Raw genomic sequence first — 71,571 nt, 5'->3', positions numbered from 1 at the left:
GTAGATGTGTTCCTGGTTGAAATTACTGGCACCAGCAGAAGTGCCAATTTTGCTGTGTTTTGACACAAACCTGCAGAGGCAGCTGTCATGTAAACCAGGTTGAAATTGCAGAGCTGGGCAATAAAGATTGTTTACATTGATTATATTTTGGTAAACATGAGACGATGCATTTACAGCTTATAATGTTAGAAAAACACACATGATCCCCTGGCATCTGGGCCCACAAATTATATATTTTTTTGTTTATGGATGAACATTTTTGTTCAGTGTGTGATAAAACCTGAAGCGGTGGGTCACATCTCATCCTCAAGCAAATTTTGGTGGTGTTTGTTGATTCATCTTGTGATTATGAAAACAAAATGAAGCTTTTCTTGGTGCAGGTTTAAGCAGTAAGACAGTTATATTCCAGTAGTTATGCAATGATTTCACAGGCATTTGTTTAGAGGGCTTTTTTTGTGCAGAGCTGTAGTCCGGATCGTACTCCAGAGAGTCTTAAAAACAGGTTTGTCAGATACAGGGGCGTGTGACTTTTGTGGCAGGCGTGGCCCAAGTGGGGCACTAACTTATGCAGGGGTAGCATGACGTATGTACAGTATGCATGCATGTGCATGCACAGACACATCAGAATAGCATTAATTTAGCATTAATAGCATTAATAACATTAATTTTATTTTCTCATATTCTCATATACTTTAATTACTAACTTACAACCCTGCATTGTAAAATTATCCATAGTGCAGATGGTGAGGAAATTATTAATTTAAAAGTGGACAAGCCAGCTCGCTAGTCAAGTATATTAACATTAAAAAAAAGTTTAAAGTAGGTTACGTACAAAGGGAAACTATTTACAACACAAACAACACATTTAAAAATACTCATAAAACAGTTTTAAACTAATGTTTAAATTAATGTCCCGCCTCTCACTGGACAGACAGCCAATCATACTGAGTGATATAATGTTAAGAATATAATGCTGGTGGAGAAACACCAGACTACATTCTAAGTAAAAATGTTGCCTTAAAAATCAGACCCCTTGAAAAAGACTGATTTTTAAAAAAAAGATCAGCTTTTAAAAATTCAGATGTAAATTTGTCTGTAATTGTAAAACATAAATTATTAACTAATAATCATCTGCATTAAAACACAAAACTGTGCTACAGATTTAGATGCCTGTGGTACACAGATATCACAGAAAATGTATTTTACATCCATATAAAGACATAGATTGTGGTTCAAAGGGCTGGCAGATGCATCGTCTATAAAAGGTTGTTTATGCTCACATAAAAAGAAATAAAATCATAGATTGATTTGTCTCGCAAAGACAAAAATGGGAATTACAAACAAGGAAAATACAGCATGGAAAATCAATGAGTCTGCTGTCATAATTAAAAAATGAAGTTCCAAAAATGGTTCAAAATGGGTTTAAACAAACATAAGAAGAACCCTGCTGGAGCCTGCGTGTGCTGGATTTTACTCTCGCTTTTCTCACTTTAACTCGCAGGCATCAGAAGCTCTCCTGCAGGTGTTTGGAAAGCTCAGTTAAGCTCAGTTAAAACAAGTTTGTCAGACATTTTGCCTGTCAGACCAGGAGCTTTCTTTGCTGTCTTTTCTTTTTCCCACCTGTTGCACTAGCGAACCACATATTGATGGAAATCAGAATATACTGATGAGAGGGAGCCAATAACACCCCGCTCTCATCCCCGGTCGTCCAGTACTGATGGATTTGTCACGGTCCTCTTATAATGATTTTCAAGTTACCCTTTAGCAGCTTTATGAAAGACTGCTGAGGCTGAGAGAACTGGATCATTTACAGCGTAACTCTCTCATTTACACACACATTCAGATACATAACAAAGGGTGAAATTAATTAATTAAGGAGATCAAATCTCAGTCTCACTGAGTAAGTTAATAAGTGTTTTAAATGTTCATTTTAAAATTTCCAAATCCAAGTAAGAGCATGAAGGAGTGATTAAATAATCTGTTCCAAGGCAGAGTGTATTAAATTAAAATTCAATTTATTTCTCTCCCCTAATTTCTTCCCTTTCTCCTTCCCTCTGATTGCAAAACTTTGAAATATGCTGATTGTTCTCACTATACTGAAACATTAAACGTCTTCATGTCCTATTTTTTGTATTCTTTTAATTGAGGCCCAAAAAATTAGAACAAAGAAAATGTCAAAACAAACGCATCAGTCAAGGTAATACACAAACCTATCTGTAAATAAGTGAATACTCTGTGTGTCATAGTAATCATGTACAAATTGCTTATAGACAGCAGACAGTGCTGGAATATAAAATTACTTATTTGATGTGTGTTATAAAAAATTCAGTCATCAACTTGGGATCAGCAGCAATTTATAAGCTCTACTTTCATTTGGAATTAAACACGTCGAGCTAAAATTAAAGCTTTTTTTCTTCATTGCATCCTAGAGATACAGCAACAGTATTTATGTTACAGTCATACATTTATGCTGTGTGCCAACCAGTCTGTACTAATCTGTAGATTATCTGATGCATTGTGCTCATTATGTTAATGTTGTGTCTGCTTGTTCTGTGTGTTCACTATATGAAGTTCACTGAATCATGTATGAGGTTATCAAACATACGCAGACAGATTCACGCCGCGTGTTTGATTGGCACCCGCACTCTTAATTACACAGCTCCAGTGAGACCCGAACGCTCAGACGAGTTGATTGAAGCCGATCACATGACGAACATGTTGTGTCATTAAGGCCTCCGTTCATTCATTTTCCATTCACACTGATTATAAAGTCTTGCGCTCAGGGTGGAGAGCTGGGGAACGACTCGTGGTCACTGGTGAATGTAGAAACACAGCTTCAATCCCAACCTCCTGCTATATTCCAACGTCAGTCTGCTGCCTGTTTCCAGTCGTGTTTCTTTTTCCATGGTGCAGAAACACGTTTCTCCTCCTTTCATATGCGGAGAACATGATTTGCATTTTAAGCTATGCTCATTTCATGATATTTCATGAGCCTGCAGGCTGTCAGGAGCTTAGCAAAGAGGAAGACTCTCAGCCGTGCAAGCTAATTGGGTGGAGACGCACTCATTTTGGAAAATTCCCATCAAACTCACACATTTTCTTTCTTCTGCTTTTTGAAAAGTCTCCAATGAAGTTTAATAAAGTTGCTGCTTGTCATGCTAATGTTATGTGATAGATAGTGAGTCAACTTTGGCTATTTTTATTTATTTATTTATTTTGTCTTTTTGTGTGTATTGTAGTTAAGGGAGTCATACTAGTGTCACATTTTCTTTTTCAGTGTTACAAAAACATTTTAATAGATATTTTAGAGACTATAGCTTTATCATTTACTTTTCATATCTGTTCACTTTGTATTATTGTAGATTTTTGAGTGCCGATTCATTACATTTCAGGAGGTAAGTAAGTAAGTAAGTTTTATATTTAGCTTTTCATGACAAAGAGAAAGAATGTATAGGGATGGGATGTATAGATATGAGTAAAATTCAACCTCCTGGAGAGTTTTTCCTGAGGCAGAGAGCTGAATTACTTTTTTCCCCCATTCTTTTCAGTGCTGGCTCTGTCACTGCATCCATCAGTTGAATTGTCAGATACGATATGAGAACACATTTCCAGCAAATGTGTTCCTTGTAAGACAAGCAGCTACACAACGGGATGAATGTGAAAGTAAAGAGATTCACAGTGGGTGTCCGTGTATCTCAGGGCATGCTCCAACATACACACTGTATATGTCTGTATATCATTTGTGAGACCGGGGTATAAAGCAATCTGTAAAAAAAAAAAAAAAAAAAGAAATGACAGCACTGTCACAGTTCATGCATCTCTCGGTTTCTTTGTTACAGGCACATTTAAGTGTGGCAATTCTTAACTTTTTGCTTTTCTGCTTGAGTCGTGACTCCAAACACTCCTCCAGATAATCACAAACCTATTTTCTGCCATATCTACTGTGTTCAATTACCATGAAGAGCTCACAGTCTTGCTGCTTACACATAAAGTAAGTGCTAAGACTATTTGCCACAATATTTAACTAACTGAACGTCAACTTAAAAAAAAAAATCCTAATGAAATTATAAGTAGCCTACAGTAAATACACAGCTGTCATTATATTGTATAATAACAGCCCATCTTCACATGAATTCCCCTGAAATATAAATTCCACTCATTTTGTTCACATGAATGATTTTAGTGAGTAATTTTGCTCTGTAGTGAGACACATGCTGCCTTCACTCAAAGACTGACAGAGAACTGAACATTATGATGTCAGAGTGAAGCTGACCTTTGACCTTTTGGACATAAACCTCACCTCATCATTTTATCCTGTGTGAGTTCATGATTTAATGATCAAAAATGTTTTTTGCGGGGTCACAGTGACCTTGACCTTGGCGTGCTCCAGACACAATGGGTGAGGTGCATCTAAGTGCAATCTGACTGTGCTGCAGACTTCATGAAAACAGAACCTTGGGGTGCCCTTGTGCGTCTCTTGTATTAACCCGTAATTAACTTGCAGAGACAGACTGAAAATATTAAACAAATGTCCTGCATCAAGAAAATCCACGGTTGCTGATCGTGAGGACAGACATAATGAGAATCTACAGAATCTGAAACATGATTTATCATTAGTAATGTGCAATAAAACACAACAAAATGTCAGATATTTATGTTCAAGATTTGTCTCAGCAAAATCGTACAAAGTCGTATTTCCAGGCAAGTTTCAGATTTAACTATGTGTGATGCTACATCTTTTGATTGCTGCTGAAAATACGTTCCTGCATGCATGCTCCTGATCTCAGCTGTCACTTGTGCAGAGACAAAAAAATTCACTCTTAAGTTCTGTAGTGATTTTGCCAAAAAACTGACAAAGAAAAATTGATGCATTGGTAGGTCAAGAAGTTAAGTCTTGACCATGTGCGGATAAATGTCTGTGGAGGAGGAGATCACTGTTTTTCAAAATACCTCTTTTTTTTATTTCTGTTGCCTCCAAGATTTCAGAGTCAAAGCTTCCAGTGCAACTCAGAATCAACAGTGCACTGACTAAAAAAAAACATCATGCAGATGTGGAGGAAAGTTCTGAATATGGTGCTGATTACCATAAACGCCTGTGAGCGAGTGCTGGCAGATTGGGAGGATAATAATACTTTGTGCTCTGCAACACAGCCTCTCTAGCTGACTCCTCAGTGACCATTTTACCAAATTTGCAACATCCAAGCTGTGATTTAAAAATCACAGCTTAAATATTGAAGCAGAATTACAGAAGAAGTGAAAAAGTTATCAGCATCATGGCAGATAAACAAAAGATCTAAAATAAAAAATAACCAACAATGTAATAAGTAAAAACTATAATAATATAGGATCTGCTGAGAGGCTAGATTCACGGTTTAATGAAAGCATAATCCACATATTGGAAAGTCATGGTCTAGAATACAAAATCAGCCATGTAGGCCAAGCATATGACAGCGCTGCTGTCATTGAGGGGTTGGCAGGTCCCAGCTAGAGTCAGAGAGAAAGTGAAATATGCCTTTTATATCCACTGCAATGCCCAGAGTCTACTCTACCGCTGTCTATTTTTAGTAGATACAGTCAAAGCTGTCCCAAAGGCAGAGGAGCTTTTTTCCTTTCTAGAAAAAATATGTGATATGTGACATAACATGTGATCTGATGTGGGTCACATGTTCATCCTAACAGGCTGACTACACAAAGATCGTTTTACAAAGGAGTAAAAATAACCCCATCGTTTAAGTGAAATTCTCTAATGTGAATTTATACCTCTACAAAACATTATGGATAAATTGCCTGCCATTAAGCAAATATTTAAAAAGGCAGCCCAAGAACACAATGCTGAAAAATCATCTGTTGTGGTTTGAGGTCTGTTGGCACAGATAGATCCTGAATTTGTTGTGCGTCCTGTTACACTCTGTGAAGTGTTTGAAGAAATAAAACTTCTGGTATGCTACAGCCTTCATCACTTAGCTTTTCAAAAGCTGTGGTTTTAGTCGAAGCTTCACTTTAGACAGTGAATGACTTCAGGGAGGAGTCATATTTTGATAACTGGTGGGATGAAGTGTTGAACATTACTCAGCAATGTGATTCTGCAGAACAGCCAGCTGCAAAATGACAAAAAGGCAGAACTCTAAGCTCAGTGTTGGTCAGAGAAAGTCAGAACGAGATAAAGACAAGGTTCATACAGGCTTTTTCTACCTGTCAAAGACAAACTTTGATATAAATTAGAGCACCTAAAGTCTGAACCCCAAAAGTGATGGATTTCTGAAAGGGACAGCTCTGTTTTCATGACTAGATTATATGGTTCAAATATTGATGACTCGGGGCATGAACTACATCAGTTCAGCTGAATTTTAGAAAGAAAATACAGACTGGAGTGTCGAGACCTTTTAGCAGAGAAGGGCTGGTACTGCTCATTCAGCTGTATGAGAAGAAGTGGGGATTTTATAGCTCTTCAAACTCTGCAAGATAAACAGAGTTTCTCTGCACCAAGGCTGCTGAAAACTTACCTCAGCTCTGAGTGCACAAGTTGTTGAGTCTAAGAGGGCAAAAGCCTTGAATCTCGACTGATTCGTTGATCAGTTTGCCAGAAATAAAAGCAAAACAAAACAGAGAATAGACAGGAAAGTACAGATTGGGATGCAGAGACCCTCTAGTACAGTAGAGCTTGTGCTGTCAGCTGGGCTTTATAAAGAACTGTTGCAGCGAAGAATGTGCTGTAACTTGATCTGAAGCTAACAGAAGTGTGTTTTATTTTGTTCTCAATATCATAATTTGATAAAACTTTAATTGAAACAAGCACCATTACCATGGTATTTGAGTAAAGATGGTGGCTCACACAGACGCAGCGCCACAGCAGCATTTTTGTTGTTAAAATACAAGTACACGTGAGGACTGGGGCAGAACTGACGCAGAGAGCCAACAGAAAGCTGCTGAGAGCCGGGGAGAGACCGAAGTGTCTTGGATTAGAGTAACACACACCACCTTTAATACGGGCACTTTTAAGCTGCCTTATCAAAGTGCCTTTATTTATTATATACAGTAGACAGAGGACGCTACCTCATCATATTTATCTTGTTTGTTTTTCTTATTTATTGTTTTTGTTTTATTTTTTTATCCTTTTGTCTTGTTTTCTATCACTGCTGGTCTCACATAATACATCATTTTGTTGTATGCCTACAATGAAAAATAAAGCAATAAATGTTTGTTGTGTGCCATTAAAAACATATGACATCTTGAACACTGTCTTTGTCTCTTTTGTCCCAGGTCAGATGTTCACCTCTGACAAAACAGCTGGCCCCAGCATGATCTTCCCAAGTAAAACTGACCTGGAACCACCAATGCTAATTTGTGAGAATTTTCTCATATGATTAATTAAACAGAATTAAACACAAGGTGCAATTGGTGTGTAAGCAGTGGTCACAAATACCTTTCGGAGTTTCGTCAGAGCCCATTAAACTGTCTGAGGCTTGTGATCAGAGCAGCTAATGTGATTTTCACAGTCAAGGTCACACACATATTGCTAATCGATTACCCCGTCTTATAATGTATTTGTATGTCTACCCTGCTTCAGCCTCTTTTCCATTTTGCGCTCCGCTGTGTCCAGATCACACTTGTGGTTCTGATCATTAATTGCATTATGTTGTTGGTGATGCATACATGTACTCACTCACACTCCAAGGCTTCACTGACAACTGTGTTCGTGCCCAGTTTCTGTCTTCAGAGCAAATGTTGACAAAATGGTTGAATGAAGTGATAATAACGCTCTTGAAATTCACACAAAGAAAACAGAAGAGATTGCATTGGCTCCTCGTTTGACTCTCATAATATTCCTTTTGTTATCCATAATGAAAAAAAATCAAGCAGGTATTTTCATACAGACACTTGGGTGTCATGATTGACCATCTGTTATCATGGAGAGACCATACTGATTTACTTTGTCAGCTAAAACACAAAGCAAAGAATTTATTTTCTTGGCTGCCTCAGGCCCTTAGGAGAGAGTAACAAATTCTTGTTTTATTTTTTTTCCCTCTGTGAATATAAGTGTCCTACAGTACTGTAATACACGTGTTTGTCCATTTATTTTTCAGTCAAAGCTACTCCACCAAATTAAAATCAGCACAAACATTGCAGGGCAACCTCTGGAGAGACTTTATGAATCAGTTTAGACTGAAGAAGTCAATTATACACCAGTCAATCCTAAAAATAAATATGGAGCTTAAGCTCAGATCAAATGTACATTGAAGTGCCGTGAATACGGTCCTCCGTGACTGTAATGTTAAATGTCTGTATTTTGTTTGTCTTTATATCTTTTTGTGATTGTAATGTTATGTTAAATGTATTTTTGTTGCTCATCTTTTTTGTGACAAGAAAAAAATTAAGAATCATTCAGACAATAAAGTGTTATCATTTTTTCATAAAAACTGATAAGATCTTACCGCCTTATTCCAATAAACGTGAATCAATTCACACATTTTCTTTTCCTCTCATGGTGCTCAGGCCTTGATTTTACCCTGCCTTGCAAATTGCTGTGTTTAATCTCACGCCCAGCCTTGTCTTGCCCTGGGGGTACACTGTGTGCGTTCAAAACTATCAGCGTTTTTTCTTGTTAACACCAACAGTAGTTTCAGTACTCGAGTCTCTATCATTAAACGGTGATGTAGATGACATTCAAAGTCCTGCCAGGCGAGTGCAATTTTTTTTTTAACTGTTGCATTATAGACAGTGATTTATTGTACTTTGGGGCAATGATTTTTTTTTTTTTACTGGAACAAACAGTTAATCTAACTCGCTGTCACTGCTGCTTTCCAAATCAAGGCACATACAGAAGCAAGAGGGAAAGAGGAAGACAAAGAAAGACAACAGAGAGCGGTGCTAATGAGAATGTCTGAGACAGGAAAGCAATTTGAGATGTTCGTGTTGCAGACCACAATCAGCTGTCATGATTAATGGTCTGAATTTGTTTTTCTCTCACCTCATTGCGTTTCTCTCTTAACTCCTCTCACGTCTTGTCCACAGCTCGAATAAATAAGTTTCATCACAAGAGCACTGCACCATATTAACTCGTCCTCCCAACTGACCACAGTCAACAACGTGGCAAAACAGAGACACTGTAACTCCGATTGTCTGCTGAATAAAACATTTTCTATACTGTATTTTAACACCCACCTTACTCATCCCTTTGCATACAAAACAAATGTACACAACATTCATGCAGTAGTCTGCAAAAGTCAATACCTTTTTCAGTGATAAACAAATATCACTAGGGCAATATTCTACAAATACACTTTCGATTTTTTCAGCAAGCTTGTTTTAAATCTATCAACAAGCAATTACTGCTCCGATGTAGCAGTACAATTAAAGGAAAACAACAACAGAAAACGTTTTCCATAACTGAGATGTTTCTGGCCATGCAGATAGTTTTGGTTTTATTTGCTCAGGTTTGGAAATGTTTCTTCCACCATAATTAAGTGTGACGATATTTGGTGAAAATAGTTCCGGTAAAATATGTTAAGTGTGAAGTAAATTTTCCTCCTTTAGGCTAAAAGTAATATGACCATACAGGTCAAGTTTGGGGGGCAGGTACAAATCCTAAAAGCATGTCTCATCTTTGTCTCTGGGCTGGCCAGGGCTGCTGTCCTGATAACGCCGTCTCTGTCTCCCAGAGAGACCAAGGCCATAGGGGGATATGTGGATGGATTTGTGCTTTAAAGTAGACCCAGCAGATTTACACAGAATTGGAGCGGAGGGTGCTGCATGGGGCATGACTTTACAGGTTAAATACTCTTTGACAGAATCTTCAGAATTGGGTGGCAGTTACACAGCGATTACTTTGTGATGCTTCTCTATTCTCCTCGATCGAACTTCAATAAATGCTTCTTTGTAAGACATCAAGGTCTCCTCAAAGCTCTTCAGTCACAAATTAACACACTCACAAGATGTGCTTCACACACAGTATAGTCTCCATCCATTCATTCCATTGCAAATGTTAAGCAGATTTACAGAAAATCTGCAAAAGAAAATGTTAATTAATTCATGTCTTCATACACAACTGTTATGTGATACTTTAGATTTAAAGATCCAGAAGCAGACTGGGAGACACTGGAGAAGGTAACTAGAGATTCTTTACTAAAGAATGCACAAAAGAAACTGATCACAAAAACAGAAGTTGCAGATGACTAAAAGTAAAGAGAGGCTGAAAAATAGTCTGACGAGGAACTGAGAACACAGAACTTATACATTTAACAAAGAAATAAGCAGCAGCTTTCTAGCAGCAGCTGCTCTCAACTTATATCACCTACTGATGAGGATCATCCACAGGTGTGCAGCTCCTCACATGGACCAGCAACCAGCATTCATAGTAAAAGGATTTGAAAAATAAACAGAACACACAAGCACTGTGAAAATATTAGAAATTGGGTGGAGATAATGTGATTAAAAAAGCGCCAGTCAAACTTTAAATTAGACAAAACAATGTGGAAAACATAATTAAAATATGATATGATTTATGTCTGTTCCATGTCTTAATTTAAGGTTACAGGCTCCTCATTGCTCCACCTAGATCTGATATTTTTTGTCTGTCACCATCTTTTTGTCTCCATGGGCGTTAAAATCACATGCCTCATGTAGGTCCCTTATTCACTATGCCTGTTTCCTTTGCATGTCATTACATTTTTGCTTTTTATCAGTATGCACGTCTACACCTCAGCCAAGCATAAAAACTTTTTTGCAACATTTCACATTTTTTGAAGGACCACTGTCTACACTTTCCAGTGATCTATTGGCAGAAAGTGGCAGTGCATAATCATCAGAAAATAAGAATTGTGTTTTCGTTACTTTAGAATGAGACATTTATTTGTTATATCTACAGAGGGCATGGGACAAACAGACAAACCAAATACTAACTCTATATATGGCCTTTCCTATTTTTTGAGAGTTTCGCAGCCACCGAGGTCGAGGCGAATTGGTTGCAATCTGCACCACTAGATGCCACTAAATCCTCCACAGTGGTTCTTTCAATTTCTTACATTTACACTCAGATTAAATAAAACATACTCATTCTAGAAAGAGATATTGCTGGTGCACTTTCTAAATGTCATTTTCTAATGCTGTGAGCATTAATAACAGTCTAAGAAACTCACAAGTAACATAAGAAACCAAACTTTCTGCAAGAACATATAAAATAGGGGAAAATTAGCAAAATAGTTGCCTTTTGGATGAATTGATCCATTAAAGGAGTTACACACTTCTGAAATATAAATATATTTGTTTCCTGAATTCTTCAATGTGGGTGAAAAAGTACCTCTCAATGTGTTTCTAGGGCTCCTAAACAAACAGTCATTTTACTGAGAATGTCCATGCCTCTCCTAACTTTGGTAGCTTGGATTTATGAAGGCCAGACTCATTCCCCCAGCATAAACAAACTCAGAATTAATCTATGCACTTCACCGAAACTCTTTCAAACAACCGTCAATGTGTCACCTTCAGCTACAGCCTGAAAACAATGAAATGACTCGGTCTGAACCGACCAGCCTTCACTTCTCTTCTACCTCACTTGTGTCTCTCCAGGCCAGGGGTGAAAGCAAATCCAACAAAGTCCAAAAAAACTCGGAAATGCTACATCACTTTTCTCCCTCTCTTCCCTCTCTGCAGCTTCCGATCGTCTCTCTTTGTCAGACAGAAGAAAAGACTATTGTTATTTTTTTCACCATGAGGGATTTTTCCTCTTGTAAACTGACAATGGATTACAGCTTTAAATGGAGGTCGTCTCCTCCGAGTACTGTCAGTAACAGAGCCAAGGGAGAGGAACTACACCCAAGTGCCAAACTGCATGTATATAATATTTTAGGATTTATTCTTCGGGAAATAATAAAGACATTTGTTTTAATTAGTCAGAGGAAGGCTGAACTTTTCAGCATTGTGTAGGAACAAATGAAATATGTCAGTTTTTCTGCAGAAGTGGTTCAATTGGCGAGCAATATGTCAGGTTTGAAACCATCAGTCATCCTTTTTGGTTCCTAGTAGAATCTTTTATAAAAGTTCTATTCAGAGAGTTCTGCCCAAAACCCAACATTAAGGGTTGAACCATGGTATAAAGAACCCTTGACTAAAGAGTTCTTCAGGGATTTCAACAATCCTTGAGAACTCATTTTTTCCAAAAGGGTTCTTTGGATGAAAAGGGTTTTTAATGGAACCCTTAATCTTTCAAAGAACCCCTTTTTCTTTTTTTTTTATCTAGAACCCACTCAGGGGCTTATATTCCAGGGTTTTATCTAGAACCCAGCCAGAACACTTTCTGAGGGTTCTATCTGAGACCATTCAACTTTCTGGGTGCTAACAAAAACTAATCCAGGCTGTTCTATTGAGAACCCTTTTTATATTCCAAGAGTTTTGTCTAAAACCCACTCAGGGTGTTCTATTGAGAACCCTTTTTATATTCTAAGATAATACCCACCTAGGAGGTTCTACCAAGAAATCTTTTATATTGCGGTACAAAGAATCCCTGAGTAAAGAGTTTTTCAAGGTTTTCAACAATCTGTTCTGGGGATGAAAATGGTTCTTAAAGGAACCCTCAGTCTTACAAAGAAACCCTTGACAAACACCTTCTGCAAAACAGTGTTCTTCGGAAGCAAAAGCCCTCAGCACTTCAGGAGGAACGCTTCAGGAACCCTTCTTTCTAAGAGTGTACAGTCAGTGATTTCCAGAGGGCAGATGGAGACAGAGAGTGAAAGAAACCCCATAAAAGACAGCGTGATTACCTGCACCTGTCGTCATCTTCCTGTTTGTTTATGCCCAGACCCACCAGAGACGAACAATAGATCTATTCAGAACCCTCCCTGCATTCCTCACCTCGGTGATGATTAAAGTCTCCTCTGATGCCCAGAGCACCCTCTACTTACTCCTGCTACCTCCCCCTCCTTCACACACTCATACACAATATCACCTAAGATTTATCTCCCACTTCTTCTACTTCTTCCACCTGAGTGTTTGATGTCTTCAGGGGCTTTTTGACACCGAACTGAAGGAAGAGGGAAAGATAAACATCAATAGTTCCTGTGGATGAGGTGAGAAAGGCAACTACCTGAAGTTCAGTTCGAAGTTACAGTTAAAGTAAAGGAGGTGATTCGACACTGTGCTTCCAAAATTCACCCTAGCTCACATTCAGCCACTGAGAAAGAAGTTTCAGGATGGGATTCATTCATGCCAAGGCTGCTGCTGCTGATGGTGGTGGTGGTGGTTATTCGTGGAAAGTTTTTTGAAAGTTGAGTTGTTGACTTGCACTGAACTCCCAAGGGTTATGTCTAGTTCGCAACGTGTATGTACCTGCTGGTAGTCAGCAGTTTCCGTCTTGCGGAGCAATGACTGTTTGAGAAGTCACTGCAAATAGCAAAAATGAAAAAATAGAATCCATACAGCCTAAACAAGTGACTTCTCTTTCATACAGCTGTGTGGTTTCCATCCACATTTCTGTCCTATCCTTCCATCTCTGAGCAAACCTTCAGTTATTGTTGATACCTGTCAAGTTTTCTGCAGTTTACAATAATATCAGTGGCTGATTTACCAGCAGAAATGGACACTGGGTCCTTGATATCAGACAGAGGTAGAAAACAGCAAGCCTCTTATTTCAAGCTGGTGACCAATGATTTTGGCTGAAATTATAGCTGTACCCAACAGACATTATGGTTAGAAGTATGTAAATGTGTCTTTATTGTGCAATTAATGGCTGCTTTTATTATATCACAATGACAGGACAAAGCTAAGGATAACAGACCAGATTCTCACCGGTTAATCCAGATTCCAGATCCCAGATTGTTGGACAAGCAACACAAGTTAGATGACCAGCCAAAATACACCATCTTAATCGATTGGGCTGAACACACAGAGTGCACTGCAGCTCCATGGTCGGCTTGTGATCTAGAGCATTAGTTTCACCGTCTGTTCTATTTTTTCTGCACTTTGTGAGTGAATATGGCATGGAAACTTAACATAACCTACTATAAACAACATCAATTATATTATAACTGATCTGATTCAGATAAATGATTAAATATCCATCCCATGATTTCCAGCTCTTTTCATTTCTCTCCTCTTCCTCTGTTTTCCTGGAGTTTCAATCAGTGCTATTTTTAGTTGCTTTTTTAAATAATGCACTTATTCCACACATTTGTCAGTTGTGTCTACAGAGAGGGAGAGAGATGAGCAGAGTAGACAGGCAGGAGGAAAGCAGGGAGGGTCTGCTTTTTATACAAGATCACATAAAAAGCTATAAATTCATGATGTTATTATGAGGATCAGCTCTATGTGTGATTAGAAAACAGCAGAGAAACTGAATCACATGTTGACTGGCACTGAGAAATGCACTTCTGGTGTGCCAGACTGCTGGACTGACATATCACAACACCTCGCAGTGCTTCAGCCTTTTTTAGCTTTTACAAAAGAAAAAGCTTTGAGGATAGGAAAAAACGACGTGTTTGGCGATGCTATTTGAGTAACGAGTTTGGCTGAGGTTGCTTTAGTGTAAATTTCTCCAAGAGCAGGACAAGGAAGCTCACGTTAGCTTAAACTCGTAGTATCCACCACTGGCTTCCACACAGCTTACAACCAAATGATGTCACTTAATTTCTCTATGTGCACCTTTGCCTTGGAAATAACACCACGTTAGCATTACTAGTCTAGGTAGTGAGCTAGTTAGCCAGAAATGCTAACAATTACAGCCTGCATTAGATAAACTGTTTAGTCAGTTCTGTACATTTTTGTCATTGCGTTTTTGGTTGTAGAGAGGCAGTAGAGAAGAACTGTGTGGAGAAATCCATGACTTGATCGATGATTGTACTTCGCTGTTCAGAGGGGTTTGGCCAGCAGCTGCACCTGAATTACAATCTACCTGACAGGGAAAAAATCTGACGAGTGTGTGTTACTGTTTGTTTTCCTGCACGAGCATCACAGATTTATTATTCGATGATTCAGTCAGCTGACGCGCTTGTATTCTCCCGCTCATCTTTTTCAAGGCTGCACAAACCATGATGTTTTCTTTGTTTCTGACCTCAGGCGCCGTTGGCCTACAGGGAGCTTCAGGCTGCTATACTGTTCCTGCCTTTTGTGCTTGTTAGAGTCGAGTATCAGAGTCTCGGAGGAAATCCATATAGAGAAGACTGGCAGTACAGAGGGAGGAACCCGCTGATATAATGACACAATGCATGAGAAAGGAGGGACAAAGGATGTAAATATGGATATTTAGAGTTGGAAAAAAAAGAATTTAATTGTTCTTTTCCATGCATAAACAGCCTGCTGTGTATGTCTGTGAGTTTGCAAAGAGTTTGTGTGCATACAAATGTGTATTCCCACCATATGTATAAAATATGCATTCTTATGGGGCTCGCAGATGCAAGAACATCCTCTCTTCCATCTCTCATTCTCACCTGGGCTTTCACTTTCCCATGGGTGCTCCCAGATTTTAAAGATCTATATTTCATGTCATTAGACTCTCACAAATTCTACTCAGACTCTACCCACACAGTGACTGACATGTAAAAGGAACGGGCGGAAAAAAAACTGTGGATTTGAGACATGGAAATGGAAAAGACACTGGGAATTTAAGTATCAGACAAGTAAGATGTCACACATCTGATTATCTGCTGCTACCACAGCGGTGAAAACCTGCACATCTCTTTGTTTCTGTCTGTCTTGTCATCTGCAATCTGTGTTAAGTTAACCACCAAACTCCTTGTCCTCTGGTGGTAACTGGATTTGACGCAGACTGGGACAGATAAGGGCAGTCACACAGCCAGTTTCTCACAGACTTAATGATGCATTTCTGATTCCTCATTACTGGCTCTTGGAAGTATATGTCGTTGGACACCAAAGGGTCGATGAGAGGGGCCTTAACCCAGAGTCACTAAAAGGTTTAGCTTTAAAAGGTTCTCTTATTCCCTTTGGCTTTAAATATCCTAATGAGGAAGCTTTAACAGCAGTGGGACACACTGATCAGGAATTAATGGAATATAACTAGATATATTATATATCAAATAATTTAATGAGCTCCATCTTGAGGAACAGTAAAATGCTACTGACATGATGATATACACATTTTATTCATTGTAAATTATTTGCGGGGCCAATAGATTGCAAACAAAATGTAGGTAAAATGTATGTAGTGTATAATTTATGCATACATTTTTCTTTTTCTTTTATTTTTATTTTAGACCTGCTTCAAACATGTAAGCATACTACCAGAAAAAAAAAAAAAAAAGATGACTTAAACATCATGCTTGACAGCAGCTGAGCTCTGCTCGCAGTTGAGTTGGCCAGCTGTACAGCTGTATGGACAGGACCACCTGGTCACTAGTACATCTGGATCCAAATGTCACCAGTACAAGCGCTCATATCGAGGATATTTTGGCTTCAGTTTTGAACAGTGAGAGGAAGTGGAGGTGGAGGTGCATCATCCATCTTTATACAGCTAATGGCACAGACGTGAGTGTCAAACTTTCAGCAAAAGACAATTATGCAGAGTTCTCAAAATGCTGAAATATTCCTTTAAGTAATAATTAAAATGCAGGACTTTCACTTGCAATATTAACGTATATTTACAATGTGAATTATTTTACTTAAGTCATGCATCTGAATATTTTCTCCACCTCTGCCAGCAATGACTTGCCATTTTCCTGTGAGTCAACATAAAACAGCCTCGGAGTCTTTCATCCCAGGCTGCTGTTTGCTCCTTAGCTCTTCTTTGCATTTAACTGAGACAGAAGTTTCCCAGCATCAACCTGCTAATGCAGCACCAAGCAAACATACTGTACTTTTTAGTGTGATAACTAATTCCACCTCCAAGGGCAACGAGTTCTCTTGTTTTCTCTCACCTGCCCCTTTTCTCTCTTTCTCTGTGAGCTCCTCCTGCTCCGGGAGAAAACTCCAGAGAAATGCAGGGGGACAGGAGGACAGGGGCCAGAGGTTTCTGGGAAAGAAGTGATTTATTTCCAGACATTTCCAGGGGAGCATCATGAATAAATTTAGAGTTAGGTAAGCATTCATACATGGCTCTCTTATTATTTCATCTTGTCCCTGTGGAGAATAGAGAGGAAGGGTATTACTCTTCACAGAGAGTGCATGTTTTATTCTTGGAGCTTCGGTCCAGTTTGTATTTTACAGTAAATCTGCCATAAAATTAATGTTGTGTACTGATTACTTTATTTTTGATTATATTAACGAGGTTGATGCGGGGGAGTTTGCAGCATTGTTTCAGATCTGTCCTCCAGTATTAGGGCTTTTCCATTGGCACTTCTGGCTACACCATGCTGTGCTGATTTGCATTTCTGTTACCACTTATATCATCTCCAGAGTAGATGCCAAAGCAAGCCTGACCTTACACCAAGCAAGTTATAGGGACGTCTTTCTCCACCAGCCTGTGACGACCTCCCTTCCTCCTCTCAAACAAGTGTGTGCTGCGAGACTCAACTCCTGTGAAGAAGAGCAGAGAGAACAACACTTTTAAAAGTCACTGTGTGTTCAGCTCTCTATACTTTTGCAGCTTTTAACTGAATCTCTGTGGTTTGAAGTTATTTTTCATTTTACTGTTTCGTGTTCGCTTTCAGCCAGATAGGAGCTGCATTAAGTTACAGCTGATGAAAACCTGACATTTCCTGATTTTGCTGCTTCAAAAAAAAAAAAGCTTTTACACAGCAAATTAACTTTTATTGTGAAGAATTTATAGGAAATTAAGCACATAAAACACAGTTATAGGACACAGGTCAGACGTGGGCGGATGATTTATGTATACATGTGGCTTCAGGTGATGTCAGAGCCAATCCGTGCATCTCTAGTGTCAAGCAAAATCATTGTCAACAGCTGGCAAAATACAGAATATATTCAATTTCTTTTGTCAGACTGTACTGAACTCAGCTGAACTCAGACTGAAACTTAACTCAACTCAAAATCTTTATTCATCATTTGGGAAAACACAGTGTGCTCTCACCATTCACAGTGAAACAGGTTACCTGAAGTCAAGGCTAACAGTTTTCTTTAGAACTTATGATTTTAACGGTAATTTTAGAAAAAGGGCTCTTGAGATTTTTTACAGAAAGTTTGTGGTCAAGTCAAAAGAGGAGCTCTGACTTTCTTGAGGAAAACTCTTTTTATATTATCGGTATTTGTGAAGTTCAGTAATAGCAAAACAAACTGGAATTTTCTGCCATACATGTGGGCTCAATATTTATATGACATAATCTCTCCGTCTTTTCTGTGAAGCTGATGTGGGTTTGTTAAGCTTCGTGCGTTGCTTGCTTCACAGTCGCTCTGAACTTTCTTTGACCTTTTTGAGGCTCATGGTGCAGTGGTCCTGAGAGTTCAGAACATTACCAGTTACATTAAGAAAACACAGACAGATAGACTAAATATTAAATAACTGAAGAAAACATCACCAGTTTGGCATCATGGTGTATTTTAAGTGCAAACAAAAGGATGTTCATGCTGAATTAAGTGAAAGTGAACACAAATGAATAAATTTGAGACAGCAGCAGCCTGTTGAAATTTGTGCACTACACCAGTGCACAAAGTGTACTACACAACAGTGTACTAATGGAAGTATCCAAATTGAGATACAGCATAATGGCCTTTTCACACTACATGCTTGAGCAGTGTGTGACAGCACCAGTCGCTGAACTGCTGTGGCTCGCACACTCTGTGTCGTCCACACAGGTTGAGCTTCTGCTGCAAGGAGGCTGCTGAAGGCTGAAGAGTTTGGAAGAGAAATAAAGACAATTGTTTTCTGAAAGCAATCAGTGAGACGATCAAACTCTAGTGCGAGGTGTCCTGTTAGTCATATAATGTCAACATGAATGTCAATAGATCATCTGCTGAGAATCGTGTACAGCAAGCGGGAAAAACAGGCAAGCCTCTGAATCTCTAGATGAAGTGTGGCTGCAGCTGCAACTGACACACTGTGTGGATGCTCCAACCTGTTAATATGGGCATTGAAATGAATGCTCAAGCATGTAGTGTGAACCAGCCGTTACACTTATCTTACTTTCTTTATCTTCTTTTCTAAGCGCCACTAAAGGTTTTATGTGGTTCCAGCTGTCTCAATACACATTGCATTACAGAATTAACACACTGCTGTGTGTTTTCTTCTGGACGCTGTTTTGCAGATGAACTCTTTGTGGTTGAGGTAGCCAAATTTTATTACAGAAGATTTGGCTCACAGCTCCAGACAGGAAGGGGGCGTCAAAAGGGGGACAGCCATCAATGGTAATAAAAATTTCTAATTAGATCTAGTCTAAGTTATTGGGTGCATTTTATAGAGGATGTTTTGCATCCTGTCACAGTGATAGTGATGATAAATAAATTAGACAATTCACAGCCAATTTAGCGATATCCCCGCAGCTTTTGACAGGTTTTGAAATGAGTCCTCTTTGTTAGAGACCGTGACAAGACAGATATGAGTGAAAATGCCACTGAAACCAAGACCAAGACCAAGACGGATCTCAAATACTACAATGCTACACTGTTTGCCTAATGATCCACCATTTTGTTGTTTCTTTGTATTTGAAGCATATGTTTCTGCGGGGCATGTCATCACGGATCGGGTTTTGTGTATTTTCATGTGTTTTTCTTCAGTTGCACTGACTTCTCAGGATGTATCATGGATTGCTCTTTTTAATGAGAACAGACTGAAAATAAAGTATTAGAAAAAAAAATGTCTGGAAAACCTGATCAGCACAGACACAGGGTCCAAAGAACATCCTCAGTCTCACAAAGCCTATCGAACGTCTTTTCTTTTTGATGGTCAAAGTGACAATCTGTTTTTCCAGTCAGGGGAAAAACAAATACAGTTTGATGTGTGGAGGTAACTGTCTTCTTCAATAATTCACCCACTTTTTCTCTCTCAAGTAGTTCCAATTACTGTAGGATGAGCACACCAAATATCTTTCTGCGTTTGCCTTTTGCTCGCACTCTGCATGCCTCTCCACATGACAAGAGAAAGGACAAAGCCAGAGGAATGTTGCTGCTCTGTAAATACAGAATCCTGGGATTTTAATGAGTTTTGAGGCAACCAGTACAACAATCTAGACATCTTCATCAAAGAACAATGGAGAAAGGAAAAATATCAACTAAAACTTATCAGGGTGAGTAGTCAAACCACTGAGATATACCATGGGCTAATATAAAAATGATAAATACAGTCTGAAAGAAAGTTTCACAACAACCTTATAAAGTTTAGGTTTTAGAATTAATTTTTAGTTTCCCCAAATATTGGTTATATTTGCACTCCCAGCCCTCCACACATTAAGTAGGCACTGGTTTAAAAAGCTCTGGATGGCCCGCAGTGCAGCATCCCTCCGGCTGTTTAGGGTTCAGTGTCCTGCTTCAGAGCATTTCAGCTGTGATGGTGTTCACTGCAGATGTACCACCACCCACAGAGTGGACCTTACTGCCAACCATGGAATTTGTCAGTTTTTAGCACTTTTGCAAAATGGTGTCAAATAAGAACAACAAAGTTATCATTATACAACAGAAGTTTTGGCTCCATAAAGGCCAATAGATAACATAAACCGTAATAGAAATAGCAGATGACCCAGAACCTACAGCCACACCAGTGTCACTGAGAGGCTTCATCTTTGCTGCGTTCGAGACAACTCGGAATTAATTCATAACTCCTACTGGGAAAAATATAACGGAACACCACTCAAAGTCGCCAAGTCGAGTTCTTTGTGTCAACTAGAAGAAAATCCATCAATTTCATGAAGAAGCAGTTGTCTTACATCACACAACAATGGCAGCGCCCATGAAAAACATCCATTCATCCATCCAGCCATCCGTAAGTATGTTGTCGTCCATGTATAATTGCTTGAAAATAAGTATTGTTGTGTTTTTGTTACATTAGAGCCATTTATCTGCAGAGGACATGGGTCCTCTGGCATTTTGCATAGCCATGTTTCTACAGTAGCCCATTAGACAATGACAAACTCATCAGTACAGTAGATCAGACATGTATTACTGCAGCATTACTAAATAGAGGATCATTCATCATTTTTCACAACCTGGAAACCCAGATGTTGTTATTATTAAGTGATCGACAAGCCATCAGAAAATGATTAAGAACCTTTAATAAAGCCATTTGTTACAAGCTATAAATCTTTCATGAATGGTGCAATCAAATTCACTTTGCATTTCTGTTTTACATCCAAGTTAACATATATTTTCAGGAAACAGTCACTTAGTCGGGCAGTAGCAGTGTGATGTGTGTTCATGCACTGTCGGTTTAAGCCAGAGAATCATTCATTAAAGGACAGCCTGCGGTTCACTTTGTGTGAACCCACCACTGTTATGAACACAAGGACAACATTTCAGTCCACAGTGGATCTTCCTCAGGACAATGTAAATGCCCACGCTGTTAACAGGAAATGATCAAAAGGAGCAGTTTTACTTTGTTTTTAACAGTAGTACAGTGAACACAGAAATTACAGCCCAGTGTCAAACGGCACAAGGCTACACCACATTTCTCCCAAAGTTTTAATCGTTAAAAAGAAGTAAAAGTTGGGCACAGAAGATAATAAAAGAAAGATAAAACCACTGAAAAAGAGGATAAAAGCTACAAAGAGAGCTGAACTGAGGGAGAAAGTAGAACTTGAAGGGCGTTGCAAGACAAGCCCTATGCTTATTGGAGAATTGATTAATGGAGCTATAGCACGAACATGGAAAAAGCAGGTCCCCTGTGAGTGCTCTGCAGTACACACTGACGATATAGACACCTCCTATTTGCACATACAACCATCAATGACTGTCAAGGAGAGGCTTAAATATGACTGGAGACGACTCTGTACACCGTGTTACAGGAGAGAAAATCAATACTCAGTGTACAACTCAGTGAATTTCATTACTGCTTATCATGATCAATTTCTGATTCTGGGAGCGCTCCCTCGTTCCACCTTATCTGTTCTTATGGATATCATGTTCTGACTTGTTATAAATGAGGAAAAATATACTAGAAAATACACTTTCAAACTATTTTTTCCAGCTTATGTGTGTGGGAGTACAGCATCTTGCTCCGAGTACAGGGATACACCACTGCTCTCGAACACACCGGTTTGAAAGCCTCATTAGAGATGTTCATCACTGTGTGGGTTTCTGTATGCAAACGTCTCTCTCTGCCTCTGCATGTGTCATCTAAGATTCCCTGGCAAGCTTTGTCCAGTGAACAGAAATAAAACTCAGTTTGTCTGCAGCTTGAAGTCGGTTAAACTCTTCTCATTAAACTGCAAAAGCCCTGCAAAAGCTCTTGCTGCTTTATTTGCTTTGTTAATGAAATGTGCCATTCCTCCTCTGATGCCGCAGCATCTAATCTAATTAAAATCACAAACAGGTTTGGAATACAGATACATTCTGGTGTTGGGAAAATAAAGACAGTGAAATAGCAGTTAGACCATCTTTGGCTTCAGCAATGTGACATATTTCTGAGTGAAACAGAATACAGAAGAGAGTGCATTTTGTATTAGCATTTCTTTCATCAGTCATTGTGATTGTTTGAGGTTTCTGAGACAAATACAGCCTGTCCTCACCAGAAAAACGATGTATAGGCTAAGTTGTCTGTGCAAGCAGCATATTATGTTTATTGTTAAGCAGCAACCTCCAGTGGCTGTAGTAATCATCAGCAACATAGGACATAATACTTTGACCCAGAAGACCAGGTTCATGTCCCGCATCGAAGTCAATGCAATGCAATGCAATGTAACGTAATGTTATGCAACGCAACAGCAACACAACGCAGTGTAATGTAACCCTACACAATGCAACACAACATAACATAATGTAATGCAAGGTAATATTAAAGTGGCATAACAGTATGCAATGTTAAGCAGCATTGCACAAATATAACCTAATGTAATGTAACTTAACACAGCATAATGTGGTTTTGGTGCCACTATGTGTTTCACAAAATGTTTATGTCACATGACTTAGGTAATGTACAGTCTGACACTAGCACTCGCCATTCTTTTTAGCAACCTTTGCCAATCGACCTATTCTCATTTAGATATGAAGCCATCCACTTACAGCAGCTGCTATTACAAATTGAAACTCCTCCAGTCATTTTTTTTTCTAAAAACATCTGTACCATTCAGTCCTCTATGTCCTGCTTTTCCTGTTATTACAAACATGTCTGAGCTAACCGCAATCCCTCATCTCACCCATGACATTTAGTCTGCAAGGGTCTCAGGCTAATGGATAAGTGGTTCATTGAAACAGAGGTTCTCAACCTGGGAGTCAGCAGCCCCAAGAGGGTCACATGATAATTTCCAGGGGTCGTCAGATGATTGTGAAGAATAAAATAAAATAAAATAACATATTGTGGCCGGCAGCACGGAATGAGAACCAGGAATCAGCTCTCAGTGACATCAGCCTCTTAATGATATCCAACATAAAGAGCAAGAACTCAAATATGTGCAAAATACAGCAGACAAAAAATACTATTTGCATAATAATAATATAAAATAGCAAACGTAACACTCAGCAAGCATGATGGGAATGAGGGGGGAATGGTTTTTACATTATATCACCTGTACTGGTAATATAATATGAGTTTGGTAGCTTTCATGTGATGTAGTGCAATTCTGGACAGTCTTGGGCAGACAGGGATTGGGATGGGAGTCACGAACACCAATCTGATTTTTCTGGGGGTGTCAAGTTGAAAAGTTTGAGAACCACTGCATTAAAAGACAGCTAAAAACCAGAAATTTAGAATAAACAATATTAGATCTTTAAATATCCTCATAGAGGACTGGTTATATGTTTAGTTATTGACTGGTTATAAATGTTAATGTGATTTTTGAAAGAGGTTTTCCAACCTGTTCTCGTGCTCCTCTGTGTCTTGTACTGATGCACTTCTTACCATAATATTGCTCTGCTAGTCACACACACTAGGTGACAGTTAAGTGTGGGTTTATAATTTATAGATGGGCAACATGTACACAATTACCACAGGGGATTACGTAGAGAAACTTCGTACCACCCAAAAATTGTCATCCATCAGTCCATCCATCATTCTTTTCTGTGATGCATTAGCCCACACATGGTCATGTGGAGACAGCATTTGTTGGATAAGCTCAGTGGCGTACCACAAAAGAAACAAACCTGTAAAAAGAGACAGTATTGATAAATCTATAGCCAACAACACCAGGCTGCTACAGTATAACACAGCTCTATACACATCAAACTGGTCGATTAAAATGACATATTCTGCCTTTTTACGAAGGAGACATCTGATTACCATGCAGGCTCATCTCATTTCCAACTTTGTTTTTATCCTTGAAATGAATCGCAGCACAAACGCTGTTGTGTAACATAAACCATGTGACCATGTACGGGGCGAGATACAGCAGAATTATTGCTAGAATGTGCTTTTGCACCCTTGAACCAGGCCTGGCACCTGTCTATGTTAACTCTGGGATTTCCAGCTACGGGCACACACATATTTAGCATTCAACAAGAGATCCGTGAACAATTAATAGAGGGGCAGAGGATTAACTTGGGAAATGCATTTTTCATTAAATAGTTTGAGGGATCCTTTTAACAATCAGTCTTGTTGTGGTATTTTTGTCTGCAATGTTTAGCCTTCCGGGCTCCAATATATGCTATTCAAAATTTATAATATATAAGCCACTTACAGTATACTAAACATCAACACCTGCACAGAGTGTTGCAAATAATTTAGCAATAATTTGCTGCCAGAATACATCACACACTTTGGATGTTTTTCAGATTAAATGCTTCAAATGATGTTGAGCTTTTTAGTGACTGAGCTTCTTTCAACTTTGAAAAGTGGGCCCACTCTCAAAATAAGGTTGGTATAGACTGATGTCACCACAGAAACTGAGGCCCCCATCTTGGCCAGTGGACACAAATATGAGCTGCTTGAGCAGAACACAGATGGTGGGAAATATGAAGCAGATCATTATATTTCCTGTGGCATATCATGACCTCAGTGAGGAGGGAGTGTATAAAAAGAGCTGGCGCAGGGATTCACTCCAGTGCAGCAGTGGATAGCCAGCACACTCTTGGGGATTCCTGCATTGACAGACTTCTTTAGAGAAATTCCATATCTTGCTCATAGCATTTTATTCCCAAGTGTGTTCATATATATTTAATAGTCGGGGAGTGGGAGGATATGAATGCATATTTATATTTGTTGTTTATCTCGAAAATACCTCAAGACTGTTTATATGTAGCCCACATACGTAAGAATCATCTTAAAATACTATATGTGCAGAAATTTTGCTTGTTTTTCTGACTTTCTCAGCTTGTTTTTCAGTGAATGAGAACATATCAGTTTGAAATTGTTCCCTGACATTAACAGCCTCTCATAATATCTGTCTCATTACAGGTAATTTCACACAAGCAAAACAGCCTCTTCAAAGCTGCGACAACAACAAAAAATAATTTATAATTTTACAGCTCACGTTGCAGGGTTCAGATTGATTCATTAGAGATGGAATTTGTTCTGGATGAGCTCCATCAGTTGGGGTGGTTTGTGTATGTGTGTGTGTGTGTGTGTATGTGTGTGTGTGTGTGCGCGCGCTTGGAGGTGGATGGCTGCATCTGAAGCCTTAATGGCTTACGTGCTGTGCTGCTGAGAGGTCTGCTGTGCAGTAGGACAGACACATACCTAAGTACTTGTTCAAATGCCAGTTTTAAAGCCCCGCTCATGCTGATAGAGACAGAAAAAAGGCAGCAGGAAAGCCTTCCAGATGCCTCCGGCAAGAGTATTAACTCCATGTGAAATGCATTTGTTTCACATAGTTCCTACAGTAAATGCCTTCTCATTTGTCGACCAACCATTTAAGGTGCTGTTTTACAGCATATACCAGGACATTTATTTGAGGAAACCACTGAATGTATCAGTTCTATTAAATATAATAAAATATATGTAATATTGCCTCTGTGTCTGTGTTTATATAAATTATCAACAAATCAATGCACAGCAATTGTTTATTGTTCCACAGAGACAAATATTGAAAATAGCTTCTGCCCTTCAACTTGATAATCCTGCACCGTTACTGCTCTTCACCATCCTGTGCAAAGTCAGGTTGCATAATCAATGGAGCTGCAGAGCAACTGTTAAGTGCAAAAAAATCAATGATGCCAAATGATGAGGGAAGAATGCAGACAATTTAGACCTGTTTCTCCCCTTTTGCTTTTCTTGTAACAATCATGCTGAACGGACAAGCTTTCCTCGTACCCATCTCATTTATTCTCCATTCATTAATGATCTTGTCTTGTCTCTTTTTGTCTGTCTCCCCCTCTCATGCTGCCTTTCCATGCTTTCATAATCAAAGGAATCGAGCTATATTGCAGAGTTTTGTCTGTTCTTGCCTCTGTGTGACTTTGAATCATCCAGCAGCCATTTTTATGTTCTTCCTTCTGAAGATGTTTTATTTCCAATTTTTTGCCATATATTTATCTATATTGTTCTGCATGTCTTTCTGTTGCAGCCCTTTCATTTTAAGAAGATGAGAGCTGCCCTCAACACTGATAATATGATATAGGTGATACTTCATATATATTCTTTCCTGGTGTATAACCCCCATTAACTATGAATATAAGGCTAAGCAATATATCTATTCAGGAAGATAATGTGTGCATTACTAATCATGTTCCTAAAAGGTTAAATCTTTGGTTTAAACTACAGAAAAAAGACCAACTCAGTGCCACCAGTACTATTATCTATTGTTAATAACACAACCATTATCAGTTTTATTAGTATGGAAAGTTTGTCTTAAAGATCTGATTTGAGAAACGACTGATTTGCCTGCAGTCAGATCAAGGACTGCACCATATGGAATACTGCCACTTAAGAGTTTAAAATATTTGGTGAAATTGTGTGTACAAAAACTACAACCAACAAGGCAATTACACAATTTTAGTATCAGCAGTTTCCACTGCAAGAAGGTCTGACAGTCAATATTTAAACAATTTGGGGTAATTACTATAAAAGACACCCAGAGGCAACATAATCAATTCCTAAGTAAGAGTTGTAACACTCAAAAAGGTGCTAAAATGCCTTAAAGGGAACCATATTTAATAGTGAAGAAGAAAAGTGGGTTCAACTCTTAGCTTACTGATAAACACAATTAAACTGTCTGTAAAGAAACGGCACAAAAAGCCTGAGAAATGACCAGTGAATTGAATCAATATCTCTGTGACACTCTCAACAAAAACAGCTTCACACTACTGCTATTTATTGGCATGAGACAAACAGTCCCACAAACTGCAGTAATCAACATAAAACCTGCAATGGAAAAATGCAATGTAGTATAATAAGTTGTGTGTCCACGTTTTCTACAATCATTATGGGTTTACACTGAAAGAAAGCCAAAGGATGCCTTCGAGCTGTGAGAGGAAGCAATCTAACAAGAAAAAGTAATGAGGCTATTTCACAGGACAAGGTGCTTTTGAATTAAACACCTCATCTCATGATGTTCCCACAATTCAAAATGTTTCACCAGAAACAGCTAAATAAATCAGGGTTGTTTTATGCCCACCAGGAAGACTGGTGACTGACTGACTGACTGACTGACTGACTGACAGGTGAGTGACAGCAAAAGAGCCACTAACTACATCAAACTTTAAAAGAAGCTGTTGATCAAAAAAATGTAAAGTATTTTAAGTATTTTAAGTAAAGTATAAAGTCTCTTAATTAATACTTCATACTCAAGTTTTGTTTTTATTTAAAGCAGTTTTCAGTGTATTGTCTGAACTCCAAGTATGTGGCTTCTACCTTCGTTTAATGTTAAAAAAAACTAAGTTGAATAAAATGTATTTATGTTGAGGAAATTAACAAGAGTTTCCTGATGCTATTGTGTTGAGCTTTGTTTCACCAAAAATCTACTTTGATCCTTTTTAATAAGTTGCTTCACTTATCACTGTTAATGACTGATGAATTGTGGGCTTCTGAAGGGGAAAAAGAAAATGTTTAAAGTTTAAAAAACAAAGCTTTAATCTCTCTGTTACAATCACTTTTTGCAAAATAGACACCAGAGACAGTCCATTTGCCCTGGAGATCATATCACATGTGCTTTTACATGAAACATGGCAGCATTCACAAAGTCTGTGTTTAAATAATTCAAGCACATCGCAAGCAGTATATGAAGCCACATGGCCCCAACCGTACCAGGCTGTTTGCACTGGTACATCTAATCGTCACTATAAACAGGGTCCAAAATTGACTTATTTATCCAGCCAAATGGCTTGTGAATGCTCACATTTTACTCAATACATTGCCACTGTTCTTTTGGCTGGTGAGTGAAGCAAATCCACCTGCTGCATATTTGGACTTTACAAGCGTTTGGCTGGTGGCTGCTGCTAATTTTGGCCCCTGACTGCTGCATAAGTTGACTTACATGCAGCAGGTCAGATATTCAATTCAGCATAGGTTTTTTTTTGTAAATTCATACAAGTGTTATAACAGTCTCACAAGACTGACATTGGTATGTTTTTTTTTAGAAGAGGGAGAAACTAATTGTGTCTGTTGCACTGTCTTGCACACTGTGTAATTCTGGATTTGTTTTCTTCAGGCTTTCCCAGGAGACATTTGTGCATGTCTGTTTTACTGGGTCGACCATCTGCAGCTACTGAAGGGTTTTATCCTGTTCAAGGACACTTTGGTGTGCACACACATTGGCTGTCACAGAGATGAGGAAGGCAACCTTTCACTAACTATTTGAGCACATGTGAGCGTGTGTCTTGTGTGTGTGCTTGCCTCACAGGTGCTTCAGTGCAATTAAATTGATAAAGGTGTCTGTGATTGGTTGTTCTCTCTTCCTGAATCCAATTTGTGACTCCCTGCTCCCAACAACAATCTCTCACTGTTGCTGTCTCTTTTGTCTGAATTTTACAGCTGCTCTTGTCTGTAAATGGATATAATGGCTTCAGCATGACTGAACTGATTGAGTTGCACTACTGTCATTGTAAATCATTTCAATTACACTCAGAGGTCAGTGAAAATAAACATTGACATGTCCTTCTCCATCTCATGTTTATGATGAAAATACATCTACGTGCTGCACACCTCGTGCATACATCATGTAAAAAGGTTTTTTGAAAGGTGCTTATGACCTGCCATTCCTGTGGCTGTGTGTGGGTTGAAAAATGTGTTTGTGCATATTGCTGTGACAATATATTCATATACATTTTTCTTTCCATATATTTGTGCATAGGTAGGCTACATATATTATACAACAGCGATGACCAGCCAGGCATAGGCCTACTTAAACCCCAGGTGCTTCTGGAGTTTCCAGGGGTGCAGGTCTATACTGGAAACATTATAAAACACAGCTCATCTGAAAAACTGGAAATTATGACTTCATTCAAAAAGGCAGATGCTATTTACACCCAGTTGCAAATAGCAAATGAACCCTATTCCCTATTCATACAAATAGACACTCCATTCCACCTGAACACTATGTTGTCAGTGCATGAAAACCCATTTGCAAGAGAGCAGAGAGGTCTAAACAGTTAGTCAAAGTAATTGAAAATGGCTGAAATAAAGCTTTTTCATTGCAGCCATTTTTCTATAAAATAGGTACGTGCAATGATGCAGATGAAGGTCCTGTTCCATTTAGTGCAGCACAGCCTTGTGAGCCAGCCTGCACAGCAGCAGTACTATGAATATGATTGACATGAATGGAATGAAACCTTAATTAGTATCATTGGAAACACCCGTGTTTAGCCCACTGTTTCATGTCAACATGGCTGCTGTGAAAAGGGTCTGTAGTCAGGTAAAAGTAATTAACAGTTTACACGTACCGCATGTCTTGCCCTCCACCTCTCGTGCCTCGATATCCCTCTCCCTCTCTCTTCCCGTGTGTGTATCTGATTGTGCGAGTGGAGACAGGTGTGCTGGAGACAGAGCAGAGCCACACCAACTGCATCTCATCTCAATAATTAAGCCTCTGGAAAAACCCTCAGCCCTGCCACCTCCACTCTGCCAGATCATATACTCTGCTACCGGTTAGTCTATGCATTGCTTTGAGCCATTATTTATCAGTTTTGCTATTTTTTGCATCTGCAGTCATGCCTGTTGTTTATTCTCCAAGACTCATGCTGTTCTCTGTCACCGTTGCAGCACACTGTTCAGATTCTGTCTGACCACCCTCCCCTGGTCAGCCTCGCTGAACAGCAGACCAATCAATTCAAATGTAACTGGCAAAAAATACGGGAGACATAGTTATGGACGACATTATCTCTCTCAGGTGTTGTCTCTGATGATTTTAAATCAATGCAACAGGGACATATGATAGACACACATTTGTATGTCTAGTATTTACCAGCACATCATGATCACATCAAGGTTTAAGATGGAAAAAGTCAAAGGACGATTCTGTCTCTCTCTCTGAGGGTCCAGTGTACATCAATAGCATGAATAAGTTGTATAGATTTTCAGAACACAATTCTGAGGAGAGGAATAAAAACTATTAAGCCAGTCAATCTGCTGTCAAATAGTATGACTTAAATCCAATTCTTGTTTTGTTGTGTAAAAGCCACTGATTTATGGATGCTTGCACTTTGCTTCTCGGTCGGGTCCAAGTTGATCAGATTTTTTCTCTTAAGTATTATACGTTTGACCAAACTCCAGCTCTATCTTTTCTCTCGCTCTTTATCTTTTTCTTACTTTCTCAAAGCCAGCTTTAAGACTTCAAAATTTGTTCCCATTCAAGGGTGACATCAGCAGAGACTGGAGAAACTTAAACAGCTCAAAGAGGAAGACAGCTCTTCTGTGATGCCTGTGTATAGTCCCACATACCAAAATCTAGCTTTCATCAGGAATAAATGAGATGTTATTCAGACTGTGCACCCTGACATGCCCCTCTTTGCTAATCTGATTTTAGAGCTATCTTTGGTTCAATAATGACTCAACGGCATTAGCTTGAGACAGAGTCGGTAGAAATTAAACATTACTGAAACATCAAATAAAAGCTTAAAAAACTAATCAACTCATGCCGGCACGTAGGAAAGCCTTTTCATCGTTCCCATTACTCACACGCTGTGAGTTTTGAATGCACACTGTGGTGAAACATCCACTGTAACAGAAGACTGTGGCATAATCTTTCAGGTGAGTCACACCCGGAAACATCAGCCTAATAGAGGTTAGTGTGGGTTCAAAAAAAGTGATTTTAAAGGACTAGTGTGCAGGATTTAGTGGCATCTACTGGTGAACTTACATATTACAAACCTGTTGCCTCACCCTCCCCTTCCAAGCATGTAGGAGAACTTACAGTGGCAGCAAAGTTCTTGAAAAATGCAGAAGGCTGTAGCAACAGCCAGTGTTTGGTTTGTCTGTTCTGTGCTGCTGTAGAAACATGTCAGTGGAAGAGTACCTCCACCTTCTGTAGATATAAAGCTCATTTTAAGATAATAAAAATGCAATTACTTTTAATTTCAGGTGATTATACACTAATTAAAACATATTACACTTCTGCCATGTTGTGACAATAAATCCCCATAAATCTACATACTTGACCTTTAAAAGTCAAACTAAGTTTAAATTAAATTTTGCCAGGAAATCAGTACATACTGTAGATAGTTTGTGTCTGTTTTGTTGTGTACTTACTTGGTCAAACTTAGAAGAACTCATTTTATTTACTTTTTATATCTAATGAATGGCCACACAAACCACTGCCGACTGTAATGCTGCCTCCACTTTTGCTTCTCTCTTAAGTGGTACGTTATTACAAGCTCCTTAAGCATTGCCATGTTTGTTGTTGTCAGAAACTTTATACTCTTCTTCTTCTTCTTTGGGATAATGCTGACTCTGTGTGGCGCCCTCTAGTGAATGTTTGCTTAACGTCCACGCTAACATAAAGAATGCATGGAAGTATGTGTCAAAAATGTATTTCATCCTCTTGAAAAATTTACAAAACCTTTAAACTAGTTGCAGTACCATTCTAGTTTATGCATCCTGTCTTGAAAAGTGAAGAGAATTCAAAGTTCAGTTTGACATTAAATCTCCCATTCTGAAACTGAACACCAAACACCAGCCAGCCGAAAGAAGAAGAGGAGGAGGAGGAGGATGACTATAATTGTTGGAGCCCATAATAGGCTGGGCCTGCAGGAGCAGTTTCAGACAATCATGGTCTTTTCAATCGGTCTCAGATGGTGTGATTAGAGAGTGATCTACTGCAGGCAGCATCACCCAAAAATCTCATTTTTAGAGCCGTCACAGTGATTTCTCCATCTGTTTGCTGGAGACACAACGTTGCTCCTTAACACAGGTAGACAGGCGTCAGATTGGCCTGAGGCCTGCCGGGCATGCTTTTACAGAAGGCATGCGTGTTTTTAATATATCTACGAGACAGAGAGTGAAGGGACAAACATAGAAAGCATGGGATAGCTTGCCAGCTTTTGGTAATAATCCTCCATCCACCATATGCTTAATCGTAAAGATAACCGGATCCCCTTGACTGGAGTCACTCAAAATTAGAAATGCCATATGAAACAAACATAATGCTCACACATGCATAGCTAATTACCTTAACATATCACAACATGCTTGAGGAAGTGATGAGGCAGTGATGAGATCAGAATCCAACCACAGCAAACAGACAGGAGCCATACATGGTGCTTCTAAAGCTGTCATGTCCTGGTATATTTAGAAAGAAAATCTTCACCGCACACGTTCTGTTATGCTAAAATGAGATTAAGGGGAAAGAACGGAAAAGGGAAAGACAGGAGGTGACCTCAGAATACAGATTATCAACTGAAGAAGTCAGAGCTTCGGGGTTTATAAGACTTAGTAGATCAAATAATAGTCAAATGATCTCAACAAAGTTTTTCAAAAAAGCATCAGATTAAGTTTTCTGAATTTTACTTTTGCAACACACAGAAACAATAAAGCTGTTGTGTATTCAAGAGGTCAGCGTTGTTTTATCAACTAAAGGGGGTAGAGCCACTGCATGAGAGGTGTAGATGACCAGGGGAACAAAGCTGAACGAATATTATTCATGTAGGGAAATAAAACATAATGCAATAGATAAAGGTCAGCTAATCATGATAGGTCATGATAATAAATGCTATCATGCTGACCTTTATTCATTATATTTCAGCTTTAATCGTTTTTGCTTCCCTAATTATTGTTAATGGTTGATAATAATTTAGGGGTTGGGGGGTGAACCTTTTTTTTTTCAGCTTCTGAAGGGAGGCGTGCCAGAAAAGTTTGGGAGCCGCTGCACTGAAGTATATGCATTAGTCTAGGACAGTGGCTCCTCACATTTTTGGTTGGTGAACCCTTAAAATGAAACCACACTTGCAATTTATGCCAGTAGTTTTCCTCTCTGAACTTCTCAGATTACTAGTGAACACAACATACGGCTGAGGCTGATGGAAATTTCATCAGTTTTGCAGGTATTTGTTCAAAAACCAAAGTACTGGACTAAATGAGAATGCAAGAATGTCCATCCAGTAGTTACTGAGACATTTTAGTTTGGACTAAATCGTCCAGTAGTCTTCCCTGAATATTTCTGTCCCTGGCCAGAGTTTCAGATGAAGAAGAGAGAGAATTATCTCATTGATTTGTTTGAGAAACAGCTGTCTCTGTATGACACAAGCCGTATAATTTAAATTCACAGCTAAACTGGCAGCTTCACCGCTTACCTTTTCTTCTGCTACTCTCTGCTGCTTGGTCTCTCCGACTCCGCTTAATCACACACTCCCTGCACACACACACCTTTATGTTTTTATCATGTAACTGTAGTGGTACCTACCATCGTGCTCATTCATATTTTAAGATGCTACAAATTATATCTAGCTACAAAAAAGCCTGGAAAGCCTGCAGTTAAAAGAGATAAAATACATTATCTCCTCTAGTCACTATGGTGTAAACTGGCAGGTTTTCAGAACACTGTAGTCCCACACTTTGCATGATTCAACTCGTCTCATTGTGAGTCTTTGCTGTAAACCCACCTAACAACCCTCCAAAAACACCTTAACACCCCTTTCAAAATAATTCATTGTAAATAAGAATTTGTTTTAAATGACTTCCCTAGTTAAAAAGAAGGGAAAAAATAATAATATTAACAAAAAATAAATATAAAATAAATCTGTTCTACCTTGACTTTTCACCATTATTTTCTTATTTCTTGTGAAAGACTGGATTATTTTATCCCTTGAGATATGAAAATGAAAAAACAACTTGGATTGTAAAAGCTGGGTATGTTTGAGAAATAGTGTCCTACACAGTTTATGTTAAACCTGTAGCTGCGTATATCCCGCTGTAGGGCAGGTACATCATTCAGTGTGCTTAAATTATACAAACATATGTTTAGTGAAAGCTGTCATTTAGAAGCACACAGGCCAACGCAGACGGGATTATGTTGATCCAGCATTCCTCAGAGGCTTTGAAAGAGCAATTTGTCAGTCAACTCTCACCAGCTCCCTCTGACCCAGTAAATGGCAAAAGTAATGCTCTATTTCTAGGCCAGGTTCAGAAAATGGTTGGTCTTGACTCGGTTTGTGTCCTATTTTAAGTGAAGGAGGAACAGAAGACCGGTCAAAGAGGCACTGAGGGTCGTCCATTCCTTCCAAGGAGACTCAGTTGTTACTCTACAAAAATGCCACTAAATTTCTAACTTAATTTCCGAACCAGAATTAGCTGGAATCAACTGTATTTTCTGGAGGGTAACCCTTTAAAATAGTCCAGTTCAGCAGGATTGTGTTTTGTAATATTTTACTCATATTCCATTTGAATCTTTAAAGATAAACCAAGATTAAGGCATTAATCCTGTTGGATTGTCCAGACCAATTCTAAGAATTCAAGTAGGTTCTTGTAGGATTGAATAACATCTGACATTAAGTATTTAAAAAGTACACTTTTGGCAGAGATAAGTCAGTAGAAAGTAGGGAAGGCATTTTATTTTTTGCCTGAACTCCTCATTGCAGGATAACAACAGTAAAAAAACAACAACATTATTTTCTTTAATTTGACTCTTTGGTTTTCAAACACTGAAACACTTGAAAATTAACTGTCCAGTTTTTGGACCAGTACACTGAAATGAAGTATAATACTGCACTCTGCTGGTAGAAAAGTTCCACTGCAGCAACTAGATCTCTACAATTCCTCTACAAATAATTAACTGTTACAAAAGGAAATTAATGAATGCCACAGTGACGTCATTACAATCCTTTAACTATATCTTCTTCGATTTGTCATCTGTGATTACTAAAATAAAGCAAGTGATAAAATACTGCAGGAGTCTTTTAACAACAGAGAGTAAAAATCATATTGAACTCTCATAATCGTGTTCTCATGTTAAGACTACAGCTGCAGCAGATGGTAAAACAAATGGAAAACTGAAAGACCCAGATGGAAAATATTAGAAAAAAAGGATGAAAAAGTGACACATATTTATCAATGCCAGTATTTCAAATCCAACTATCTTTTAACATATTACATTGATTCTCCTTGGGTAATTTAAACCATATTTTGTTTGTAGTACTTCACTCTGATCATCTTGGCATTTTTATACTTACCATTTTATGTTTTTTCTTCGTATTGAATATCCTGTCTTTATCTTCGTCTGTGTAATTCCATATTTTGACCAGGTCTCTCTTGAAAATAAGACTATGTCTCAGTGAAATTACCTCTAAATAAAACAGTTACTCCTTTGTCAGACCTCAAACTACAACTGAGATTACTCACTCAGGCATTTATTAAAATTATTTTAACTAGTGCCAAATTCTAATAGTAGCTCTCATAGTTTGGAATTTATTTCCATATAAATGGACTTCAGAATTCACCATACTGTGCATAATTCCATTTCTGAATAATATGTACTGAAGCAATAAAAATCTTTTTTCATTCCCCTCATGCTTCAGTGAGGCCTCTGAGAGAATTGCCTCTCGCAATGTACACTCATTTAAACCACCTTTTAGTTTGCCAGAAGCAGAAATAAGATTGTTTTCAGCACTTCCATTTGTAAATTCACATTTGTTCCATGGTAACAGTGGTGCATAGTGATTTTGATAAGCTATAGAACAGTGTGCTGCAGGGTATACATAGGCTTCAATTATTCAAAAAAACCCTTGTCTGATGTGCTTATCATGAATTGTACAAATAAATTAAACTCCCCAGTCAAATGCAAGTGTTATAAATTTTATACATCTCAGTCTGCAAACACATTTTGAAAAGTAGGCCCAGGTAACATCAATAAATCCTACCATAAAATACTTGGTAAACAATACTAATTAAGGTTTTGTTCCATTCAGGTCAGAGTGCTGTTGTGCATCTTTGCTCACTGCAAGGGTCAATACGTTTACTTGATCATTTCTTACCAATGCAGCAGCCATGAAAAAGCTCTATTGCAGCTGTTTAAGATCTGAGCCACAGAATATTTATGTTCAACATAACTGGACAGAATGCATTCATGTGCAATTTTATTTCAATCGAAGTGCTTTTTGCAGTCATGACGAATAAAAAAAGTCAATACACTTTCTATAAACAGTTATTTATCTTTATTAGCCAGAGATTAACCAGCTCAGACAAGGACTCCATATTGTTTCAGAACGTCTGTGTATTTTGCAATCTTGGCCTCAACGTTCTTTTCTGCCAGCTTGGTCAGCTTGTTCACTGTCTTTTTCTTGGAGTAGCGGAGCTTGGCCTTCTCCTTTCTCTTCTCCTCCAGGGTGGCTGTGATAGCCTGGTACTTCCAGCCGACCTCGTGTGCCAGACGCCCAAGGAGGGCAAACTGAGGAGCAAAGAAAATCAAAGTCGGCGTGTTTCACGGTACAACACTGGCAAACTGAATAATGTGCACAAAATATTTATACCACCAGATAAAAATGAAGTCTTAAATTACCACAGCAGATACTTTTCTCAAATTATAATAGCATTTTCACGTGCACAAAACGCCTTATTTTCAATGTGTTCTTATTGTATTGTATTTGTCGTTTCAGGGTTTCTGCAGGTTTGCCAAAAGTAAAATTTAAAGAGTACCAAGAATGTAATTTGACCAATTTTACGTAGTCTGACAAAAAAAAACTAAGGACAAGAAAATTTGAGTTATTACAGCATGATCAATGCAGTTCATCTCATCAAAACACATTTACATGAGAATACTTTAAATGATACAACTTTACCAAAGGAACAATAGAATTTTTAAGATGTGTCAAAATCATTTAAAATTTTTAAACATTTTTAGAAAGTCAGATTATTGGATTTTAAACTTTAAGACCTGCAGAAACCCTGTTTTTTTATGTTTAAAGCTTCAACCTCAGGCACAACATGTCCCTCACTCAACTCAGCAATCAGATCCGTTAAGTTTGTCTCATCAATAGATGATCAGTTTCGGGATAAAGAGTTCATCACTGTCAAGTAAGAACTGTTGTGGCAGTTATATTGAAGCATTTTCTGTTCTATTCATGTTTCCCCAAATGTACAGCCAGGTATGTTCATTTAAGTCAGCTGTTAATCAAATATTGGGGGCTCACCTTGCGAGTGGGCTTCAGACGCACAATCTTAAGAGCAGCTGGAACAACCATGCGCTTCCTCTGTGGAACAAAACCCAAAGTCAGATAAAGAAGAAAACAGCAAATCTAAACATTGATAGGACTGCATGTCTCAGTCGGTTGTTTCTTATCAGAGTCATTACTCAAACAAGGTAGGTACGGGAAATTTTAGTCACATCATTGACAGCAGAGTTAAAGCTCCATGAATGGGCTAAACAGAACATGGATATAAAATGGGCCCTGTCATCACCTTGTCATAGGGTGGGGGGATACCGTCGAACACCTTCAGCCTCTCCAGAGCAGCCTGGCCTCTCTTGGTTTTGTGGGGAAGCATGCCTGGTTTGGAGACAACACTTGTAAGTTCAGTGCATTTCAAACAGTTGTCATTGCAGCTGTGTTATCCATGTTATTTGTCCAAGCACAAACGTTCGTCCCCACTAAACTCAGCAATCAGATCCGAAAAGTTTTGTCTCATCAATAGATGATCAGCTTCGGGATAAAGGACTCATCAACGTCAAGCAAGGATCAACTTGTGCTGGGTCAAATGAATGCAAACATTTCAATCCAACACTGGATCGATGGTTAGGCTTTTATAACTCAGACAAATGAGGCATCTTAGCAACATTTCAGCAAGCTAGAGCTGCAAAGTTTTTGATTAAAGTAGGTGTGAACTATTAAATTAATTGCCAACTATTATGAAAATTGATTCATAGCTTTTAAGAAACACTGTTCCAACATTTTTTACCATTTTCTGACAATTTAGGGACCAAACAAACCACCAATTTAGAAAATGAACATTAAAATGAAAATAGTTGCAGCCTTAAAGCCAAACTTTTGGCTGCTTTATATTAAATTTTTTCATCAAGTTATTTCTAATGCATGTTCTATGTAACATGCAGTTGACGAACATATTTACTCTCTCAACTCAGCAAATTAAGTTTTTAAATGCAATATGCTTATTTCAGAGAGTCAGTTTTGCAATTATATTTGAGCTGTACCATGTTTCACAGTAGATGCATCCATTCAACTGACATCCTTGCTACATTTACAGAATTACATCAATATTGAAATAATTTCAATCTTCTGAAAAAGTTTCCACGTCTGGAGTAGTGCCACATTCTCACCCCTGACAGTCCTCCAGAAGATCCTGCTGGGTGCTCTGAAGTGGTACGGTCCACGGGAGGGGTTGGTGTTCATCCTCTTACGCAGGAAAGCCAGGTACTTCACTGTGGAGTGGCACATGATACAGTTGCAAACACATTAAAACACTGACCAAATGGTAAAAATTCATTCAATATGTAATGCTGATGTCTCAGATGGTAGTGCATGTAAAGTAGTCTCATGGTCATTTAAACTCGAATTATTGAGGTAAAACATCATGGACAACAAGCATAACAAAAGCACAATGAAGAAACATGTATCATACTTACGCTTGTTGCGGTAGAAGTTGCCGGAGATGTTGATGCCTTCGCATCTCACCACCACCACTTTGTGTCCTGTAAGAAAGTCGATAAGTTTAACATTTTGACCTCAACTACATGCTATCATATTAATGATCATGTCCTGTCTCAGATGGTAGTGCATGTGAGTTTTCTCATTGTTGTTAAACTCAACAAGGGACAAATGTTCGACATCATCGACAGAATGAAAATACAGTGCAAAATTCTCATTTAACACTGTTAATTACTTGTGTAAAGTGATCATGTGGACACTAGATCTTTAGCAGAAACAGTGAGCCAACATCGACGATTCTTATGTAAAACTTACCGAGCAGAACCTGCTTAGCCACAAGGGCCGCAAGCCGGCCGAGTAGATGGCCCCTGCCATCAAGCAGCAGAACCTGCAGATTTGAAAGAAAAATACTGCTGTATTATCTTGGACCGAATAATCTGACTAGTTAGCTTTCCCGTCACCTTGGATTGCAACGTGAACCAAATCAACTTAATGCTTCGCTTTTCAGTCAGTACCTAACCGTTCATCACGTTTCAGAGTACGATAGCTTCAAAGCAGAAATTTGCAAGAATTACACATTTTAAACAATCACTGATAATTAAGTTTATCGTGAACTTTCAGTTACCCACATGAGCCTAGAAGTAACTAACACATGGACACTATCAATACGACATATTAGCTTAGCATCAACGTCAAAGCATGCCGACGTGCTCCCTGTGATGTCGACTTAGACGTAATGTGGGTATGTGAAAAGAAAAATAAAATAAACCACGGATGTAAACAAGCACAGTCGTATAATAACTCATAGTCTATTAACACAAAAGTCAAAGATAGCGCGCTAACAACAAGCTAACAGCAGTGACTCGTTAGGGAAGCTGCCATGATGAAGGCATGTCCGCTCAGCTACGGCTAGCACTTTCAAACATGCTTTAAAATCGAGCCTTTAGAGAAACACCAAACAAAACAACAAGTACACTAAGTTGTCCCGTGGTCTTCCCCTACAGTTTAACAGTAAAAGCTAAGTATCAACTTCCATTAAAACGCACAAAATACAGATAATAATTCCGCAGCGGTCGCACACCTTATTGAACCGGTCCGCCATGATGTGCGAAAAGAAAGATGAACGGGGCTGCTCGTGGTAAAAGGCAGGGGCAGGCGGAAGTGACGACATTCATTCGCTATCGTGGAAGTGTGTACAAGATGTCCCACTGCCGCCGTTGTGTGGAGGAAGAAGTTCATTGTCGATTACCGTTGTTCCAGAGTGTATTCCCAATAACTTGATGCCACAGACGTTTAAAAGAATCTAACTCGTACATCCATCGTCGATGCTCTTTCATTTCCCTTAAGACCTGTTCACGGCAGCCATATTGACGTGAACTAGTAGGCTAAACACAGGTGTTACTAATTATACTAATTAAGGTCCGTGTCCATTTAGTGTAGCAGAGCCAGTGAGCCAACATATACAATAGCAGCAAACTGAATCTGTTTGACCAAAATGTAAAGGAACCTTAATTACAATTATTGGTAACACCTGGCTTTACTCCACTGTTTCAGGGCTGCTGTGAAAAAGTCTATTCAATATTTGTTTTCAACTTTCCTTCTTATGCACATCTGTTCAGATTTAAACCTGGACCTTATTGAAACCAGTCTCTTGCTTGCCAATATTGGGCTAATATCAATACTCGTGGTTACTATGAGAAACTCAATGCCCAATTATGTTGTTTGCTGTTTTTATTCACTTGTTACTTTTAAATACTTTTCACTAATAATCTTGAATTGAGGGAGACTATGCCAGTGTGTCCTGACATGTAATTTAGTGCTTATGTTAACTCAAGTATTGAGACATAATGCACATTGGAACTGAAAATATAGCTCAGCGGAACCCTCAGTGGCCTCAAAGCCCCATTTGCCCCATATATGTCAGTTGGTTTGTGGTTATTTATTTATATCAACTGAAATCAGGTGGGCATTAAAGAGCACAATCAAATGTTCACAAAATGCATTTAAACCCAGGGCTGTGTGTCAAAACATATATGGTACATATTCTTTAATATTCCTAATCATATCAGTGATTACATACAGTATGTATGTAAATACATACAGATTTTATTTTCTTTACAACAGTTCATAACTTTAATGACCATGTACTACCTCAGATGATATTTTTACCTTTTCATATTAAAATAAGGACTGCAACTGAAGATTAACTTTATAAATAAATATAACCATTATAAATATAATTAATTGATTGTTTGAGAAGAAAAAACAATGAAAGCACTAAAAGATAGATCTAGCAATACAATTTACATTACAAATTTATTTATACATCACACAAGAAGATAAGTTAATGTTGCCATATGAATGATTAAAGACACCTTGGTTTTTAACCACTTTGCCCATTCCCCTGCAACATTCAGAACACAAAGCTACTACAAAAAAGGGGAAAGGGTTCAAAAAGCTGTCTCAAAAACTTGTCTCATAGCATGCCATGGAAACAATATTAATTTTATGACCGTTTTTAATAACTTTCAAGCATTTACAGAACAATCACCCACACATTCATGACTGGCTCAGTGACACTGCATGCAGAAATCTGAGCAAAGGTTACTGGCTGGATCGGTGAGAAAAATGGAACTTTTTTCAGTCATCGTGCTTCAGCTTCCTGATCTTTCCCTTATGGCGGTCAATCTCTCGCTGCAGACGTTCAATCTCCTTTTTGTGGTGGTCAATTTCCTCCTGGTGATGCTGCTTCAATGCAGCCAGCTGCTCCTGTTCCTTACGCCTTATGTGCAGATGGACAGATAAGATGAAAACAGAGGAACAAAAGGATAAACAGTGAGAAAAGAGAGGGAAGGGACAGAGAATGGACAAAGTGAGAAATTGTGGAAGACGATCATAATCAAAATGAAATACGGTAACATATAAGTTTGGGGTCCATGATTAATAAGGAGATAGTAGAGCTATGACCCTCAGCAGACATGGACACAAATACATCAAAAGTATCTTGTTACAAATTACAAATACTTGGTTATCAAATGTATTAAACTAAAGGTACAAACACTGCTGTGGAAAATTTATTTAATTAAATTAAAATAAAAGTAACTTGTAATTTGAAAGTACAAAAATACACTATACATTAATTAATATTAGCATATTAGGCTTTCAGTAGCCTCAGTATGGTCCTGACCTTTCTCCTGTGTGAAATGATTCACTGGTTCACTTACATAATCTATTTTAAGTCATTCAAATACACACACACAACATCAAGTATTCAGTAACAAATTACATCACTTTTGGCCTGCAAAATACAAATGATAAAATATTCAAAAGCAATTAAATACATATTTTGAATATATTTAATTGAAATACTGCCAGTCTCTAGCTCTCAGTCCATATTCAGTCGCTGTAAAACAATGAAATGCATACTTGAAGTACATCTCCTCCTCAGCGGCCTGCTTCTTGCCCATGGCTCCACCTGCTTCTCTGATGGACCCTCCACCGCCACCACCTTTTCCGGCACCTTTGCCCAGCTCACCCAACTGAACAGACAGGGTGGGGGAACAGTCAAAAGATAAATGTTTAGCATACACATTCAGATACAGGTGATTCAGGTTAAACAATCTACAAGTTCTTTTTTCTCTGGTTTTGTTATGAAGACTTGTCTTTGTGATATTAGAGACAGTGGGGCCTATAATGACCCTAATCTGAAGGTCAAGATTAATTTATTTCCCAAAGGAAGGAAAGAGGCCTCTTTGTTTGCCATGTGATAATAGAGGTGAACAGACTAGAAACTGTTTGTGTGACAACAATACAAACAAAACCTCAGAGGACAAAACAATTCATATAACTAGACTAAATTCTAAATATAATGGTTTGACAGGCAACTAGTAACTTTGATATGATTAAAATTAATCCCAACTAATTTATTTTTGTCATTGTTATGAATCTGCTCGACTGATGAATGCCCTAAAATTGCACCAACACAAAATTCCTCTTAGCTAGCTAGTAGTTTAACTACTTGGCACACAGGCTTTCAAATTACAAGGCTAATTAATTTTCAGTGGGTCACATACAGCAGTCTAACGGTTACAAAACGCAGTGTTTTAATCCAGTGACTTGTCTTCGGGAGGTGTTTTACCTGGTCGGATGACATTCTCAGCTGTGAAGTGACAAAACTCCTGATGTTAGGCCTCAGAAACCTCGCCATCTTTGGTTTCAAACGTGAAAACAACACTGACACTGACTGGTGAGCGTGCCCTTGTCCTCAGAAACACACCACAGGACGGCGCCATTATTATCCAGAAAGGGGGTGACGACATCAGCATCACGTTGGTCTAATACAAAACCGAGGGATTTACATTTCATATATTGATATATTCTTACAGTACACTACGAAAATAGATTTTATATACGAAACAATTAATTAATAACGGTGTAAAGAAAATCCGTGGTGTCCCCTTTTTATGATGGTATGGTCTTAATAACAGACAGCATGACACCGCACGTTTATTGACGTACCTGCGGACTAAACGTTGATACCTGACGTTTAATTTTTGTTTTTGGGGCATTTTACTCTGTTATACCATAGATGTAGATGTAAATTTTCTGCTTTCTCAGAAGAATTTGATCTTTTTATTACAACTATTGAATCTTTCTGAAAATACTAAATAATAATTTGTTACCTTATCAATATCAACATTTTTAAGATTCATTTTTATACATTACAGTTTAAATAACTTTTTAAACTGTGTATATATATATATATATATATATATATATATATATATATATATATATATATATATATATATATATACATATATATATACATACATACATATGTGTATATATGTATATATGTATATATATATATATATATATTTATAGGTTTTCCGTTATTTATGCATTTTTGTATTCATCATTTCCAAATAAAGGAATATCCTAATAAGAATAAAAAGCTTCAGTACTTTTAAGTCTTACGCATGAGTAGCAGTTAATGTACACATTAAAAAAAACACAATGGATTCATTAAAGATAGTTGTAAAGGCAATTATTTTAATTTAGTTTAACAACATGCACATACACAAAAGGTATGAGTTATCATCAGTTATTCCACATAACAGAATAATTTCTGGAGTTATGCTGAAATTAATAAAACTAAAATTAATCTGTTACTTAATGTTTACAACTACAAACACTTCACTGGCATAGTTGATTCATTGTGCTGCTTACATATATTTACAGTACATCTGTTTTTCACATTAGTATGCACACAATACCTTTCTACTCTTAACCTTTGTTTAGCTTTGCGGTCCTTGTTCCTAGCTGTTCTATTTTTCTATATTTAAAAGTACATTGAAAGCAGTGAAACATAAGAGTCAAATACCATGTATGTGTACACATACTTGGCCAATTAAGCTGACTCTGATTCTACAGTTTTAAGAATAACACCTAAATAGAGGATGTAGCTATACTCTGTCATGCTTAGGAACACAAACTTATTTTAACTATTTTATTTACAAAATAAAACAATCATCAAACATCAGGAATGCTTTGAAGGATTTTATTCAATGCTGCAAAGAGAGTATACAGTCCCCTCACTGAACAAACCAAACACTGGGTTTTGTGGTAAAAGGAACCTCACAGACTCCCTTCCCCAGTTCCCCTATAAATTCTTTGCTTGCCAGGCAATTCCGGGCTCACCACAGCCCAAAAACAAGAGAAGAAACTAAGAAACACAGTATCAACTTAAAAATTTCAAACCACATTCAACATTTTTCACTATTCACATCATACGCCAATACTCTACTCATCAAAGTTACATATGTACAGGTATGGTTGCAACCTTGTCGGCAAGCAAGTGCTTTAGAAAAAGTAAAACGAGACCCCCCCAAGGCATGTAAAAAATGAAAATCACAAGTCTAACCTAAATTCAAAGGAAATTTTCTGCACTGCTCTGTTCATTGTCTGAACAAAAACAGATAATTAAAGGCCCTCACTCACATTTTTTTTACTGTGACAAAGCATTTACATAGTTCCTCTTGCAATACAGAGAATTTGAGTTGTTTCCTGGAGATATTTCTAAATGAGTAAAAGTTGCACTTAAAGGACAAATCAAATCCTGGCCTGTGTGTCTGCAAAAAGCATTGTCATGAGTACATATGAAGTCGTCTGTCTGCCCACCATGTGTCTTTTTTATTGTTTTAAATAAAACCTAGTATACCATAGGATTAACCATTTTATACATTTAAAAAAATACTAGTTTTGGTGTGTGTAGCAGAGTTTTGGAGATATCGGCTGAAAAGATGGCCATCTTCTCTCTAATATAATGGAACTAGATGGTACTTGTGTTGCTGAAAGTGCCATAAAATACATATGAAACTCAACAAAATGTCTCTTTCCAGAAATCATGAAACTGCTCACAACAAGTTCTGTGGATTATCTTGAGTAACTGGGTCATAATTTCTAGAAAGAGACACTGCTGTTGAATTTTTCAAATGTATTTTCATGTGTTTTTACTTTTTGAGCAACACAAGCCGAGTGTCACCGAGGTCCACTGTATTCAAGTGAAGGCAGACATTTCTACAGCTACAGATATCTCAAAACTTTTCATCACAACAGAAATATTTCTGCAAGTAAAATTTCAGGTTTTAGAACAAAGCTAGAATCAATTTGTAAATCAATAAAATAATTTCAAAAACTAAAACTTCAGGTGAATGTGACACTGCATTCTGTGCTCTGACAATAGCTGTTGCTCAACACACATTGCCAAGAAGAGTTGCTCTCAGCAGGTGCACGTCAGATGTCTCTAGAGAAAGAGCGGAGGCTTCCATTCAGGCGTTTCTAGGCTGGCTTGTGCTGATATGTTTTGGTTTTGTTTAAAACAAAGTTTCAAAGGGAACAAAAGAGAAAGTATGGCAAGAAGAGAAATGACTAAAACAAGATAAAACAAAATGGTGGGGGTAGATAGGTAGAAAAAAAGACCAGGGTGCATCACAGGGCCAGGAGCGGTCTGCGGAGGCCCTTTGGAGGAGGCAGCGGGCGCCGCTCCCCCTTCCAGCCCCGTCAGTCCTGCTTGACATTTCCGAGTGCTCTGAGGCGCTCCAGGAGGGGAGGGTGGGAATAATGCCACATGGAGAACAACCAGTCAGCCACGGGGAAGCCCAGGTTGTCCTTGTTGAGCTTGATGAGGGCAGAATAGAGCTCGGAGGCTTTGCCCATGCCGCGTGCAAAGGCGTCTGCCTGGAACTCAAACCTGCGACTCAGGACTGTCAGACAGAAGGACAGCAGCTGCAAAGACAATATATATATATAAAAAAACATCAGCTGAACAGCTCAAAAACCCACGGAAACATTGTTTATCAATTCCACACTCACCTCATTGTACGGAGAGAAGATGAACTGGAAGATAATCATCAAGCCTATTAATGTGGGCTGGCTGTCATTAAAGCCAAAAGCCACAAACAGCTCCTTCCGTCCGATCAGAACAGCAAACAGGGAGAAGCACAAGAAAGAATTCATCTGCAGAAAGAACAGAGACAGCTGATGTTATGTGCACAGTAACTTGTAAATGTGGATGTCTGCATTTGATCATGAGTAATCAGGCCAACATGTTGCTTTGTTTTGGTGCGGACCATAGGTTGCATTAGACTTTTCTCTCTTCGCCATTTTGACAGACAGGGTTGAAAAAGATTCAATCTTTATCTTTTTTTCCCCCCATCATTTAATTTTTTTTTCAATGATTATTGGACATTGCACATTTAATTGTATTTAATTTTAAAAAACAACCACAGCAAAATTGAATAAACGCCTAAATTAAAGCCTCTCTCGCTGCAGCCTCAGTGTTTTAATCTGTCAAAATGAGAAGGCCCTCAGATTTTTTTTTCACTCAAAAAAAAATCAGTCAATGATGGAAATATTCAGTTTAGAGACCTCTGCTGCAGACATGGGAAGAAAAAACAGAAAACAATTCAACAATGGAGAAAATTCTTCACCTGACTGATGACGATATTCTTGACAGTGTGGCCAAGCTTCCAGTGGCCAAGCTCATGACCCAGGACAGCAAGGATCTCTGGGTTGTTGCATCCTTGTTTCTTGTTCTGTGAAAGTATTTGTAAAAGACCAACACCATTGGATTACAAGGAAAGACAATCCAATCCTATAACAGTCAGGTCACAGGTATCCCTACAACAGTCAGTTTGAGACTTAAGACACTAAAGTTTTCCTTGCTCACTCTTTACAAGTGAGCATTACACAAAGCTCAAAAATGTCCTCCAACCTCTTGAACTAGTTGTTCTTAATTTCATTTAATACTACTGTATTTCCAGTTTCTGACACTTTAAGTTAATTCAAGGACTTATCAACCACTTTTAAGACACTGTTTGGCCAAATTCAAGAAGTAAAAATGTGTGAAATTTACTATCAGCAAAATGAGAGGTGACAGAGAGCACTTCTTCTTATGTCTACAAACTCTGAAATATTCTAAGGGCGTATAGGGAACCTTGGTTGGTTTGTTTCAGCATACTGAGAACTTTTTCGAATTAAGTTTCCAGTTATGTGACCTTGGGCTTGGCCTTTGCTTCGCTGGATGTATCGTCACTTTCTGGTTGCTCGGGCTGTGGTTCTCCAGACTTGTTAAGAGGCGAGTAGTCCTCCAGCAGCGTGTCAAACAGCACAATGCGTTTGTTCTTGAAGAAGCCATAGAAGTACGCGTTGCTGTGTGATGAACGCTTGGAGCCTGGAAATATGGAAACAATCAAGAAATTTACAGCGTAAACCTTCAGCAATACTCAGTGTATCTTAAAAACGTATAATACTCATAATGTAATAATGACAAAATGTAAAGAAAAACATGCTGTACATTTAGTAGTAGTATTTTTACCTTCAACTACATAAACCTTAGTGAGGGGGAAGCTTATACTCTTAGCCATAGTCTCAATATCTGTCTTCAGCTCTCCTTCTGGTAAAGGAGTGAACTTGTCAAACAGAGGAGCAATGTAGTCAGCATAGATCGTTACCAGTACCTGAGGGGACACAAGAGGACAGAAGATGCATAATTATGAATTTTTAGTACCAAAAAGCCAGCTATGTATTAACTGTGAATTATTCCCTAATCAATGAACAAACTACATGTTCCAATATTTCACAAGGATGCCATTATTCTTTGTTTAACAAGCACTAACCAGAGAAACAGCCAGGGTAAAGAGCCAGGCGTAGATGAAAAAATAGTCCCCACCAATCTTGATAATGTACAGGAGCAGTGAGGTGACGGGCAGCAGGATACACTGGGTCACAACAAACTTCTTTACAGCATCCTTAAGGAAGAAGCCCAGCGTCTGAGAGGAAGACAAGACATTAATAGAAAGAAAAAGACAATGTTGGATAAAAGTAAAAAGAAAGAGATCAGTCAGGATGTGTGTGCATGTGTATGTGGTCTTTAACTGATGATCAGTTAAGTATCAAATAATCACGCTAGACTTCTGATGTGGCTGTAAAAAGTTGAGTTAAGCTGCTTTAGATATTTATAATATATTTGAATGGTGATAAGGTTTCATAGTGAAAACTATTAAATTGTTCAGGTTAATTTCTGCAAGAAATCCTGCAACATTTATTCTTCGCTGTCCATCTGTGGGTGTATTTTGTTTCAGATGGTCATCTCTGCGTCAAAATACAGCTATACACACATTTTCCATTGCAGCTTTGCAGCCTGAAAGAGGGTGATAGTGTGACAATATACATTAGATGCATGCTGACTGTTCAATCTAATCGTTATGAAATGAATCTGATTACATCTGACAGCTCTTCTTCCTGAGGAAGGAAACTACAACCATCAAACAGTCACGTTACGGGCCCACAGAGGCCGAGAGCTGTTCAGTGAGTGTACCTGCTGATTAAAGCCGTGCTTCTCCTCAATGATAAACGTGTTGTACAAACTCCAGGGAAGTCCAGTCAAGGCACTGAACAGGGTGGCGAGCGTCAGAAATACGAGTGACTGGGTGATCTCGTACTCTGAGCCAAATCCAAAGCGAGCTGTCACAGAGCCGGCGATGCCCCACAGAAATGGGATTCCTCCCAGGAGCAGGATCAACTAAAAGTTTTGAGCAGAACATGAGGCTTTTACATGTCAATTTAAATATGTGGCATAAACAAAAATAAATGCACCGTTTGTCTTACCGTCCCTTCAGTCTCAGAATAGAGTCCAGACCAAAAGCTGAAGTTGCTTTTATCCAGCTGATAAAGGCGTGACTTCTCAAATGTTTCAGAGTCCATGATCTTCCCTAGCTCCTGTGGCACATGTGTTGTTGATCTATATATTCTCCTCTGTGGATGGGAAAGACATCAGCATCAGTGTTAGATCTCAGGTCATTTATAGCACTTGCTACAAAGTTCATACATATTAAAGATTTATTTGTTGAATTCAAACATTGTCGTAATTTCACAATTTTTCTGGTTTTCTGATATCTGACAGTTAAATTTTTCATAACACTGTAGATCAAAAGCAGACAGCCCCAGTGTTTATGGAGCTGCATTAAATGAAAACCTTACTGTAATAATGTATATGCAAATATTAAAGATATTATAGGGTATGCTGTTCTAAACAATTGTGCTGTGAGATATCTAAGGTACTCTAGGGAGGCTGTGCAAAGACGAACAGATAGATATCTGGCAAAAACTCTGCTTACAGCCAGCAATATCAAGAAAGGGGTATAAAACTGAGCTTCCAGTGAGAGAACAATAGTTTGAGATCGTCTCGGATTTCTATTCACCGGAACGGCTGACGTACCAACTAAAAATTAAAGGGGACATCTTCAACAAGAACCTGGGAAAAAAATGGATCATTTACACGAAACTTGATCAGGATTTCTGCAGATTTTAACATGTTAAATTTAAGACTTTTTAAAGACCATTATAAATGCAACCTAAACTGTTTCACATCCACACTGACAAAAAAGTATATCCGCAGTTTGCATTAGTGGTTATTAGTTCAATGTTGATTTTGTTTTGTAGTTGTAACAGAATGATCAACACAACTGTCTCCCAAAAACTAGGGCTGAACAGTCTTGAAGAAAGATTGTGGTCACATCATTATTCTCATTTTCATTGGAAAACACATTAAAACGATTATGGTGTCCTATGTTTTCAGGAATCTGTACCCAACAAAAATGTTTTCCATTCTCTCTGCAGCACCACAGTATTTAATTTAAAATGGTATCTTGGCACACATTTTGCCTTTAGCAAATATTGGGCATCCTGCGATGCCCAATATTTGCCCACGACAACTGTTTTAGTTATATTTGTTCAATTCTGTATTGTTTGATGATGTGTTTTATTTATGCCCCTGTTGTTTTATTTAGAGCTGAAAAAGTAACAAAAAAGACAAAACAAATATACCAGATTTTATTCATAATCTTTCTTTGTCCAGATTTATGGTCTAAAAGCTCATATATAACCTATTTGTCAGGCATTTTCTTAGATCTAGCTCAAAATTCTAACATTCCTATTATATACAAACAGGTTTTGAGTTACAAATTTTGATCTTTGATTGGGTCTTTTGTTTTAAGTAATAAAGTAGCAATTTTGAAACCTTTGCAAAAGTTTATTCTAGCTTTATCAAGCTGTACTAGTTCTGCCCCTCTGTTCATGTGATCACAAATTGACTTTTGTCTCAGCCTGTTCTGGTACAATATCCTGTTTCTAGGGGAAATACAAATTCAGCAGTCATCCCAAGAGGCCATTTTATGTTGACTTTATGAAAGTTACTAGAGAAAGACTCACAGTACATGGCTCTATGTTTCTTTTTGTATTAGACACATGCATATCTGCAAACATCTGTCAACTGCCTCCCAACACTAATTTATTTATAACGAATCATATTCCTCAAGAACTTCTTAAAGAGGAAATGTTACTCAGTTTTTAAAGTTTCTCCACGTGAGAGGGCTCTGCAATAAATAATTTAAAATGTGTACATGTATCTTGCATAGATACAATATGGTGCATATGCACGAGTAAAGATATTAACTGTTATAAAGGCTATCACATCAGAAGTCTAAAAACTAATTTGCATGTTGTGTATTAACAAATTAGCTCCAATTACTCTTCAGTTTGTTTTATGTTGGCTACCATAAGAATCTCTAATAGAATAATCTGATAGAAAAACACATTTAGCTACAAGGCAGAAACTTTGGTGTGATACTGACAAATGATGAACTTACCTGTCTGTAAGAAAGGTATGCCTCCCATAGATACACTGTCCACGAAAATCCCAAAACAGCATAAAATATCTGCTTTTCCACCGGGAGGTCAAATATAGATTCAACCATCTTCGCTCTGTTTTTGGTCTGTGTTGTTGGAGCAAGGTTGACTAGCTAGCAGGCTAACGGTGATGTTAGCGTTCCCTAGCCTGACAGTTAGTTTTATGCTAACAGCTAACTGGCTTAGCCTTTGCTATACACACAAACAAGCAGACAAACACTTTACAGCTGAATAAAGAGGAGCTGTCCCCACGTTAAATCTACAGATACCGACTAAAAAACTCGGAAATCTTTATATCTAGTTCCCATTCCTAAGTCAAGGCTTTTAAAGCTAATATCATTCCATTCATGCGCGATGAGGTGTGGCACCGAATTCAACCCCTACGGAAAAGATGACTGTAACATTGGTTCCGCGACTGATTTGTTTTAGCTGTGAGGAACAAATTTTTATGCCAGCCACACCTTTGAAAGCTATGGAGGCCAATAAAAGAAAAAACATCCCCATGGAATGATAACTATGAGATTGAGATTGTCCTGATTACTTTTCTTTAAATTATTATCTAAAAAGTAGTCTTTTTAAATCTCATATGATGACTTCTTAACTCATAATTTCAACTTTTTACCTCATAATTATGAAAAAATATAAAAATATACATACTTATAAAAACTCAGACTTTCTATGTGATGATTTCTACTTTTTGTCTATAATTACAACTTTATGTCATAATTACACCTGTTTATCTTATAATTTTGCTTTTTAATTTAATAATTTCGATTTTTCATATAGATATATTTTTCTTTTACTGACAGAAAAAAGCTCCGATATGAACTCCCATATCCAGATACATTCCATATATATTATACATGTCTAATAGATATGTACATATATATTAAACATGTTTTATTTAAAACATTACAAAAACAACTTACTTGTGTTTGTCTTAAAACCAGACTTTAGGAAATGTTATCCTTTGTTAAATTAAAGAGTGGTTTTCATGACTATGTTTACTCACAATGCACTTAAAAGTGGCAGCTGTTAAATTTTTCTCGAGCGGGCCAACACACATACCCTGGGCAATTTTCTTCTTTTTATGTACACCTATAAAACTGAATGCAATCCAATACAACAGATCTGCCATATATTCTACTTATGGGGTGATTATAATGTTCTGTTTGTGGTAACACTTTGAGAGAGGTGTTAACTGAACTATCTGTTTATGATAGAGGTCACAGTTATTGGTAGTGTTGTATGTTTATAATGGGGCAAAACATAAGAAACACCACTCAGTATTAACAGCAGTTCAAACAGCAGTGCAGACTACAACATCAACGCCTAAACATATAATTGAATTTATGCCTCTCTGACAGTGTCAAATGAAACTGAATATTATAAGAAAAGTATCTTGCTGCTCAAGTCTTCATTTTGTTTTTCAGTTTTGAGCAGCAGTGAATGCCACTGACACTCCTGGAAGACACTCACTGCTGAAGACATAACAAAAAGGTTAAACCTCTGGAGAAACTGTGCCACACCCAGTTCATGCAGAATCCCTGACAAACACCATGATGTGCAAACGGTTATCCAGTGTATAGATTAAATCCATTTTAATACATGTATTTAAATATGTAAAAGATCTATAGGGCAAAATCTAGTTGCTGGACTGCTATTAAATCCCTGTCCTACCCACTGTGTGTACAGTATTAATACGCTGCAGTGTTGGCTCCAGGTTCAATGTGTGGTATTTTAAAGGAAGAGTTCACCCCAAAATCAGAGCTACATATTTTTTTCTCTGCCCTTTAGTCCTCTTTTTCCAGCTAGATTGTTTAGGTATGAATTAATGAATTTTGATGATGTCTGAGAGATGTCTGCCCTCTCTCGAATATAACAGAACTAGATGGCACTCAGCTTGTGGTGCTCAAAGCAACATAAAAACATATTTGTAAAACTGAACAGTAATGTCTCTTTCCAGATATCATGACCTAAGTGCCACCTACTTCCATCATATTCAGGAGAAGGCAGATATGTATTTTTGATTTGGGGATAAATTGTCCCTTTAATTTAGCAGATTTGTTACAGAATGTGCACCATGTAGTAATAATATCAGATGAAATAATCAAAGTATTACAACCAAGCAAGGGCGAACAACAGCTACTTCCCTGAGGGCTGTTATCATGTCAGTTGATAATTCTCTTTCAGGTGAGCCTATTCCCAGACGAAATTATCAAATCAAATTTCCACATACAAATTGCCAGTTTTTTGGATTTAGGCCCTGAGGCAATCACCAGCTTTGCCTGGTTAGTAATCAAGTCTTGTCTACAAAATTAACCCCTACAATAAAAAAGCCTTCCTTTTGGATAAGAGCCTTCAATCTAAGACAATAAAATTGAACTTCTCAATGAATTTGCTGACATCATGAATACTAAACTAATAATAGTAATTATAATCACTTGAAAATGTTGTAACAGTCACTGGGAAACAAAGAAATATATTTTTATAGTCTCCCAATGACAATTTTTGATAATAGTACTTTAGTGTGTGCCATTAAACTTAAATACCATATTCCAGGCAGTGTAACCACAAAGACTGAACATTTTAAGGTAACAGCTCCTAAGATGTCAAAGCACGGATTTCATCAAATGTGACATTTGGGCTGCAACTGAGGATTATTCTCATCATAACCGAACCTGCCAATTATTTTCATAATTCTTCAATAAAACTTTTTTCTATCAAATGTCAAAATAATGTGAAAAAGCTTATCACAATTTCCAAGAGCCCAAAGCGACATTTTCAAATCAATTCTTTTGTTCAGCCAACAGTCCATAACCCAAAGACTGTTCATGTATCATCATAAATGACAAAAAAAAAAAAAAAAAAAAAAAAAACAGCAAAGTTTTGGCTTGACAACAACACAGTTGGTAACTAATTTTCTTTTAATCAATTAAACTTTGCAGTTCTACTTGATATTAAGAAAAAAGTCACTTACACAATTCAGAGAGTAAAGGGCTTTATATTCCTTTCCACATTTATTTTATTAGAAAGTGTTACATACATGTCTGCCAACATCTGTCCACTGCATCCCAATACTGGTTTATTATAAACTGAGGTGAAAAATAACCAAACATATTCCTTCAAGAACTTTGTAGTAAGGAAATGTTCTTCAGTCACATTTTCACACTACTGAAAAGGCCTTGCAATACTCTACTGAACATTTCTAACAATCTGAAAATCTGTACATTTATCTTGGAGAACTACAGTATATACATGTCACGATGAGTTAACATAACAGGCGTTATATGTATGATAACAGATGTCTAAATAAAACAATCCACTTTGATTTCATGTGCACTGTTTAAGCTTGTTTTTATCTTAATGCTAATTTCTTTAAGTCTTTAGTTTGGCAACTTATAAAACAACCAAAAAAAAACCCATAGTACTATCTTTTTTTTGGGGGGAGAAAAGAAAAATAAGAAAAAATTCTGGTACACAGCTCGTGAAAATACAAAGTAATTTTGCCATAGCTATGTTAAAAGGTGCTCAGGTAAACTAACTTCCAAGAAGCAGTTTGCTGTTGTTGGTGTCTGATGGGAAGAGGTCAGGGGGGGTGGTGGTGGTGGTGGTGGTGCACACCGGTCTCCCCAGGACCACCACAGGTCTGAGGTACTGAAGCTGCTTAATGGCCAGGTCCCCACACCCAGCCAGGGCTTTGTCCAAGATGGACTTCAAGTTTTGGACTGATGTGAAGTCTCCAGTCATCGTATGAGGCTTCAGCAGTGGGGAGTGAGTGCGTCTGCTGCGGGTGTGAGAGATCCCCAGCTGGTTGTTCTCCTTCACAGAACAACTACGCCTGAAAGACTCTCGCCGTTTCATCAACGCTGTGTTTTTGTCTTTCGGGGCTGTCTCTTGTATGAACCTCAGGAATGAGGACTCAAAGCCGATAGGCTTATAGGCAGCGATGTCAAAAGAGCGTGGAGAAGGGCTGTGAGGCTGAGCGTCTTTCAAGTTTGGTGGTTGTTCAGACAGTTCGTTTTTCCGCTTTAACGGCTGGCGAAAAGGAGGAGTGGGCACCGGAGTTGACCCGTTCATCATTTTACCGCCGTCCTTGGTGCCTGACACGTCATGGAAGCCCTCCTCAGTAGTAAAGCGCAGTGAGCACGGTGGCGAGAGGTCAACAGTGACAGTACGGAGAAGAGGTTTGATTTGATCCAAGCTTAATCTTTCCTCCTGTTTTGGAGGGTTCGTCGGTGTTGGTGCAGCAGAATCTTCAGAATGCCCACCAGTACTCGCTTCACCGTAAAGCACCTCATCTGCACCAACAAGGACGCCATTTCTCTCAACAGGTGGCAGCTCCTCCTCTTCCTCCTCTGGGAATCCCAGTGAGTCATGTTTTTCCTCGTCTTGTGTGTCTGTCTTTATTGAGTGTAAGCTCATGGGTGCCGGCTGCCCCCCTGTGTTTTCTGGCTCTGCCTGGTACTCCATTTTGCGAACGCCGTTTGGGGTCACTGTGGGCCTGGCTGACTTCCTCTGAATCAGCTCCTCGAGCTGCTCAGCATTAAAAACAAGCTTATCGTCGTTCTTAACAAGATCTTCTCGACGCATTCGGTGGACCTTCAGGTAGTGACGGTGCAAGCTGCCCATGTACGTGACAACAGAGTCACAGTCCTGAACCATGCAGGGGTAGGCCACACGCAGGGGGCGGTCCTGGCACATCTGTAATGCTTCTTCATGAGATCTGAAGACAAAGCGGCTGAAAGCATTTCTTTTTGATTTTTTTTCTCCTGACACTTTCTTCTCCACCACTCGCTCCCCATCTGTTTCCTCTGACTGGGCAGTCTCTTCAGCACTCTCAGCACTCGACCTCTCAGCCTGCGTGGTTGTTGAACCAGGTTCTTCTTTCTGAGGACTCTGTGGTGCAACAATCAGCTTCTTCTGGCATCCGGTAATGGACTTTTTATGAGTGCTCTGTAGACGTACCACCAGCGAATCGTAGTACTCATAGTGACTATAAAGCGTGTGTTTTTTGAGTGCATCATCATGGCTGAACACTCTCGAACAGCCTTCGTACTTGCACCTTATTAGCTCTGGTGGTTGTGAGTGGTAATCACGAGTGTGACGCACCAGGCTGCTTTTAAGGTGGTAGGAAGCGCTACAGTTGGCAAAGTGACATTTGTATTGGGGCTGAGGTTCGTCCGAGTTTGGAAGACGCCTTTTTTTGGACGGCTCTTTACGGACTTCTGGGCTGTGATGCGTCTCAAAGTCTTTCTCCAACAAGAGCTGAGAGCGATTGTAATGATGGACCAGCTGAAGGTGGCGCACGAGGCCTCCCTGGGTGGAAAAAGCTGCATCACAGTTTTTTGCTACACAATGAAAAGGTTTACTGAATTTATCCAATATATAGCAGAGGTTACTTTTGGCTACCAAACGTCTTGTAGTTCTGACCTGTTGTGTGGTCCTATCCTCACTGTCTCCTTTCTGCTCACTGTCTTCATCTCTACTCTCTGGTTCTTCCTCTTCAGATGGAGAATGATTGTCAAAGTTTTGTGCATTTTCGCTATTAATGCTTGAGTTTTTTGTCTCAGGTTGGCGTTGCAACTTGGGGATCTCGTTCTTGCTAACTTTTAGGCCATGATTCATCAGGTGCTGAGATGTTTCCTTTGAAGGGTCTTTGTTTCCCTCATAAGATATAGATGTACAACTTATTTTGTCCACCAATGCCTGACTCAGGTTATGTGCCTGAATATAGTGCATCCTCAAAACGTGCTTCTGTCTGTGACTCTTGGAACAAAGATGGCACATGTAAGGCTTAAAAGATGTAGTTTTCAAAGAAGTCAACCTTCGGGCCTGCTCGACAGTGCGGCCATGTCTGTTGTGATAGTGTCGCATCAAGCTGTAACTCTGAGCAGTCCTAAAGCCACAACCTTTCATCTCACAGGCATATGGCTTAGCAGTGGCTAATGTATCACCAACATCATCAGCTGATGACGATTCCTCAGTTTTGATTTTAACCCGTTCCTCAGGTGGCTGTTGAGGTCTCTTTTGAAGCATGACAACTGGAGGCTTGGCCATGATCGCCTGATGAAGGGCTATTTGTGATGCATTAGAGTCTGCATAGGACTGAGGGGACTCACTTGGAGCATCATGAGGCGATGAAGAGTTCAGGTCCAGCTTACTGAGTCCAATAAGAATCTCTTTCAGAGCATCATTTTTTGTTTGAAGGCTTGAAGAGTCTGTTTCATGGTTTTTGGGTTGAGTGGATGTTTTTCTTTCTTTGCCAGACTCCATGGCTTGAAATGGAGTTGAGGGCTCATGTTTTCCTTTTTCCTCACCGTCTGGCTCAGTCTTTTCAGTCTTTATCCCTTTGGACTTTGAGCCCCGCTCTTTGTCGTGCTTGTGTTCTTTGTTCTCCAGTTTAAGGTGCTCTGGGTGAGCACATTTCAGATGTCTCTGGACATCTCTGGCTCTGGAGAAAGTCATGCCACACTTCTCAAAACCACAGGTAAACTTACTTCCATCAAAACACACAGCCACCAAGGTCATTGTTGCTTTGGTCTCCCTGCTCTCAGATGCTGGCAAAGAGGAGGCACAACTTAGAGAGGAAGAATTTATGACATCTTCCTTTACAATCTTTTCTGTATCAACTGGCTTATTAAGGTGGGGTGTCGGTTCAGTCTTAACAGTCTTAAAAAGTTTCCGCTTTGCCCGCCTCTGAGCCTCAAAGTCCTCTTCAGAGAAGGTGATGTTGTGCGTGGATAAATGCTTTATGAACTCCTTTTTGGATAAATAGTATTTACTACATTCAGCGCTGGAGCAGGTAAATGCAGCATCTCTGAAGTGCTGTGCTTCATGGTGATAGATCTGTCCCAGGTCTGAGTAGGTGACATAACAGCCTTTGAGCTCACACTGGTAGTTGAGCTGATAGCCGTGGGTCTGTTTGTGCGTGACAAGTTCATTGGAAGTGCTAAACTGAGCACCACAGCCTATAACCACACATGCGTAAGGCCGATCGCCATAGTGGATTCTGCGATGTTTGCGGTGATGGTAAGCAGAGACAAAATGGCGCCTACAAAAGACACACTTTTCCCGTTTGTCTCTCATCTGATGAAAATGTTTCACATTCTCATCGCCTTTGTGCTCCGACTTCAAATGAACATACAAGTACTTGGAATGTTTAAAAATCCGAGTACATCCGGTTCCTGGACAGTGATACTCATCCCGGTTCTGCAGCTTGAAGTGTTGATCGATGTATTCGAATGTTACGTGCTCGTCATCGTCTACATGCTTCTCTTTCACGGTTTTGGCTTGTTGCACGATGTGGTCCAGGACGTCTGGATCATGTGTGGATTTGTAATACATGATTAATGAAGGGTCAATGGTGATCTCGCCTGGTTCAATATCATCATCCTCATCCATCTGTTTCGGCAAGTCCTCTTTTTTTACACTGTTTTTGTGAACGGTCTGAATGTGTTGTTTCATGTGAGGGACAAGATCTTTTCTGCTCTTAAACTGTTCCAAGCACACAGGACAGGGGTGGCAGTCGTCCTGTGCGTGTCTTTTGGAGTGGTGAATAATTTGGGTGTCAGTGACTGACCGCTTACAAATCTGACAGCAGAACTTGTGTTTCTTAGTCTCAGGATCTAATGGGTTTTCAGGCAAGTTAGAAGGCTGTATTTTATCTTTCTGCTCAAGACTATCAAGACTTCCATTTATCCTCTTTTGATGTTCAGATTCTACTTTGACTGTGATTCCCTGTGGCTCAGGTTGTTTAGCCTTCTCTTGTTTGTCTACCACCTCCTCTTCTTCGCCTTCTGACTCCGGCATCAACCCAAGAAGTGAGATGCAGTGATACTTGAGAGTTTTCCAGTCCCAGAATTCTGGGTCAAAAGGCCAGTAGGCTTTCAGTGCCAGGAGCAACTCGCAGCGTAGTGAGTTGGGAATAACCTCATTTTCCTGGTCATACTTTTGGTCTGGGCGTAAGTAAAGCTCCTCAAGGCACCCAAAGACCTCCTGGCTGGGGCCAAGCAGGAACTCTGTGAGTAGGCAGGCACGCAACACTTCAAGGTCGTCTGGAAGAAGGCAGGACACTGTCTTACAGACAGAGATCCTCGTTTCCGAGTCATCCTGCTTTGGAAGCTGAAGGGCTTTGACACAAAGTTCTACTGAGGCAGGTACCCCCATTTCCTCCGCCTGAAAAGAGAGGGATACATTATTAGCATTAAACCACACATTTGTTTCAACTCCACATCCACTGTGTAGCTTTCAAGCCAATGTAAGTGTTTTGCTTTTGGCAAATGCATTTGTGCTTCAAAAATCAGAAAATTGGAGTTCATTTGTGAGGATTATTTTGCAAAAACAAAATGTGCCAGCATAAACTTTTGGTCATCACAGAGTTTATATTTGGCCTTTATCCAAAATCGTCTTCAAAATCTTCCTGGTTTGCCTACACAAATATCACCTCTACAGCACTCTGTACAAAATACAATTTTAATTAATATATTAAAACAAGAATGATTTACTTTGTTAGCTTGGGACCCCAAGTAGCAAATTTGCCCCATTAAAGAGAAACTCCACACTTGATTTTTGAAGGAGGAAGAGAGGCCGCAGTGTAACGGTCTATGAATTCAAAGGCGTAGCATAAACCTCCTGAACTTCTGACACAAACCAAATACCACAGCTCCGTGTGGTCAGGTGTGGCAACAGCTGTGATGTAACATTGTACTTCAGTGTCAAGCTAAATCACAGCTACACAGGTTGGGGAGAAAGCATGTTGTCACCACTAGATGACAGTGTGGCAGATTATTTGACTAGAAACTGTTACTCTTTGACATTTTTTTTTCTTTTTTTATGCTGGGATTCAATGTGCTTTGATTTTGTAATTGAGCATAAAATACTCTGTAACAAGACAGGGTTCAATGATTTAAGGATCTTTTAATAACGTTCAAGGACTCTTAAGTTAATGTTCAATTAAACAAATACATGTGGGTTTGTCAGAATGGCATTCACTGGTCAAAATTAAACATTAACCAAGTTTGCAGCTCTCCCATGAAACAATTCATAACTCCAATAGACATTTTTCACAGCAGCCTTTTTGACATGAAATAGCAATGTAAACACAGGCGTTACCAATGATATTAATTCTGGTTCTGTTCAGGTCAAACAAGGTTGAGGTGCTGCATGTTGGCTCAATGGTAACACCTGTGTTTACCCTACTATTTCATATCAATATGGCTGCATCTATACTGGAGTTGTCATTTGACGTGCAAATTGAAGGGAGTCAAGAATCCTCTCTGACATTTCTAGAATGTCAGAAATGTTGTAGTTTGAGCAATTCCACAGTTATAAAATATAGTGAGCTTGTTTTAATATAATTGGAATAGTATTTTACATATCATGCCTAAAAGTGCAGTCTTGAGACTGTGGTGATATAAAGTTGGACTTCACAGCAGAACAGATGGACCATATTGTCTGCATTTTCCAGCCATCTGCTGCTCCATATTATTCTTTTTTTTTTCATTCTTATTTTCTATTCACAGTAGGACTAAGTAACACTGCCTTTCTCTCTTTCTGTATGGGTGGATGATGTGGATGAACAGTTTGAATAAACTTTACTGAAACTGACAATGGACAAGACCAAGACCAGGGGTTCACTGTGAGCAAGTCTCGGCAGCCATACTGATATTAAATAGTAGGGCAAACACAGTTGTTATCAATGATACTACTTATGGTTCTGTTCCATTTAGTGTAGCACAGAGCTTTTCAGCTTGCCAAAATGCACAATAGCAGCACCCGGAGTCTGTCTGACCTGAATGGAACACATGTGTTTTCTATTTCATGTCAACATGGCTGCTGTGAAAAAGATCTATAGATAAATACAGTGAGAGCAGAGAAGTCACACCAGTAAGAATGATAAAGGTGTAACTTGTCCTACCTGCAGGACAGGAGAGGGAGAGACACGTTATATATGCCCAAGTATTAAAAACACCTTTGTGGGTAGACAACAGGTTTGTAGGACTGTTAACCTCATGATCCATTTGGTCTGAAACATTGAATAAATATATAAACTCTATTGATCATTTTTTAACTAACAGCCTGTTCAGTCTCCCTTTCCACTTTGTTGTGTCAAATTTATGATCTTACAACACAGTGACTGTTCATTCCTCATATGAAAATTCTGTTTTGTTTTGTTTTTTTGACTTGTTACTGAACTAGTTAAAGCAAACAGGAAATTCTTGCTAAGAAAGCAAGTAGTTCCTGAGTTTAGTTCCAGATGGTCCTTAGTAACTTAGGAAACTAACTGGTTGAAAAGGAACCTCATATAACCAATGCAGCAACTCAAATCATGTATAAAAACAGACAGCATGGCTGCTGGACTCACCTCTGTCTGGATGACACGGACCAGGTAAAGCAAATGGTAGACAGTTTTGGCAATGGCACCTAGCTGAAGGCATCGTTCCAGAAGAGACATCAACGAGGGGTCAAGCCTCCTCTGAAGCTTACTCCACAACAGAGTCAACTCCCTTTGGACAAAAAAGGAAAGAAAATTCAGTCATTTTCTAATTTTGACTGACTCTCTGATGACCATCACGGTAACAAAAACACCAACTTATTTGATCAGAGATTTTTAAACATCCAGACTGATTTTCAATTTAGATTTGGGCCCAAACAAACAGGGACAACTCACCAAGAGCAGTAAAGGCTCTGCTGCTGAAGCTGCTGTGTCAGGAAAGTTGTGCACAGGATGAAGGCCGTGTTCTCCTCTCCCTCCGTCTCCAAATTACACGTGATCTCCAGCACGTCCTTACAGTCAAGTCTGGATATCTGTTAAAGAAAATAATGCGACACGACATTTACAGGAATTATTCAATATTATTTAATCTAAAATTTAGAAATTAAACATGGAATACCAGTATTTTTCCCTTCCTCAAGCCTCTCACACACAGTGAGCAATTATGTTAACATGTCAATAAAGAATGCACTAATATGATGTGCTGCACTGGTATTGGTGATGATACTGACTGTATTATTTGGATCACATACAGATCGTGATTGTGACCGATCCTCATCAAATACAGTTACTTTTATCCAGGCATGTCAAGCTGCCGACACAGTTTTTACTGCCACAGCAATCCCTCATTAAACCTTACATTAACATAATTGTAATTAGTCCCGTACAGTGAAGTGCACTGACTTTAAATTTGTGAGAGAGAGAGAGAAAATTGAAACACATAGAATTGAAATTAAAAGTATAGTCAATTCATCCTGTTGCTCCAAAAGAAAATGAGGGATTTAAAACAATGTAATCAACATACTGTACACCAAGAAAAGGTGGGGGATGGAAGACATCACTGCAGAGGCAGGACGAAACAATAAGGAACAGTAAGTAATTTCAGTGAGACTAATGTGGTCTTAAGAATGCAAACATCACTGCCCAAGTTACTGACAACTCACTATCCTTATAATCAGTGAAAGACAGTGGTGGAAACACACTGCGGAAACTATTCTGAGCCTCAATCTTAAGATGGGGGGTGGGGTGTTAATTCAAAGTTTTTTTTAAATACTGAATCCCTGAAGATTGAAGTTTTTCTGAGTCTTCAAACTGAATGCCAGGAAGCTCAATTTGCATGTGAATTTGGGGCTCTATTTTTGGAGACGGTGCAGATAAACTTTATAAATAGACACCTTTTTCATATTTATAATAAAGAGGGTTGACTTGCAAATATGACTGCATTTTTATTTATGACTCTAACAATATCAACCTCATATTAAAAAAAAGGAGAGAATAACTGTTGTTCATCTGGAGACCACACAGTCTTCTGTGAGCCCTCAACACATCCTGCCACAACCATATGTCTCTTAATATAGCAACAGCATGTTGAGCAGAAGCTGGACTTTCCAACCATTTATCCAACACTTTTAGCTAACCATTTCAAACATTTAGCCTTACCATTTTAGAAAAACTACTGAAATATTTTTTCATTACTTTCAGACATCTGTTTCACCTATTTATACAGTACTTATAGCTAATTATTTCATAGTTATATCTATTAACTTAGCCATTTCAACCATTTACTTTTAGCATTAATTTAGTAAACTATTTTAAATGTTTATCTATTCATTTAGCTAAAAGTAAAGGCTAAATGGTTGGGAAAAAAAATCCTAACCATTTTGATCTCTGCTCACTTTCTAGGTAGTTTCCATGCAATCTTGATTATGTTTGTTTTTCTGTTTTGATTTGTTTTTTTATCATTATTATTATTATTTTTTTTTTTATCAAACTGATTTCTGTTTTTTCAAGACAGTTAAGCTACTCAATAATCTTTCCATATGACACCTGGTAACTGAGAAAGTGTCCTGCTGGGGTACAAGTGCAGCTGGTTGGAAATCAACTTGTCAGTTATATACTTTGTCAGATCCTTTACATTATAAACAGCACCAACATAAATACCGGTGAAAACCAATGCTGTTATTTAACAATTACAGTTGTCAAATTGACAAAATGGGGCACACATGCATGAGTATATTCAAACAGCATCATCCCAACAAACCAAAGACTGGTGCAAGTATTCCTCTGTGTTATAATAATAATAATAATAATACCTCCATGATGGCCTCTTCATTGGGAAGCAGGTGACACAGCAGGGAGACATATGTTTGACGAAAGGTGGCTTGGTTGGAGATGAAGCTGCATTCAGTGCAGGCTTTAGCCAGCACCACCGCCTTGGCCACTTCGCCCATCTTCTCCAGGTGCTTCACCCGCATCTCCATGAAGCCCTCGCCCTCCAAGCTGATGTATGCATCAACTAGCAACAGAATTCAAAGAAAATCTGATTAACAAACTACCACAAGATGAGCACAAAAAGGTCAAATCTGTGCAGTTATGTCGCAAATGAATGATTTAACTAGATCTTGACCTTCCTCAGTGTTGGTGGGCTGGCCGGTGAGGAGAGACGTGAGGACAGGGTTGCTCCACGCTCCGCCCTCCCCTGTGATCTGGAGTAAAGCTTGGAGGTCTGTGCTGCCATACTGTAACAAGTTATCATGGGCAATCTGCAATAAACATACAAAGACTGCTCAACCCATTTGTTTAGCACCTTCTTGAAAAAAAAATAACCTCCCAAAAATCCAATAGATTAGGCCATTTTTTTCCTACACTGGGGCAGCAATGATGCTCCTCCACTGCTGTCATATGATAATGTCACGGGATGATGAGTTTTATAAATTAGCTTCTCAAAAGGTCATTTGTTCACTTGTTGACTTTAATTTATTGGCCCAATTTAACAATTTATCTAAACAAAGCAAAAACCTTAGTCTTTAGAGCACTACTGCTCATGTCTGGAAACAAAACTTCATCATAGCTCAGATGACACGTTTTTAATAACTTCTCTTTTATTGTCAACTCTGCTGACAAAACTGTAAAGTTCCCCTCCAGACACATTTTAAAAACAGTCTGCTATAATTAATAATTTGATTAACACAGTTTTCAGATTCAGCCTCACATTTGACCCCTAGTTAGACCCAAACTCAGATTAGGAGTCACAGCAGACGTACCAGGGTGTTAAGTGTGTGTGTGTTGTTTATGCTGTTTGCTAATGTTAATTCTCACTCTCAGTGTACTGACAAGTCCACTTTGCACTGGACATTATAGGGTTCAGGGTGTACCAAAACTAGCTTGCCAGGGGTACGTTTGAATCTCAGAGGGATGGAGACATCTCCCTCGTCAGTAGAGGAATGTGAAAACACATCTCTAGTGACAAACTCTGCACAGAAATAAGTCAGTATAGTCAAGGTCAAACATTTTAAGGGACATAAATATAAGAAAAGTATAGTTTTGAATGGAAGGGATCTTTAACACTTTCTTATTTGAAATAATGTCCAAAGCCATGTTTACAACCAAAGTATCCAGAACTTTTACCCTTCGATGCAGAACAACAGCACAAGATGAGACTGAAATGCTCATCATCTGGAAACAAAACTATTAAATGAATTAAAAATATATATTTAAAGACTATTTTGCTCATCTTAGATCCTTAAATACTGAGATTATGGACTACTTCAAGCATTTTTTCATATAGTGGTGTCATTTTAAGGGCACACAACTCACAACAAATGATGAGTTAGGGGTTATTGTAAACACTGGTGGTTTAGATTCAACAAGGAGCATAAGAAAACAACACACTGCCATCTGCAGTAGCTTGGGGCATTTGTTCTCAGGCCACAGTCTCACCCTATCAGAAAGCTTTTGATAACACCCGCTGAGGCACAAATAATCAAGTTCCCAAATTCTTTCTCACACATACAGCAGAAAGCCGTTTTTTTTTTTTTTTTACTCAACAATTGTTGACGTAACTCATCTCCACTTCCCTACAGTATTTAAATCTGCTATCCATCAGCATTCAGCAAACAGTGTTGAGATGCTGTACCTGAACTGAGTGGTGGAACTGAACCCAGGCTTCATACGGGATTTCATTCTCAGGCACTGACAGCAACAGTTCAAAACAGCTCCTGCAAGAAAGAAAACCAAGATTACAATGATTGCTGGAAATTATGACAATTCCTGACTGTTCCATTCTTGACAAAAAAAAAAGAAAAAAAAAAGAAAACACAACCACTGAGAGTATGAAGTCTGAACATATTAATCTCAACTACACGCTACTTTTTACAATCTGTGACACCATCTATATTTCTGATGGTACAACAAAGCATTCTTTAGCTTGGTACTAATGTTAAAGAAGAGTCAGCTTTACATATGCACACATTAGATGTGTCAAAAAGGCTTGTTTGAAAATACAATGGACAGTGGTGACATGTTTTTGAGGTTGTATCATGTATACCTTCAGGCAGCAGTTAAATTTAACTATTAAAAGGTGACTATTTAAGGATCCTTTATATTCAGCTGAAACAAACCCCGGCCCTGAAATAAGAACATCTGCAGATTGAAGGAGTGTGATTGGAGCCATTGTGTGTGGGCCTGGCAATTAATCATAAGATATTATGAATCTCCAACTGACCTAATTTAATTCCTGTCAGTAAATGTTGAGTTAATTCCTTCAGACAGATTGTCATTTGCAGCATGAACCCTTTAATGCATGTGAAAGTTCTACAAGAATCACATCTAATCCAAAGTAACAACCAATTACCATCAGTTGGTGTGTGCTTGTGTCATTTATAACAGAGTAAGTTGAGTTGGAATCGTTACTGTTGATTAAAAAAAAAAGTAAATGTTTCAAGCAATTTGTTCCATGACTTGTAACACATCCTTCTACATATATGATGAACATGTAGCCTTGACCTGCAGAAACAAGGGTTTGCATTTAAAGTCCCTTTTACACTGGACAAAAAAGACCACTAACACCAACTAAAATGGGTACAATCAGCATTCATTCCCATGTCAAATGACTCTGCAGTGATCATGGGATCTAAACATGATACACGGGTGGACACATTCATTTTCACCCCTTTTCGACAAAGGCAATGAAGATTTGTAACCTCCGTAGGTAACTGTGACTCTTTTGCTCCTTTTTCTTACACATGTGCTGCATGGCTTGACTCAGTGCATCAGGGCAGCATAGCAGAGTTTGCATCCAATTGAGGTTGTGTATGACATGCTCATCTTAAGTCGAGTGTCTGTAAAAGTCCTATAGATTCTTCTTCCTGTTCATTTTTTCATGTAAAAGCTATTATGAAACAGCAAAATCAGGAAAAACGTTCATCATCAGTATCTTGACATGGTTCCTATCCAGCTGAAAGCGAACATGAAACAATAAAATAAAGCAGATACCTGACAGTACAAACAGTGACACAGGAGAGAAACCAAACTTCAAACCACAGAGATTCAGTTAGAGGCTACAACAGTTCTGAGAGCTGAACACTGACTGTTTAAATGCCTTTCTAGCTGCTCTCCTATACACACCAGAAGTCTTCCAGCACACATGAGGAAGAAAAAAATGAAAGGCAAACAGGTCTATTAGCAATAGGAAAAGAGTCAATCACCTATTTTAGGAGGTTTAGCTGGGTTGAAAAATAGATGTGCATTAGATGTGGAACAATGAAGGTACTCTTGATTATTGAATTTATTCACTAAAGCTAAATGTGCAGCATACTGATTTCAAGTGATATCACCCAGCCCTTGTCTGGACTTTAAATCAACAGAGTTCTGTCAGTTCAATGAAAAAAAAATTAAATCAAAAGTGAATGATGATTAAACATGTTCTTTTGATATGAAATGTAATATGACACCTTCATGGGAATATCCTCACAAAGCCTGACTATGTTTTACATGTTTTGATAAGATTCAAGCCAAGAAAACATCACAGAAGCAATTGAGCATGACCTGATATTTGTCAAGCAAAGTACCAGCAAACTGCAAGTGGAGACTTGGAGGACAATATTGTTGAATGAGGCATAAATTTGCAAGTACATGGAATATTTTCGCCCCACATTTATTCATAAACTGAATTTGGTGACTATTTTTGGAGAAACATGCATTTTCCAGAAGAGCCGCCCTGTTTTGGAAATGTGAAAATCAGACAACAAAGACAACTCAGTTGGCTGCGCATTCATGCAGTTGTGAATATGAATGGTAAGAAAAGAAAAGAACAGAACTGTCAATCACCTGTGGCACAGCCTATGTGAAATGTCTAAAATTAATTAATACTACATTAGGCAATCTAGAAATTGTAGGCTTGTTTTGGCAAGGAAATGGAGGACTTCATAAATAATTGAAGAAGGTGACCTTAAATCCATACAGTGACCAAAAAGGATTCTCCACAAGACAAACAGCAGAGTGTGCACAGCATTCATGTCTAAACTCAGTACTTACAAAGCTAGTCTTTTCAAAACAAGGGCCACTCTGTCGGACTCTGCAGTGAGGTGGGATCTGGCCGCAGCAAAACAGTTTATGGACAAACAGTAGACCTCCAGAAGAGGCAGACCATGCTCCATGGAGTTCCTGCTCCCAGCATAGTGCATCAGTGCCTAAAACACACATAGAAACATCACAAACTGTAAATAATGAAGAAAAACAGCTATGAAAAAACAGCAATCGGAAGAGACACTTCTCTGGGTGAATGGGGGTTTTCCACCTGGGGAGATACCAGTCTATACCTGATTGATCCCAGCTGACACTCTGTCAGGTGTGAGATGCTCCTGATTGGGTCAGAGGGGACTTGACTGTACAGCATATGACAACCCTGAACGTTCAACAGTGAGCCAGCATGCACCTAAAAACCAGACTCAAGGAGGGGCATATGTATTTTGATATCTATTTACTTTTTTTATTCTTTTACTTTTAATATTTTACTGCTTGGACGATGCTTTTACCGTAATATGTTTTGTGATTAATGCAATTTTTTTGTCCCCCCTTCAATCATTTATTGAAATTTCGAACATAAAAAGTAATCACTCTGAATTATACTATAATGAAAAAAAACATTGCGGATTACAACAAAATTACTGTCTTTAATTCTTTCTTTACCTTTAACAGAAAGAACAATGTTGTTTGTGGTAAAGACTGTCTTTACTATCAACTGTCCCCTGGTACAAAGGAGTCAACATCAGTGTGTGTAAACCAGCGTGACACCTGCATGTAGCTACACATTAAATCGTCATCACTATAAACATCCCAGGAGTCCCATTTACCAGACAGCAGGAACCTTCCTGCTTGGTGCTCATGTCTACAGAGGCACCAAATTAATTCCCTTCAGTCTAAATATACGGTGCCCTCTCAGAGGAAGCCAAGAATAAGGTGTCAGCCCCTGAGACCTATATCAGTGTACTAATTACATCCAGGCAACTTCCGACTTGTACAGAAAATAAATGCAACACAAAATGTTCATTGTTGTTTAAAATATCAACGAGAAAAACATTCAGCTGACTCAAATCAATGGACAGATTCACATTTTTTAATACAGTAAGCTACAAAACAGTAAGTTACAAGCCACAAAAGACTCATTTTGGATTAGTGTGGAATAGAGGTGTTAGTGTGGAATAGAGGTGTGGAATAAAGATCCCTCAATCTGGATCAATTTAATGATCAGCAACACAATATCATCAATGCAAAGTGAAAACATTGCTCCATATCATGTTTAAGATATGCCTTTATTTTGAAATTCCCAAGGCACGCCTCTGTCACAGCTGAATCTTATAATTTTGTTAAATGTTCTTGTGCTTAAGCCATCTTTTATAGGTGTTTGTGAAATCAATTTAAAGTTTTGTTTCTTTTATGGCCAAAAATAGAAAAGCAAGGGCTGGCAGCCTCTTGTGTAACTGTGTTAAATGGGCATATGATATCATCTTAATCAACTGCAGGCCCCTGAACTGAATCAACTAATTGAACTAACATTGCGGCAGACTTTGTGATATCAGCAAATATCTTATCATTGTCCAAATGCTCAATATAATATTGTATTGTGATTAAACTTGTGATTGACACACCTAGTGTGGAAAGTACCCCCAAATTGCAGACTCTAATAATAACTCTTCCAATATACAAACAGGCATGAGGGCTGCCCAGCACCATTAACTGAAATATTGTTGAAATCGCAATATGGCGAGTGCAATGTCCAAAATACAGAAGCTGCAATTACTTGAGAAGAAAAACCTGTGACAAAACAGCATTATAATGAAGTACTGTAGCTCTGAAGAGATACTGTGGCCTACTTGTCTTGTCCTCCAAATGTAAGAATGCATGTTTTGTTTTGTTACAGATCCCAACAAATGCCACAATCTCATGATTTCTCTGAAAATGAAAATTGTGATGCAAAAATTATAATTTCCACTGATCATGAATCATATCACAACTGCAGTATCTGTCAAAATAATTGCAGTATTTTTTTTAAAATCATGTTGTGCAGCCCTGCATGAGAATATTGCTTTAAGACAAAGTTCTAAAAAAGCTATCTTTTACCAGCAGCCACTATCCAAACCCACAACTACTATCAGAGTGAGCTGGCTAATGAATTACTCTTCTCTACAATCAACTTTGGCTGTTAACCAAGTCTCACTGGAGGCTTCTGTCTGATTGAGAAACATGTACTTTGGCTTAAGCATTGAAAATGAAAGTGCTAAGTGGTTACGGACTGTTAAATCAGGCTTATTTTAGAGAGTAGAAACCAAGGCAGTTCCTCAATGTAGTTTTACTCATGCAAATACTGATATTTCTTTATAAATTGTACAAACAAATCTATGACATTGGGAAGGGGGGGTTATGCAAATAAGAGTGCCTATTCATTGTTGATGAGAGATTAATCACAACTTGGCAGATTGACAGCTGCAAAAAAAGTACATGGCTGCATATAGTTTAAGACTATCAAAAAATCTGATAGGTACAACTTATTAAAATTACCAAAATGCCGTTTTCAGTAGCTTTAGTTACGCCCCAATAAAATTATAAATTTGGATAAACATAGAGGGATGCCGCCCCGCCCCACACACATGCAATTATGCATAATGTGTAAACTGTGACAATGTCATGTGCATGCAAACATCTGTTAACAGGTTCCCTGTAATGCCACAATGGTTTGAAAGAAGACATAGCTAGCTTAAACGAGTTAAATCAATGAAAGTAAGGCGATCTTACTGTATCAACTTGAACCAGTCACTTGAATATACAACACATCCCTCATTTACAAATGTATATTATAAATAGCCTAGTGACTGTACATTAAATAGTTAGGGCGTTAAATTATATGCATGTGTGAATGTGAACAAAAATATAAGCTGTGCCCTAAACTTGGCCAGGTAGAGTAGCTAGCGGGCCAGCAGCAGCAGCAGCCGTCGCAGATAAGCTAGCTTGCGGGCTGCGAGAAAAACAATCCTGGGTAAGCTAAGCTAGCTAACGTCAGGCTAACAGTAGCTTCGATGTTGCATGTACACATTACCTGACAGAAGTTGTCGCAGTACTCCGTGGAGGATGCTATGGATATGTCTTGTTGCCTGAGCACGTCTTCAAAGGCTCTCAGTGTGGCCAGCAAGGTTTCCATCGCAACCAGAGTGTCCTCGGCCGTGTCCAGGGCCCGATCGCTCCATTCGTGCTCTGGTTCGACATTATTCTCCGCCATCTTCACTCTCCGCCACGGCGCGTATGCAGTGCAGTCTGACGACGCCTTCAAGGGCTGTCGGAATATTTAAATATGTCAGTTGAACTCACCAGAGAGAATGTGTAAGGCGGGGGGTGATTTGTTGAAGTGTAGTTACTCTAAGTTTGGTGGTATTAGTATCTCTAGGTTGTTGTTACTGTTGTTACTTGCTGTTGTGTTTATCAGAGTTATAATAGTTTTGGATTTTTCATTACTTTTTATTTTAATTTTGTTTTTTATTTTCGTTTTCATTTCAGGTTAGTTTCAGTTAGTCTCCAGACAGGATTGGCTACATTCAGTTTAGTTTTTCTTTCAGTAT

The 71,571-nt window shown here is 38.6% G+C and overlaps 4 protein-coding genes and 4 non-coding genes across 8 annotated transcripts; all 8 read right to left on the bottom strand.

Annotated features, from left to right (window-relative positions):
* Positions 1 to 36,466: 36,466 nt before the first annotated feature.
* rpl13a (ribosomal protein L13a) lies at positions 36,467 to 40,143 on the bottom strand. Its single transcript, XM_084741864.1, has 7 exons — positions 40,016 to 40,143; positions 39,250 to 39,322; positions 38,913 to 38,978; positions 38,607 to 38,708; positions 37,733 to 37,818; positions 37,465 to 37,524; positions 36,467 to 36,722 (listed from the first exon to the last, which is right to left on the bottom strand). The coding sequence occupies exons 1-7, from the start codon at positions 40,103 to 40,105 to the stop codon at positions 36,513 to 36,515; spliced, it is 687 nt and encodes a 228-aa protein (XP_084597990.1). The 5' UTR covers positions 40,106 to 40,143; the 3' UTR covers positions 36,467 to 36,512.
* Positions 37,272 to 37,347, bottom strand: LOC146310827 (small nucleolar RNA SNORD50). Its single transcript, XR_014772373.1, has one exon. It is a non-coding gene; the product is annotated as a small nucleolar RNA SNORD50 (small nucleolar RNA).
* Positions 37,923 to 37,999, bottom strand: LOC146310826 (small nucleolar RNA SNORD50). The gene has a single exon (XR_014772374.1). It is a non-coding gene; the product is annotated as a small nucleolar RNA SNORD50 (small nucleolar RNA).
* Positions 38,789 to 38,869, bottom strand: LOC146310825 (small nucleolar RNA Z195/SNORD33/SNORD32 family). Its single transcript, XR_014772368.1, has one exon. It is a non-coding gene; the product is annotated as a small nucleolar RNA Z195/SNORD33/SNORD32 family (small nucleolar RNA).
* LOC146310824 (small nucleolar RNA Z195/SNORD33/SNORD32 family) lies at positions 39,045 to 39,126 on the bottom strand. Its single transcript, XR_014772369.1, has one exon. It is a non-coding gene; the product is annotated as a small nucleolar RNA Z195/SNORD33/SNORD32 family (small nucleolar RNA).
* Positions 40,144 to 41,231: 1,088 nt separating the features above from the next.
* Positions 41,232 to 43,232, bottom strand: atp5if1b (ATP synthase inhibitory factor subunit 1b). The gene is made up of 3 exons (XM_084741865.1): positions 43,073 to 43,232; positions 42,361 to 42,473; positions 41,232 to 41,716 (listed from the first exon to the last, which is right to left on the bottom strand). Exons 1-3 carry the CDS (start codon positions 43,139 to 43,141, stop codon positions 41,575 to 41,577), a joined length of 324 nt encoding a protein of 107 aa, XP_084597991.1. The 5' UTR covers positions 43,142 to 43,232; the 3' UTR covers positions 41,232 to 41,574.
* A 1,251-nt stretch (positions 43,233 to 44,483) lies between these two features.
* On the bottom strand, positions 44,484 to 51,571 carry zmpste24 (zinc metallopeptidase, STE24 homolog). Its single transcript, XM_084742782.1, has 9 exons — positions 51,147 to 51,571; positions 49,108 to 49,254; positions 48,818 to 49,021; positions 48,117 to 48,269; positions 47,816 to 47,957; positions 47,496 to 47,671; positions 46,929 to 47,033; positions 46,312 to 46,455; positions 44,484 to 46,224 (listed from the first exon to the last, which is right to left on the bottom strand). The coding sequence occupies exons 1-9, from the start codon at positions 51,252 to 51,254 to the stop codon at positions 46,000 to 46,002; spliced, it is 1,404 nt and encodes a 467-aa protein (XP_084598908.1). The 5' UTR covers positions 51,255 to 51,571; the 3' UTR covers positions 44,484 to 45,999.
* A 2,599-nt stretch (positions 51,572 to 54,170) lies between these two features.
* rlf (RLF zinc finger) lies at positions 54,171 to 71,273 on the bottom strand. The gene is made up of 8 exons (XM_084741929.1): positions 71,055 to 71,273; positions 67,997 to 68,151; positions 65,598 to 65,679; positions 64,089 to 64,224; positions 63,775 to 63,977; positions 61,859 to 61,995; positions 61,553 to 61,694; positions 54,171 to 59,364 (listed from the first exon to the last, which is right to left on the bottom strand). Exons 1-8 carry the CDS (start codon positions 71,232 to 71,234, stop codon positions 54,727 to 54,729), a joined length of 5,673 nt encoding a protein of 1,890 aa, XP_084598055.1. The 5' UTR covers positions 71,235 to 71,273; the 3' UTR covers positions 54,171 to 54,726.
* Positions 71,274 to 71,571: the final 298 nt, after the last annotated feature.

The sequence above is a fragment of the Lutjanus erythropterus genome, chromosome 18, assembly GCF_056507025.1.
Source record: "Lutjanus erythropterus isolate fLutEry1 chromosome 18, fLutEry1.hap2, whole genome shotgun sequence".
NCBI classification, from domain to species: Eukaryota; Metazoa; Chordata; class Actinopteri; order Lutjaniformes; family Lutjanidae; genus Lutjanus; species Lutjanus erythropterus.
Note: the sequence above shows the minus strand (reverse complement) of the source record. Positions and strands in the feature narration are given on the sequence as shown.

Coding starts and splice junctions, on each gene's coding strand:
- rpl13a (XM_084741864.1), bottom strand. CDS start 40,105: ATGTCGTCACTTCCGCCTGCCCCTGCCTTTTACCACGAGCAGCCCCGT. Junction 38,979..39,249: donor GGCTAAGCAGGTTCTGCTCG/GTAAGTTTTACA, acceptor ACTTTCTTACAG/GACACAAAGTGGTGGTGGTG. Junction 37,819..38,606: donor CTTCTGGAGGACTGTCAGGG/GTGAGAATGTGG, acceptor TCTCCAAACCAG/GCATGCTTCCCCACAAAACC.
- atp5if1b (XM_084741865.1), bottom strand. CDS start 43,141: ATGGCGAGGTTTCTGAGGCCTAACATCAGGAGTTTTGTCACTTCACAG. Junction 42,474..43,072: donor TGAGAATGTCATCCGACCAG/GTAAAACACCTC, acceptor CTGTCTGTTCAG/TTGGGTGAGCTGGGCAAAGG. Junction 41,717..42,360: donor GAGGAGGAGATGTACTTCAA/GTATGCATTTCA, acceptor TCTGCACATAAG/GCGTAAGGAACAGGAGCAGC.
- zmpste24 (XM_084742782.1), bottom strand. CDS start 51,254: ATGGTTGAATCTATATTTGACCTCCCGGTGGAAAAGCAGATATTTTAT. Junction 49,022..49,107: donor ATTCTGAGACTGAAGGGACG/GTAAGACAAACG, acceptor CAAAACTTTTAG/TTGATCCTGCTCCTGGGAGG. Junction 46,456..46,928: donor AGAATATCGTCATCAGTCAG/GTGAAGAATTTT, acceptor TTCTTTCTGCAG/ATGAATTCTTTCTTGTGCTT.
- rlf (XM_084741929.1), bottom strand. CDS start 71,234: ATGGCGGAGAATAATGTCGAACCAGAGCACGAATGGAGCGATCGGGCC. Junction 65,680..67,996: donor GTTTTGAAAAGACTAGCTTT/GTAAGTACTGAG, acceptor TCTTTCTTGCAG/GAGCTGTTTTGAACTGTTGC. Junction 64,225..65,597: donor AGTTCCACCACTCAGTTCAG/GTACAGCATCTC, acceptor TGTTTATTGCAG/ATTGCCCATGATAACTTGTT.